At 33.1% G+C, this 72,089-nt stretch overlaps 5 protein-coding genes and 1 long non-coding RNA gene across 11 annotated transcripts; 3 read left to right on the top strand and 3 right to left on the bottom strand.

The window, feature by feature from the left end:
• Window positions 1-20,711: 20,711 nt before the first annotated feature.
• Window positions 20,712-22,425, top strand: LOC149904679 (zinc finger matrin-type protein 2). Its single transcript, XM_090107200.1, has 3 exons — window positions 20,712-20,935; window positions 21,011-21,252; window positions 22,124-22,425. The coding sequence occupies exons 1-3, from the start codon at window positions 20,821-20,823 to the stop codon at window positions 22,361-22,363; spliced, it is 597 nt and encodes a 198-aa protein (XP_089963326.1). The 5' UTR covers window positions 20,712-20,820; the 3' UTR covers window positions 22,364-22,425.
• A 4,109-nt stretch (window positions 22,426-26,534) lies between these two features.
• Window positions 26,535-28,664, top strand: LOC149904678 (uncharacterized). Its single transcript, XM_090107183.1, has 3 exons — window positions 26,535-26,636; window positions 26,957-26,975; window positions 28,363-28,664. The coding sequence occupies exons 1-3, from the start codon at window positions 26,574-26,576 to the stop codon at window positions 28,533-28,535; spliced, it is 255 nt and encodes an 84-aa protein (XP_089963309.1). The 5' UTR covers window positions 26,535-26,573; the 3' UTR covers window positions 28,536-28,664.
• A 69-nt stretch (window positions 28,665-28,733) lies between these two features.
• On the bottom strand, window positions 28,734-29,839 carry LOC149904677 (uncharacterized). The gene has a single exon (XM_090107181.1). The coding sequence runs from the start codon at window positions 29,722-29,724 to the stop codon at window positions 29,041-29,043; it is 684 nt and encodes a 227-aa protein (XP_089963307.1). The 5' UTR covers window positions 29,725-29,839; the 3' UTR covers window positions 28,734-29,040.
• An 8,428-nt stretch (window positions 29,840-38,267) lies between these two features.
• Window positions 38,268-60,457, bottom strand: LOC149904676 (uncharacterized). Of its 4 annotated transcripts, none has more exons than XM_090106822.1 (28): window positions 60,330-60,457; window positions 59,604-59,755; window positions 59,294-59,515; window positions 59,042-59,152; window positions 57,195-57,320; window positions 56,614-56,829; window positions 56,247-56,429; window positions 54,391-54,537; window positions 54,145-54,285; window positions 53,363-54,066; window positions 52,985-53,082; window positions 52,665-52,810; window positions 52,342-52,476; window positions 52,163-52,265; window positions 51,843-51,954; window positions 51,251-51,355; window positions 51,103-51,169; window positions 50,661-50,786; window positions 50,423-50,513; window positions 42,696-43,001; window positions 41,795-42,032; window positions 41,240-41,709; window positions 40,374-40,492; window positions 39,939-40,045; window positions 39,753-39,849; window positions 39,348-39,470; window positions 39,092-39,263; window positions 38,268-38,994 (listed from the first exon to the last, which is right to left on the bottom strand). In XM_090106822.1, exons 2-28 carry the CDS (start codon window positions 59,739-59,741, stop codon window positions 38,471-38,473), a joined length of 5,127 nt encoding a protein of 1,708 aa, XP_089962948.1. In that variant the 5' UTR covers window positions 59,742-59,755; window positions 60,330-60,457; the 3' UTR covers window positions 38,268-38,470. The 4 variants fall into 4 exon arrangements, with proteins under 4 accessions (XP_089962948.1, XP_089962950.1, XP_089962949.1 ...); XM_090106824.1 differs by having other exon boundaries at window positions 52,342-52,464; XM_090106823.1 differs by having other exon boundaries at window positions 60,267-60,438.
• Window positions 60,458-61,478: 1,021 nt separating this feature from the next.
• Window positions 61,479-71,754, top strand: LOC149904674 (coiled-coil domain-containing protein 6-like). 3 transcript variants are annotated; one of them, XM_090106881.1, is made up of 11 exons: window positions 61,479-61,721; window positions 61,792-61,921; window positions 63,689-63,779; window positions 64,200-64,349; window positions 64,576-64,719; window positions 66,632-66,771; window positions 67,522-67,590; window positions 67,915-68,029; window positions 68,175-68,267; window positions 69,838-69,957; window positions 71,146-71,754. In XM_090106881.1, the coding sequence occupies exons 1-11, from the start codon at window positions 61,697-61,699 to the stop codon at window positions 71,323-71,325; spliced, it is 1,257 nt and encodes a 418-aa protein (XP_089963007.1). In that variant the 5' UTR covers window positions 61,479-61,696; the 3' UTR covers window positions 71,326-71,754. The 3 variants fall into 3 exon arrangements, with proteins under 3 accessions (XP_089963007.1, XP_089963006.1, XP_089963005.1); XM_090106880.1 differs by having other exon boundaries at window positions 67,513-67,590; window positions 71,149-71,754; XM_090106879.1 differs by having other exon boundaries at window positions 67,513-67,590.
• Window positions 62,757-63,541, bottom strand: LOC149904675 (uncharacterized). Its single transcript, XR_016457278.1, has 2 exons — window positions 63,221-63,541; window positions 62,757-62,904 (listed from the first exon to the last, which is right to left on the bottom strand). It is a non-coding gene; the product is annotated as an uncharacterized LOC149904675 (long non-coding RNA).
• Window positions 71,755-72,089: the final 335 nt, after the last annotated feature.

Here is a 72,089-nt window from a genome sequence, read left to right as displayed (position 1 = left end):
GCGCTCTTAGAAGTAAAGTACGAAAAATAAATAAGAATAAGAACGGAGATTATTTCTGGAGACGACATAGCGACGACGTTGAGGATTGTTTTTCATACTAAGCTCCACTAGCGAGTGGGACGTCCCTTTGTCCACACAACAAAAAGCACTGCATTCCGACGCCACTACATTACATGTAATATCTTCCTGAGCTCGTCACCATAATAGTGTATAACCGCTTTGTAGCTTCCTCACACGTTAGTTTCGTAAAGAAATTGTTTTGCATTTACCCAGGTATGAGGCAAGCTCGCATTGCAATTTACATTTCACATCCAAGACGAAATTGTACTTTATCTTTCATAAATTATAATGTTAAGAATAAACTATTGAATACTGGAAAGTTCTTTAATACATCAAATATGAGATGGTAATTTTTCAATATAAATTATATGAATCATTCATACCGGCCGAGGATTTAAATGCGGATATTCAATTTCAAAAGTCAGTCGTAAATTAATAAATCGCTCTATAGTGTTTTGATAAAATATTTACGACATAGAGAGACGAGTTTTATTGGTAGGTAGTAGGTACACTTATAATCAACTAGGTTTGATCATGTGGAATAATTTATTTATGAAATACAAGTAGATAATTTTGATTCACGTGGGCTTTAAATCCTCAACCCAGACTAAAAACTTATAATATAGTTTAGAAAGCAAAGGCTCCAAGACGGTTAGTTTAGATTAAAACCTTTGACCAATATCCATTCCTGTAACAAGTATTAAAAACAATTATTTGAATAATAGGTAGGTAATTAATTCATAACTTAAAGTAACACATAAATGCAATTAAATAAAATGTAAAATAAAAGACGCACTAATGTACTACGCTTACATAATGTAGCTATGTTCATAATATTTTATGACTGGCAACACAGAATTTGTAGCGGCGACCGGTCGTATTGTTTAAGCTTTGGGGAGTTCTGTTGTTCTGTTTTTCGTGGATAATTGGAGCGGATAAAATTTATATAGATTAATGTTTCCACCCTTGCCAATTGCTGACGTGTTTCGTTAGTTTTGTCTGAACGTGAAAGTTGATAATAATAAATTGCTTGCCAATAGATATACCCACGGCCGGATGATGGGATCAATAAAAAATCGAATCATGCTTTGCTGCGAGTTAATAAAAGAAACAATAACACAATATCATTCGGTGTAGCTATTTTTATAGATAAAGTGGAAAATGGAATAGGTCATTAATAATTTGTATAAATATTATAGATTTTTAAGCTCAATAGAAGTTTCTCGGTGTGTTTAATAAGTTTATTTAAACCTATATGTATATTCATTATTTTAAAGGGAAAAATAAATAAAATAGAAGTGCTATTTATTTCATAATTGTGTGCGGTAAATATATTTTATTTAAAAAAGTCAATTTTTCCATTTTCTCTAAATGCTAATAAAACTTTCAAGACATAATAAAATATATCTCTATCAACATATTTGAATGTTAAACATATTACGAGGTAGCTTCCCAAGGATAGCTTGTTATTACGGTACCTTGTCATAAATTAAGCAATTTAGTTTATTAGAAGGCCGAATGACCATAAATCCTGAAACCCGCCATAAACAAGCAGTTCTCCAGCGACTGTCAATCGAAACACGAAACATACGAATATTGTTTCAGGTACGAGCGTATTTCTATATTCATTGCAAAACGAAATCGTCCATCATCGCGTCTGACATTTTTAGATCGAACGATTCCAATGGAGATACAAATGAGGGCAAATTGGTAACATCAAACCAAAACTCCAAATCAATCAAACAATTTAAGCGACAATTTTTGTCTCGGAACATTTTGAACTAGCTGTATTTTTCTTATGTATTTTTTTAACCTTAGATTATAATGAAGTTTGGAAAACATTTAAACACAGTAACAAGTAGAGACTTCAAAAAGGTTCTATTTATACAAATATTTGGATAAGCAATTTAGCAAAAGAACATAGAATTCATAGTGTACCAATAACTGAAATTAAAAAGTGCAATGTTTCTCAAGCGTTTGGAATTAAACTTCACTTTTCAGTTTTCACAAAGAAATTCTTAGAACTCAAGCAACATTCTGCTTTTCTTTGCACAATATACATATATATAATTTATATATTCGTGTAATGTTTTAATAATAATCACATAGTTCGACTTGAAAAATCTTAATTGAAATGGCTATTACTTATTTGCTTATTGCCTACTTTTATAACAAAATGTATAAAATGGTTTTAATCCACATTTAATATTATGCCTTCAATGTTTGCATTTAATGCGAGAGGAGAGTACGACATGCTACAATATATATTTTGTTGGCGGAACAAACATACGAGTCCACAGGTTATCATTGCCATCTATAAATACTGGAGGTATTGCAGGTGTGTACATTATTTGCCTGTAGATAGGAATATATGTATATTGACGTGCAAACTCCTTGCTAATGCTTAGAATTGTGCAAGTTGATATTATAAACACATGGAAATCAATATTGTGCCGAGAACCATTGTTGAGACTTATGAGATTCTGAAAACTCAGATGTATAGATGTAGAAGCTTAAAATTCAGCTTCACTCACAACGAAATACTCTTTTTGCTTGACGCTTTTCTGAGAAAGTAGATCTAGCGAACTACTTTAGTGCTATATTGTTTAGTTTTGCTACAGGTGATTTATTAACAACAATTAAAATAATGGCACAAGTTATGGTAATTATAATGTGGTGTCAATTATTGCATAATAATTTATATTCACTATTAAACATTCGGTTAGTCCGTCCCAGGGGTCGACAGTCTGCGCTCTGACCGCTCATTAGTCACTGTTCCCAGCCAACACGTTGGTGTACCAGCGTGGCCGAACTTTAATGCAACTATTTAAAAGTTACGAAATTAAATTATTGTAATTATTGCTTTTGATGCTGTCCCGAACTAGAAATTTGTAAGCCATAAAATACTTGAAAATATATTATTATTACATGTTTTATTAGAATCTATCATCTACCTACCGCTTCTCTTTTTTTAGATTCTTCATTATGTTTAGAACTCGAAATAAATTGTAACAATTGTATTTAACGAATATACGATCATTATCCGGGCCATTGTTAAGTATTTAATTATACAACTGGTAAGAATTGTTTAACTTTTCAATTAAGTAATGGCCGAGTATAGACACATCATACATACAACGTAGATACCTATTACACCCACACCAACAATTGAAAAAAATCCAAAGATTTGCTATAAAAAACTATTTTTAATTCCTCCGCCGTTAGAATCTACACACATTAAATATTATACATACGAAAATGAATGGCGATGCAAATTGCAGGAAATCGAGAATGTTTTTCATAATCATCTCATGCCGACGCGCGGCGAGCGGTTGACTCTCTCAATTTCCGGATAAATCCCGTCGGAAGCGATCACTGAATCGGTCACAGCCCGCGACAGCGTTCTTGTAAACAATTACTGAGAAATCTTTTTAATGTGACGCCACTTAATAAAATTGGGTTAACCGTCCTAAAGGTACTACGGTAAATATCAAATTTTTATCCTCATAAGCAGATATTATTATTATATTTTTTTTTTTCCTCTTATTCGATGGAACGAGTGAGTCTGTGCAAATCTCGTGTAGCAAACAGAAACATTGTGGTAACGTCTGGACTCTGAAACAACCTCTTTTTATAAAGTGAATCCGAATGAATAGAATATCCTGTTAACGTGTGCGAGAAGCTCTAAATTTCAGCTTGGTGACATCCGGTGTCGGTGAGATTCTTTGTGTTCTGACAGTTTATTATGAGAACAAAGGATGTCGCTTTTAAACAGGTCTATTTAGAATCTTTCTAAGTTCATTTGGATTTATATGGCAGATAGAATTAGATTTACCGTGTACATGAAATTACTGTTTGATAGTTTTTTTGTTTGAATCATACAATTAAAAACGGTATCACAAAATTGATTGCAATATACGCCCTAAAATATATTTAGGTAATATGTGTATGTAGCACCGAATGAAGTAAAGTTGTTATGCAATATTTGTTCTGGGAGTCTCATATTTGTCCTTATGAACATCAAATGTGTTGGGTCTGAGTAAGGATCACCCTGAATTTAAACCGCGTTCGTTAATTATTTACTACAATATATTTCGGACAGGCTTCGGCGGCAGTAAAGGAAGCGGAGCCGTCGTAATTACTTGAGCCTACACTTTGTAACCATCAACACTAATAGCTCTCCTCAACATAATACCTTGCTCACCTAACCCATTCAAATATTATTATGCCGTCCGTCCTGATTGCGAACAACCGATAACCCTATCTAGTGAAGGATATTAACATATAAGCTTCTTGATATTAACATAAGGGGACGGACAAATTGTTTATGGTTAATATGATTTGAAGACAACCCACTTGATTAAGGAATATTGACATGTTCGGGAACACGTTCATCAAAGTTTTGTTTATAGGTTTCACATGTGTCAAGTTATTTATTACTTGCCCGAAACGTCAAAATTGAAGCTTTTGCTAATAAAGCTTCGAGCAAAAAAAATTATGAACACGTTTTGCAATATTTGTCATATTTTGTTCTCGCCTACAAACTCTACTTCTTTGCAAACAGCACTTGAAGATGATGACATCGTTAAGATAAAACGTGTTTGTGAACATCCAGTTTTGCACTTCGTATGTTTAGTTTTATTGCAGCCTGAAAATCCGGTTCCAGTGCCAAGTGACTACTACATGAAGTCTGCAAAATGAACTCTATTTTTGTCAATCGTTTCGAACAAAAAGGGGACAAGGCTGGAAATATTGTGTTATGGAGCGTTAATACGTTGTACGTATTGAACGCGTTACAATATAGCATACAGTTGGATAACAAACGAGTGCTGTCATTCTCACACAGCGCGCTGGGCAGTGTTTGCAGAGAATTAATGAGTCGAAGTCGGCTGCCGGACGCACGAGCCCGACTTTCGCTGGCCGCCCGTCGCCCGCCGCTGCTCACTAGCTACGCTCCACTAATAATAGTCAACATCCTATTACATTCAAGGAAATTGAAATATCCACTTTGAAGAGAAACATTTATTGAGCTTTTTATTCGCTACTTCACTTATAAGCTGCCCTCGCTGTTTTTAATTAAAACAAAAGCAATTACCTATTGCTTTAAACTTGCTATAAACTAATCCTTCAAACGTTGTTAATTAATTAATTTAAAATGTTTGTTAGATTAGCGTTGATGACTCTTTTAATCAAAAAAGAGACTGCTATTTACCAGTTTAAGATTATATATTTCTATTTATTTTCGCTATTTGGTGATTATGTTAAAACTTTACAAGTCATCATCATAAAAAATATGAATATAAGTACATATTAAGTTTATAAAATTGAAGCGATTACATTCAGGTATGTGGTTGCTTTAGTATTTTCATTCCAGCATTCACCACTATGAAGAAAGGTGGTAGCTTATAAGTTTACTGATTTTTTTTGTTACCTGTCAATAGCTAGTCATACCATAGGCAGTGGCGGCGCTAGGCGTCGGCGACGTCGGCGACCGCTGACGGCCTCGCACCTGAGGGGGCCTCGCAAAAGTTTTACAAATTATTTAAAATTTATTTTTTTTTTCTTATTTATTTTTATACACTTGCGTGAGTGAAGTGTGTGAGTAGTACTTTAGGGGTATTATCCAGAGTCATCTGGCAACACTCTGAAAGCTAAACAATTTCGCGCGCGAGTCTCGGGACGGGGAATCCCCGTGTCGTATATTTGTATTTCATTTTTCTGTGAGCGTAACGTAAACATTAAACAATCATTCCTTCCAGGACTAAAAGTACTATACGTACATTCCTTCTGTGAATAGAACTATAGAAGTTTCTTTTTAGTTTTTACTTTTTATTGTGTTGTAAAGTCATTATCATCACCCCACGTCAGAATTTTCGATTGAAAATTATTATTAGGTTGCTTTTTTTGGTATTAAGTTGAAATAAGGCGAAAAAATAAATATTTTCAATCTAATAAATTACAGTGTATTTGGGACATAATAAGGTAAGTTTTCACCAAATTTCGTAGAAAAAAAAATTTGAAAAAATCGAAAACTTGAGATTGAGATTATGTGAAAAAAATGCAAATACTAAAGTTGTAGAACTTTTTATTACCTACAACTTTGCCATTGAACTTTTTTCATACATAGGACTTGTAGTTTTGTCGGAAATCAAGAGAAACCATTTTTTAGCCTTAGAAGCTCCCCCCCTCCCTCTTCCCGAACTCGGATTGCCTGTAATTTATTTTTCCTTTAATTTTTATCACATTCCCCTCCTTTTCTATTAATGGGTTTCATCCTACTGTGATTTTTTTTGTTTCAAAAATTATCGACACTGGTCTATTCATGTAATCTAACGTTTTCTTTTTGACAGTGAAATAAAAAAGGCCTCGCGTACCTAACGTCGCCGACGTCCAAGTGTGGTCTAGCGCCGCCACTGACCATAGGTACATTTAAAAATACCATGTTCAACTTTAAATAATATGTAAGCTATTTAATATAAATATGTATATTTGTAGTACAATTAGTTATTTTATATAAAATACGTGTATATAATAGATGAGCAATAGAAAGTCCGCAGAGGCAGATATATCTCAAATTGTTTTCAATATCTTTTACGAGCATTTGACAGTACAGTGAAAAATTACCAAGGAATTCCATTCGATATTTTTATTTCACACTGATGTTATTTATTTGGCTAGCCCAACTGAATTATATTATGTTCAATTTATTTAGCGAAATGGTCGTTTGTATTTTACGTTGGATTGATATTTATTCTGTAATGTTAAATTGTATCTAATGTAAATGTATGATTAGTGTTTATTAAACTATATAGGTTATAATAATGTTTAGGATATTGTATTCATGAAAATTATATAATATGTTTAGATATTCGAGTTTAACTGTGTTATTTTGATTTATAAATCGATTTTAGTTTATTTCTTTACTGCTTAAAAATTATATATAGGTATGTACCTACCTATAAAATCTTTAAAAAAATATTGTTTTTACATACGAGTATTTTTAAGAGTTATCTAACTATCTAATTGATATTATTCGATTAAGGGCTGATTTTTCAATCCTTAGTTAATACTTACCTATTCATCGAATAACGTAAAAATCAGCCCTATCTTCAGTTATGATATAGAAATGAAAATGAAAATAAATAAGTATATATTTTGCTTTCTCAGAAAAAAACATAAGCTAACAACAGGATTGTATATAACCATAATAAACGGTGTAACAAAATAGTTTACCTATACATTATTATTCGTGGAAATTCGTGGGAGCGGGCTCAATATTTGCTGCCCGTATGGGATTCATCGGCTCCTATAGAATTTACCTATGTTCTGCTGATGTAGCAGCGTGAGTGGCTAGGTATTTGCTGACAATTTAGTTTGGTTTTTGGACTTTAAGAGAACAGACAGTCAACAACAAATAATGTACATGTAAAGTCAACAATAATTATAAATTAAATAGTTTTAAAGTAATGTTACGCAATTATCACCTTTCTTGCTGTACTTAATATTATATACTCCGTTATGTTTACTATTATGTATTTTTTTTTATTTTATTCGATTGTAAATATATAGGGTAAGGTTGCTCAAGTCGTACCCCCTAAGGAAATTATGCTATAATATTCACGACAATTGAAATATTACAAAATAATCCACATTTACTGAATCTTTATTTAGTTGTCTATTATTAAAAAATCACAGAAACTTACAATGTTAATATTAAAATATATATTTTAACGTTTTTCAAAAACATACCTTCGGTACGATTAAGGCGCCTAGTTGCCTAATTCGTACCACATACAGCCTAAGTCGTACTTAGAAAATACACTTTAGTGAAGATATAATAAACTATATAGAAAAATTCTTAATAATAAGAGATCAATTTTAAGTAAGTTAAAATTACAAATAATTCAGTCTGAGATTATCTTAAGCATATTATTTGCTAATTATTTTAGTGAATAACAAAATCTTAGACCTAAATAGAAGTACGAGTAAAGAATTTTTAACAGGTACGACTTAAGCATACTTATCTTTGAGGTTGAAAAATAAAATTACTAACACAACCTAAAAATTTTCTCCTGTTTGAGTATGCCCAAACTATTGACAGATAAGCATTAAAAATCGTTGTTAACAAAGACAAAATATAAAGATAACATTCCTGCCGTAAAAAGCTTATGAATGAGTCGTTAATTTTACATGAAAAGTGATAAAAAACTTATTTTTTGAATTATTTTCGCTGCACGAAGCCGACCGCCTGACCACTTGTTTACGCTTGCTCGCGCGACTAAATAGTTCACGTTAACAACACTAGATGGCCCAATTCAATGGTATCAGACGAGATATTGGTGGGGTACGACTAACGCCGTGGTACGACTTGAGCAACCTTACCCTATGTATTGAATGTATGTATTATATTGTATTTATTTATTATGTATATTTTATATTATTGTGTCTGTGTTATACCTATATTATGTTAATACTTATATTATATATTTTTGCTAATTGCTCTGCCCTACTCCTTTCCTTTAATTTAATTTCTCTCCGTACGTCTGGTTGTCTGGAAGAAATCGCTGCATAGCGATAAGACCGCCAATTGTTTGTATGTATTCCTAGGTTAAGTTTTATTGTAACTTTCAATAGCAAGCAATAAAGAATTAATAAATAAATAAATAAATAAATAATACTGAAAGGAACTGGATTAATGAAAATAAAACGTCTAAGGGCCGATTTTTCAATCGCGAGATAAACAGTCTAATAAATACCCATCGAATAGATTTATTCAATTATTTATCCAACTCATTACGGCTCGCCTATTTTTCAATCGTGATTTATTTGATGAATAACTATCTGACCAAATATTTCCATATTGGCAGCACTGCTCTCGGAGTGGCGAAACAAACATATTAAATTAGTCAAGTTAGAGCGGGATAGAGTCAAATCTTGCAATTTGTCAACAACCGTCATTATGACTCACGTCAGGAGTGCACTTGTCTTCTATGATTGTTGATTGTTGTTTTGATTCGAGTAAAGAGTTTGGTTAAATTTGTGTTTCAATTTATATATTTTACGATGGAAACGACATACTTAAAGGCAGCGTTCGGCAAATTTTCAATGGCATGGTCATCAATACTATCAAAAACACCAATTTCAATATGATTTTAATTGATAATAATTATATAGAAAGAGGTTTAATTGTTAATAATTCTACGCTCTATGTTATGACATACGAAAATATCTCAAATTTGACGCGTCAGTTGTCAACTCAAACGCCTAACAGTCGAATAGCGCGCTATCTGGCCGTTGGAGCGGCAAATAGATTTATTCCTCAAATAACGTAGTTATTGGATAGATAAGTCCTATTCGTCTATTGAAAAATTGAATATTTTGTTAACTGAAGAATAAAGTCTATCTAGCTGTTTATCTGGGCATTGAAAAATCGGCCCTAAGAGCAATGACTACCAATTTTTTTTTATAAAAGCTATTTGATCCTTCAAAGAAAAGGGAGGGCAGTAAGTCATCCTTTTAATAAAAAGTTTTTATTGTCCCTTTGTTATTTCAATAGATTGTACCTAATAAATATAATTTCTCGGAAATGGGCCGGTAATTAGATATGTAAGAATACAAATGAACCGCTTTTAACAATAAATTAAAAGTCATTTTCATTAAACATGACATATAAATCACACAATAAGTATATGAATAGCAATATGGAACAACTCACACTGGAATATATAGGTATGTGAATATGTTCAATGTTGAAGACATACAAATGATACAAATAATATAGTGATAAAAACATTTTACAATGCGAGGGTTCATTGTAAAATGTTTATAACAGAGAGGTGTGAATAGTTTCATAGAGTACATCCTCGCAATTATCATATTTCTATAATAATTCTATAATAAACGTTATTATGAGAAATACTTAATACCATCTAAGCAGCATTCACATCCTTACTTAATCCTTTTTCTTTCTAATATAAACTTAAGCGTGTTCGTTTGTAGTTTTTTTGCAGTTGTGGAAAATTCCAAACAATTCAAAGTGTATTTTCGTTAAAATAAGAGCAAACCAAATCAAAGATTGTGTAGCTTTCATATTATATATATCTTACTTGCTAAAAAGGTACAGTGGGTAGTTTTCATATACGGCAGTAATGGCCCATAACAGAAAGCTCACGATAAATGAGCCCGTCTGGTTCGTCTAGCGTAGTTGCACTGACTCCGCGCCAAACCGCACACAAACCCAAACAAATTGTAAGAACTGTTCCCTATTTATGATTTTTTATTCGTACCACGGGACTGGTACTAGCGTATAAGATAAATAAAATCTTTCTATCGATAAGCAATAAACATAATCATACCGTAACTTAAAAAAGTGTTAATATCTTATGAATAAGTCCATAATGCTTGGCCCTAATCTTCTTGGACTAGCAGTTAGCAAATACAAAGGCAAATGATCAAACTATTTTAAAAGGCTTGATAGGCTATGTTTTAAACTTATTAACAAAGCAAAAAATAAATAAAATTGATCGTTCCTGAATAGTGAATACCACTCATAGATTTAATGCTTATTTTAGAATATGGTTTTATCCACAAATAGATTTCAAATAGTTAGAGGAAGGTATAGTTGATATTCTGCGTGGATGTGGCAAAGTTGGGAGCATGACCTAATTCATGAGAAATCGTGCTCTGCTTCGTTCCAAATTGTCATCAGCTCACTAGCTACTCAGCAAACTCCGGTATATACCTAGTTTCTAAAATGTACAAAGAATTGCGTAGTTTCAAGTAGAGCCCAACTAAACATAGATACATTATTATATACTGATCGATATTCACAAAACTTTGCATCGTTTTACCACTTTACTTTCTAACATAAATTGCTGCATGTTTCATAGATAGCCAAAGTTTTAAACAAACAATAATTATTTATTGAAATTTGTTCAATGGATAAATTCCATTATTATGGTATATAAACATTAAAGATACTTAACAATTTGTTAAAAATTGGACGATATTCATTGAAAAATTAATATTTATTATTAGTCTGTGATAGCTATAATAAATAATTAATCGTTCATATTTAAATATCAAGATGATTATTTCAAATTGTGTGAATACGATACAAAATGATTTTAATTAACTTTTATATAAAAGGAATGATTTAACACAAATTGATGTTCAGCCTGCTACAGAGATACCTATTCAGTCGGCTAACCTTAATCAACTGGGTAGTTGGTCGGGATAGTGGTTTTGATTGGGTATTGCTTTAGTAATAGAATAAATGATAGTACTGCGATAATAGGTTTCTCACAGTATATTAATACTAAGCAACTAAGCCTGCCAAGTGGCGGGGCTTTCAGTCCGGTTGTAGATATAGGTAGCCTCATACTTTATTGACGACCATTTATTAAGTCTTTTTATTTTATAAGTAATCAATTTGTAATCAAACATCACTATCTAGATTTTTTTTCGTGGTTGCCTTTTTGTACATAGGTCTCTTCTTATTCGTAAATAGATCTATCTTCTCAAGATTCAGATGAGTTTTCAGTAGGTACTTTAAAATTTAAATAACAACATTTTCTTTAAGGACTCATAACAACCCTTATAGACAAGAAAATAATAATGAAACTGTGATATTTATACGGAAACCTTTAAAGAAGTTGGCATCACAGCTTAAACTCAGTTTAGTTATGAAGTTTCAAATATCAACAGATTATCGTCGCTCAAAGAAACGCGAAGTTTTAACAAAGCGTAATCCCTTTTAACAGTTTGTACAGGTACCTAACAATTACTGAAGTACAATAAGAAACATACTTAGAACCTGGACTATGAACAATAATACTTTTCATAGGAATGGTCTTTGTATGCATTTTGTTACATTGTAAATTTCAATTCGAAGTTTTTATGTTTTATATTTTAATTTTTAAACTATAATTTCCCTAATCTATACTATATAATATTATGTATTATGAAGTTGAAGAGTTTGTTCATTTGTTGGAAACGCGCTAATCTCAAGAACTACTGATCCGATTTGAAAAATTCTGTTGGTGTTTGATAGCCCATGTATAGAGGAAGGCTATAATAGCTATATATTATCACGCTAGACCAACAGAAGAGGAGCCACGCGGGTGAAACCGCGGAGCACAGCTTGTATAAGAAATAAAATCAACTTTTAGTTACCGAACAAGTTACAAAAAAATTATCAAATTTATACTTTACTAGCGGTCCGCCCCGGCTTCGCCCGTGGTACATGTTTACGTTTTCTCTACATAAGAACCATCCTCGTACTTCAAGGAATATAATAAAAAATTATCGAAATCGGTTCAGCCGTTCTCGAGTTATGCGCTTACCAACACATTTTGCGATTCATTTTTAACTATATATAAGAAGATTAATAAAGAAAAATAATAATTCAATAATTTTTCTGTCAATTTTTTTGAGGTTGAACAGAACCATAATGCGAAAACAACGAGGAGACCACTCCTTATCTGGTCTGCCTGCCCTATACCTTTGTTGAGAAATAAATGACATAAACATTCCTTCACTATATAGGTATATCTACCTTTCCTTTGTTAGATAATTGGTTCATGCGACGCTTCAAAAGAGTTTCTTTTGATTTTAACATGTTTAAATGAACTATCCCTTTTTATCTCTTAAGTTATTTCAGAATGTTTCCTCACGATTGAATATATTGTATGATGAATTGTCCCGCTGGAATATAATTGATCTCAGCTTTAAATAAGTGCCTATTGTATTAGTTTAAATTATAGGTACGTGACATTTACCTGAAAATTTATTTAACGAAAATTAATTATATGTAGTTACTATTCGTCCAAATTCCGAAACTATTAGGTAAGGGCATTCATAAATAATTTGGAAAATCCAAAAGTGCACGCCTCATAATTTTTTTTTAATAAATATTTATTAATTATTATTTTTGTTTATTTAATAACAATTAAACCACATCGAATCAGACCCTGAAAAATGAAAGGGTTCTATTCCTGAGCATACTCAAGCGTAAGAGAGAAAAAAAGACTCGATTAGTAAAGTATTTCGGTCGCTATCGTGTTAACAAGAAAAAGGATCCGCACATACAGACACACGGACGTCCAAGACAGAACTTTTTTAAACTGTTTTTTAACTAGTTTAAATAACAAAAATGACATCAAAAATATCATGAACGTTAAAAATAGTGTTTTTTCTTAATATGTGTGTGTATGTATTATCTTACAAGTGCAATGTATGATACATAAAGACATTTTAAGTTTGAAAAATCAGATGTTTTGCGCGAAGTGACAGTAGTACCCACCTCAACGCTTCGCTTATGAGGCGTGCAATAATATGTGTTATCCTTATCATTACAATATAAATATTTAAAGCCAGTATTATTAAAATATTTCTGGACGCATAATTTAAAACGTCTGATAGCAGAAAATTTAGAGTTTCATAAAATTAATAAAACATATTTATCTTAATAATTCATGTAAATATAGCAGTGACATCGCAGTTGAGTGCTATGATTTAAAAACTTGTTCACAATAGACGGTATAGCAATAGTACTTGGCAATCCAACAGATGAATAATGAAAGTTGCCCTAGAAATAAAAATAGCCTTTTTTATCTGTGCAAATTGAATTTATTCATAACAATAACTTATTGTATAATTCCATACAAAAACCAACAATCTTATTTGCTTGTTTTATTGTGTCAACTAAGAGTGGGGAGCGTAAGGTTTTTTCGTACGGAATTTCTGGATTCGGTCCCCGCGCTCAAGGCCCGCGATAGAAGCTATGCAATACCTTAAAAATTTAAAATCTTCTGTAAATTTATAGTCTATTCGAAAATTTCGAAGGTTTGCATGCGTTTTTATATTTGAATGTCTTGAAATGAATTGATTTTATTATATGTAACATATTATATAGATACCTATTACATAAGCATACCTAAAGCAAGAGGGTAACATACCCCCTGTACATAAACACATTTATTAATTAACTTTAAATTTATGCGCTACTTCGTCAAAACGTTATGTTTAACAATATTATATTATTATAACAAATTCATACTATTTTCTCCGGTACTCTCTTCACTCACACTAATTCCACCGCTTCCCCGATACTAATATTATAAATACGAAAGTAACTCTGTCTGTCTGTCTGTTAATCAATCACGCCTAAACTACTGAACCAATTTGCATGAAATTTGGTATGGAGATATTTTGATACCCGAGTAAGGACATAGGCTACCTTTTATTGCGAAATATGTACCACGGGCGAAGCCGGGGCGGACCTCTAGTATATTATAAATAGTATTAGATAACGATTAACGAGAATATTGTGTATATCACATATTACGTCATGGGAAAGGTCCTAGACTCACGCACGGGCAATTTTGATTAGGTTTATAAACTCTGTATCATATTCTCGTACGCGGAAAAGTAACCCAAGTAAACAAATGCAGGCTTATTTTATTTTGCTTAGTAACGAGCACATATTTCAGCACAATCTGTAATAATATAGAGTACGGGCTATGGTTATTATGACAATATAATATATACATATATATCTCTTAAGACAAGCACGGGTAAATGCGACGAGATATGACAAAAGGACCATGACGAAGTAGTGTCGTCTGTGCGCGGTTCACATAAAGCATAGCGGGTCATAATATTGTTATAGCGACAAGAATTTTGCATCATATTTTTCTTTCTTGGGAAAACTTGTAATGTAAGGTTATTCAAAAGTTAGTACACATTTTCAGCTTAGATTAAAAATATTCTTTGATACCTATGTTGATGTACCTAGACGTTACATGATAGTACCTATGTATAGGTAAGTTTAATCTAAAAAGATATATACAACCAACATGGCTTTTAAGCGGCATATGGAAGTCCTTACATTTGAGTTCAAAAATAAAAATATGAATTATAAAATATTATAAATGCGAAAGTTTGTGAGCATGTGTGTGTGTTTGTTACTCTTTCACGCAAATTCTACTAAACCGATTACAATGAAATTTTGCACACATATAGAGAGTAACTTAGATTAACACATAGGATAGGTTTTATCCCGGAAATCCCACGGGAACGGGAACTATGCGGGTTTTCCTTTGAAAATGCGGGCGAAGTTGCGGGCGGAAATCTAGTGAATTATAAAACGGTGAACATTGACCAATGACATCATTCTGTACTACAGTGCGGCGTTTGAAAAATCTACGCCAATTAAAGTAATAAATTACTTACGTTTTAAAACCCATTCCAGGAAGTACCAACCTACTCGTTTAAAGTATTCTGTGTCCACTCGAACTCGATAAATTACTCTTTTGCGTATATTTATCAGATTCTATAAAACAATTTATGCCAACCTATCTGTACAAATAAACATAAATCATCGAAGCAAAGCAAAGCTCCGAACGACTGCAATATAATGGTTACTTATTATTTTAGATCTGTTAATGTAAAATGTTCCGAACTGAAAATTTCAACCCAGGCAAAGCAAAGGCTAGTTAATAATATTTAATTATAATGCAATGTATTTTACAATACATACGAGAAACAAATAACAATTCTATTACATAGTTACAATCTACTTCAATTTTCATGATGAGATTAATAACATTTCAGACACTTTTCTTAATAGCATTGCGTCGACGTAGGTTTTATTTTTTTTTCAGCCGCGTTCAATGTAAATTGCATTGGTCTCTTGAGACGAACAAAGCTTGACAGAAGTCTTAGAAGCTCTGTCTCTGATGGAGATTTTTGCAATAAAGCGTTTCTTTGTCGCATGCCTCCGTTTTGATTTTCCCTTATCACCTGTAAATATGTGGTAAATACGTATATTTACCACATATTTACTATACGGTATATATTGAAGATAAATTTCAGAATGTTTATAAAAATTTACACGCTACAGTAAGTTTTATTGGTTTAAATCAATTATAACGCTGCGAGTGACTACTGGGCTACATGTGGATATTCTGTAAAAATATTTCCCTACAAAATAGGTAATAATAAAGAGAATATTGTGTATATCACACAATAAACGTTGTTATACCTACCTTTTTTATAAATATTTGCGATAACAAACATAATTTCTCTAACTCCTAATATTATTACAGTGTTAATATTTCAAATCATTAATCTCAATCACCCGTCTAAAAGCTTTGCTTGTTTTGTAATTCTTTCAAAGCTTCTGATCCAATTTTGGGATTACAGTACGACGTAAAATAATAAAAAATACCTTAAGCGTTTACTGGAAGTGTAAAACAATACGGAGCGATGCTATAGTCAAGTTATGTTAAAACAAGTTAAACGGTGCTTTAACTTGAGGCAATATTATTGACCTCATTTTCTCGGAACAAACAGTTCATGTCGAGCATGCATAATTGAAACTTTGTTTTTAAAAAACAAACGCTTCCGTAACTTTTCATGTTGAAAAACTATTTTGAAATTTTTTTAATAAATTGAAAGTAAATAAATTATACCAACCATAACGTCTAATATACTTACTAATTATAATACCAGAATTTGCATTACCTACCTACTTTTAGTACCCATAATCAATTATACTAATTACTAACTACTAAGTCTACAATCTAACTAACTAGTTAGATAATAGGTATATAATACAAATTATTCCCAATTTTTTTTTTCAATCAAGCAATTTCATCGGTGTACCTAAAAGATACCCAGTACCTAGATACTTTAAATTTCGTAATTAATAAAAAATCTGGTAAAATCTAGGTAATATTTACCTACTCATTTACAAAATAGAGCCACTTTTATTATAATCATAATAAAATTACAAGTGAATTACAATTTAAAAATTGCCTTTAATATGTACAGGCTTTCGGTAGGTACGTACCTAATTAATAGATAGGTAGTATGTCTTAGTAGAAATAATATCACTTGCGATGAACTTGTCGATTTTTCTGTGTTGAAAAATCGTTATATATGTAATAATAATAATATGGCCTAAATATTATATCTGTGCATGATAAGCAAAAAAATAAAAGAAACCTAACCTATTCAGCTGTTTTGTATTTTGTCCCAAATGTTTCAGATAGAATAGCGGTTCTCATAGGAAAAACACTAAAACAGAAATGAAAATGTCCACAAACCGACAAAATTCACGCAACACGATGCCGAGGGGATGGGTTTTTAAATTACGTTACGTACCAATTTGGCATTTACGGGCTGTAAAAATTAATGCGCCTATTTGAGTATTGGACGATAAATCAAGAAAAGCCGCTCATCAAAATGTTAAACATTCCATTTATATTATTTTTTGTGGTATACCGTATAAGCAACTATGTAGCTTTTTAAGTTCCTTCTTCAAAATAAAAGTAATTGATAGATATTTATTAAAAAGGGAAGGTGTTGCATATTATGTATCTAATAATAATTAAGACGTAACTTTATACCGTATTCAAAGATACTTATTATAAAAGATCTTATTCAACTCAAAATATAATCTTGACGTTGATAAATGAAAAAACCCCATTTATTAAAGTAGGTACGAAGCATGATTAATGCCGTGTTTCTATAAATCGTCATACATCTCAGCATGACACTCTATTCAATTTCTCGCTTATTTGTTTTTCAATAATGTAGCCCTTGGATTATACTGATAATAATTGTTTGATTAGAACTATATATAATAGAAATCGATTAAATAAATGGACTAGAGTAGATAATTTTTGAAACAAAAAAAAATCGCAGTCGGATGAAACCCATTAGAAAAGGAGGGGAATATGATAAAAATGTAAGGAAAAATAAATTACGGTCAATCCGAGTTCGGGAAGCGGGAGGGGGGAGCTTTTAAGAGAAAAAAATGGTTTCTCTCGATTTCCGACAAAACTACAAGTCCTATAGAAAAAAGTTCAATGGCAAAGTTGTAGGTAATTAAAAGTTCTACAACTTTTGTATTCACAATTTTTTCACATAACCTAAAAATTTAGGTGAAATATTCAAAAAACCAAGTTTTTGGTCTTTTATTTCTATCTACTTCAAAATTTATTTTTTTTCTACGAAATTTGGTGGAAACTTACTTTATTATGTCCCAAATACACTGTAATTTATTTGATTGAAAATATTTATTTTTTCGCCTTATTTTGAATGAATACCAAAAAAACAACCTAATTTTCAATCGAAAAGTCACCCGTCAAAATATCAGCTTTTTTCAAAAACTTGGGGTGCCTTTTATTCATTGAAATCTCTACTTTCATATGGTGTAAAAAAATAAACACCACCATAGTAAATGTTCTCAGGAAATGCATACAAACAGTCTGAAAATTAGCTTTTACTAAATCAGGCACACTTCTCGAACTACCTGAAACGTTTTTATCGACATCATTTTGCTTTTGAATATGCTGTAAAATATTAAACTTAGAACAGATAATTATTTTTCTTTTGAAATATTACCGAAAAGCCGATACAAGAGAAGATATAGAGTTCAAGAAGTGTGCCTGATTTAGTAAAAGCTCATTATCACACTGTTGAAAATTTTTGAAAAAAGCTTATATTTTGACGGGTGACTTTTCGATTGAAAATTAGGTTGTTTTTTTGGTATTCATTCAAAATAAGGCGAAAAAATAAATATTTTCAATCAAATAAATTACAGTGTATTTGGGACATAATAAAGTAAGTTTCCACCAAATTTCGTAGAAAAAAAAAAAATTTTGAAGTAGATAGAAATAAAAGACCAAAAACTTGGTTTTTTGAATATTTCACCTAAATTTTTAGGTTATGTGAAAAAATTGTGAATACAAAAGTTGTAGAACTTTTAATTACCTACAACTTTGCCATTGAACTTTTTTCTATAGGACTTGTAGTTTTGTCGGAAATCGAGAGAAACCATTTTTTTCTCTTAAAAGCTCCCCCCTCCCGCTTCCCGAACTCTTCCTTTCATTTTTATCATATTCCCCTCCTTTTCTAATGGGTTTCATCCGACTGCGATTTTTTTTATCTTTTCATTATTTTCAAAGGCTTCTACCCCAGTCTAAAAGGCGCTATCAAGCCCGTGCCTAGTGGGCTAATTTCGTAGTGGGGTCTCTATATTATATTCTGGAATAAGGGTGCTTTTCCACTAAAGATATGTTATGCTACGTTGCTGAGAGCCAGTGTTAGCTTAGGTTAGCGTAGAATTGTTGAAAACGGTGAAAACGGATACAGATAAGCTACGCTTTTTATAGGCAAGGATGCTGTAGTCTATAGATTGCGTTCTGTCACGAGTGGTTTAGCTTATGCGGGGCTATTTGAAACATTACATAGGTCGAGCTGCGCAATTTCGTCGCACAGCTTCTTTGGGGCGGCGCATCTTCATAGCAGATCTTACTCGCACCGCTACATAGCTTAGCATTGGTGGAAACGGTTACACTACAGATATTACATTTTCACAGCATAGCTGCATAGCACATCTCTGGTGGAAAAGCACCCTAACTCATACACAACTTAGTTATGTATTTTTTACCTAAGAATTAATTTTATAAAAAAAAAATATTTTGTTTGGGCTTATCAGCAAAAATGTACAATGTCACGAATAAACATATTTTTTAATTCATTTCGTGCGATTTCGAGCAGTAATAGGCATGACGACAGTATCCATAAATGATCGTATTAGAGCGTATACGCACTATGCGGGTAGCCGCATTGCGGGTAGCCGTCCGGCTGACCGCAAGCACAATTATGTACGTAATATTCATTTCTATGCGCACTGTGCGGTCTGAGGTATCCGCATCGCAGTGCGCATAGAAATGAATATTACGTACATAATTGCTGCTTGCGGTCAGCCGGACGGCTACCCGCAATGCGGCTACCCGCATAGTGCGTATACGCTCTTAGTGTTTTTAAGGGAAAATGTACAATAAATTAATTCAATATAGTGACTTAGAATTCTTAAAACCATTAAGATTAATGAGATTATCAATAAAATAAAACATTGAAATTCTGCAGTTAGCCATTTTGACTAAAACACGCGTGACGTCACGCTTAAGTAAACAACTCGCGTCAGATGTGTTTTGTTGTTATGAATATGTTGAGAATACGCATTTTTATTTATTTTCTATTGTTTCACGTATGCTTTATCGACTCAGAACAGAAATACAATTGTGAATTCACGAATACGTGGTTCGGGGTTCTCCGCACCAACTTTATACAATCATTTCTTATTATTTCTCGCTTGAAATAATTACTAACACATTTTTGAGCATTATTTTTATGTGGATTCATACTGCAATACTTCACACCACTCATAAACTTTGAAATTCGTTTCTATAACACATATTAAATAAAGACTTTTTTAATTTTCTTCGCAATGCGTACAAATAATTACGTATTTACCAAAGTTTGACGTCACGCCTACGCCATGACACCTGTGAGCTGTTTTGGTACAGTTAATACATATTTTTTGAAAAATGGCTTTTATCTTCGTTAAATTTAAGTATATTACCGAAATATAGGGTTTTTCTTGTATAGTAAACGTATACACACATTATGGAAGAGGATTTCAAAATCTTTCGTCATGCCTATTCTTTTCGGTTCTCGGGGAATCAACATGTCAGTCTGTGAATGGGTAACTTAATTTTAATAGTCTGTACGACAGAACGAGAATGACGTTTCGGCCATTGACATTGACATTTTTTTGTGTCAAAATATAGGTGTCGAATGTCGATTGTCGAATGTGGAATTTGTGTTGACAAAATTTTGTTCATTTTTTAATCATAACAAGGTTAATAATTAGAAGTTTAAAGTATAATTACAGCTGCGAAAATGAGTATGAGACCGGATGATCATCGTAGAAAATGGGATAAAGATGAGTTTGAGAAAATTGCTGTCGAGAGACTACAAGCGGAATTGGAGGAAGAAGAACGCTCAAAGAAAAAGGGTAATATTATAATTTTGGTATGGCACAATAATGTATTATTAATGATCAAACATTAAAACAACTTTTTTGTTCCAGCTCCACCAGTTAAGCGAGAACTTCTTAAACAACGTGAATATAAAGTAGACTTAGATTCAAAACTAGGAAAAAGTGTAGTAATAACAAAAAACACACCTACCTCACAAACTGGTGGCTATTACTGCAATGTATGCGACTGTGTTGTCAAGGACTCTATTAACTTTCTTGATCACATTAATGGCAAAAAACATCAAAGGAATCTTGGTATGTCCATGAAAATTGAACGAAGCTCATTGGATCAGGTTTGTATGTTTAAAATGAGAATTTTATTAAATTGATACAATAAGCTCAACAATAAATAAATGCTATTGTTATAACTACATAGTTTAAATAAATAAATAAAAATAAATAAACGTTTATTGTCAACATAACACAAATACACCAGAGCATGAGATTTTACACAATATAGGCATTTAGCAACACACATATAATACAAACATTAAATTATTTATCATCAATAAGTAATTATTATCATCAAAAAAAAAAAAAAATGTATTCATACTATAATGTGGGAAGGTACTGGGCATTTTCACGTTGACAAAAGGGACCAACTCAGTATTCGGCACGAATGATAGTAAAACCATTCGTGCCACTGATTTTCAGTGGCCCCTAATGACACTTGGAGTTGACAATTACGAAATACAAAAAAAAAATAAGAATAAAAATAAACGAGATTGAAACAACAGCAAAATTAAACTAATAAAACACGTCACTAACAATACTTACAATTAAACGAGTATCAGAAATGAGAGAGAAAAAAAAATACAATTAAAACAACCAAAGAAAAGTAAAGAAGGTCTAAAAACAAACAAAAACTTTTTAAAGCGCACAAAAAAAAAAGAAAAATAACAATAAAAAAACAGTAACATATTAGAATAAACTAACGGAAACTAATATTTTATGAAAATCAAACACAGGAATCTATATGAAAAAGGAACTAAGGAATTACTTTCAGTTTAGTATCTTCTGTATTTATTACTATAATTACAAAAAAAAATAGACCTGATTTGAGACATATTTTATGTCTTTACGGTGTTATATTTCCATAATATGTTTCAAATACATTCACAATTATTTACTTATATTAAAAATACAATAAAAACAACATTTCAGGTTAAAGCAAGGTTCGCACTAAACAAACGTAAACTAGAAGAGAAGAAAAAGGAATATGAACTGGATACTCGGCTAAAAGAAGCTGCAGAAGAGGAGGCAAGACTGAAAGAACTCAGACGCGAACGTCGCCGAGACAAAAAACGTAAACTACAGGAAGACGATGACACTGAAGACACTCCCGCACAGTCGGAATTAGCTCAGATCATGGGATTTTCTGGTTTTGGGGCGACAAAAAAATGATCCCTTAACTTTATTAGAATAAGATATATTCAGTATGATGAATAAACAAATTTTCTTTTGGCTTTTACTGTATCATTGTGTGATATCCTGATAGCTGATAGGGGCCTGGTTGAACCTAAATTTTCTACCATTAAAAAAATATTAAGTCAATATTAATATTAAATTATGTGATGAATAAGCATGGAAACTGGAAATGTTGTTGGAGCTCTCTGACCTATATTTCTCATAAATCATAATGATTCAGAATTTGTATCAAGCTTCACTTTTTTATTATTTAAAACTACTTTACTCATACCATTAATGTTATTTTTTACTAGAGCTTTTTTACAATTATTAATTCAAGCAGGGGACATTATTTAACCTTTTGAACGCCAATGACATCTATAGATGTCATGCGCAATCGTGCCCTGTGCGCCAACGACACCTATACATGCCAAGAAACAGATCATAGATAAATACAAAATAAACATATTAAACCTTTACTTTTACGTGTTTTATTTATACAGTTTATGAACTGAATCCCCAGTTATTACATAATTGTACACAGTAAACAAAATTGCCAAGTAGTTATTCAAATATTTGATGACAAAAAATAACTTAATTAATGGCTAAAAATGCATGTTCTCTCGTGCCAATGACATGTATACGTGCCTACTAGTGAAATAGTGTAATATTCAAGTAACTTCATTAAAATTTCAGCGAAATTACTCTAATTCGCTTAATTTTTGTAATAACTACAAAAAAAATATATAAGCTTAGTAACTGAGAAAAAAGGTAAATACTACATTCTTTGGTATAATACCATATTGTCTATATTGTGGATATTGTTGATTTGAATATTTTCCTTTTCGCCAATCATGCGCATCCCTAGCACAGTATCGATATGCAATCCCTTCTGCGCCATTGACATGAATAGATGTCGGACTGGTGACGTCGTAAGCGCATGCCGTGTTGTTAAGTGCGGAAAGTTGTAAAAATATTTTATCGAGTAGGTATCTACCAATATTATAATCGCAAAAATGGCAAGTGAAGTTTTATAGTACAGAAGAACTATTGCGCATTTTAGAAATGTATAAATATCTCTAAAAATCTGTAGGTACTTACCTATTTAGCAGTTTTCAAAATTTATTACCTAATAAGTCTAATCAGTGCCTTTATTAGAATATTCTTATGATACAAATTGTCGCTATGTCATATCAAAATATGTTAATTGACCTAAATAGGTACCTACATATAATTAGTATATTTTGTAATAACTCAAGTATTAAACTAAATGATTGGAAAATAAATATGTAGTTTTAATGCAATTCCCTTTATTTAAAGGTAATAGTTGTTTTGATATTTACAAATAAACACTCCACAATAATACCTATAGTTCATATAAACTTAATAAATAAACTCGATAAGTTATAATAATATACAGCTACACATCCCTAATCAGAAGCGAGAGATTATAAAAAAAGGATGGTTGCCCGCGCCATTGGCATGTATACATGCCAATGGGGCGTAACTGATAGAGAATAGTGCTGTAACTTGCTGCAATTTTATATGTATTTATGTATCTCAAAAGGTTGATTTTTTTTGTTGATAGTTGCTATAAATGTGGTCTTAAGTTTTTACAGTAGGAGATGAGGTTAAATAAATATTATTTTTGTGTTATAAGCTGTTTATTCAAATATTCAGACGTGAATTATTATGTTTATCGATAACATGTAGGGTCTCCCTACTATTTTCAAGGTTATCTCATTGAATTTGTGGCTTGGCGTGGAGGGCACGGCGATGCGTTTTTGCTCTGGCGGTCAAAAGGTTAATTGTTATGTACTCAATAATATTAACAAGAACATCTGCACATTAACCAAGATAGGGTTTGTTTTCTTAATTAGCGTTTCATACCCGGTAAAACAAGACCCTGTTAAAAGACTTTGCAGTTTTGTCTGTCACCAGGCTATATCTCATGAGCTGTGATAGTTGCAGATTTGAAAATTTCTGTTGCTGCAATAACAACATTTAAACGACCTTAAGCATCGGTTTGCGCGGTCTTAAATTGGATGGGTGAGAATTCGACCCTGAATGAACACTGCAAGATATACACAAGCTAAAATTAATAAAATATTAGTAACGACACTTTTTTAGTTGCATCTAAGTTTGTAATCAGAAGTTGGATCAATGTAATTGCTTGCTAATTTGAATGGTATATTGTGAAATGTCGATCTTTTGTGGAGTTTCCCATGGTTAACATGACATCCGTTTAATCCATCAGTCCTCGGAATCACAGACACAATAGAAAATCTATTGTGTCGCGCCCCGATCGGGCCTTACGGTGGTCAATGGGTTAAAATAAATTATATTGAAATAGTTACTATATATCTGCATATATTATAATATTAGGCCCTTCGCTCATGGAGCTACTCAAAAATGACTGAACTAATCAGTAATTACGATTACAAACCAGTTACAAATTGTATCTCGCATACAACGCTACTCAAGTTATAAGGTTTCAGTCACTTGTCAATGTTTGCTCGTTCATTTTTATCATAAAAAGCAAGGAAAATCGGGAAACCAGTAGCGTGGAGACCGGCACGACGCGTCGCGCGTGATTGGTTGCTAACGCGTTACTCACCAGTTAGTAACTAGTCGCGTCGTGTGCGAATCTCCATAGAACATGTATGGGCTGTGACGCTCAGGCAACTCGTTAGTAATTTGAGTTTGTGACTAGTTCTTTTTGAGTAGCTCCATGAGCGAAGGGCCTTATACGCTCTATTATAGTTAACTAGGTACCTCTTCGTGTTTTGAAACGTCGCGTTTACTCAGTTAGGCCCTTCGCTCATGGAGCTACTCAAAAAGAACTAGTCACAACTATAACTACTAACTGGTGAGTAACGCGTTAGCAACCAATCACGCGCGACGCGTCGTGTCGGTCTCCACGCTACTGGTTTCCCGAGTTTATTTGTTTTTTATGATAAAAGTGAACGAGCAAACATTGACAAGTGACTGAAACCTTATAACTTGAGTAGCGTTGTATGCGAGATACAATTTGTAACTGGTTTGTAATCGTAATTACTGATTAGTTCAGTCATTTTTGAGTAGCTCCATGAACGAAGGGCCCTTTCAAACAAACATCTAAAAAAATCTATTTTCTCATAACGGTCTGATTTTCTGTGTGACCAGATTAATCTTAAAAACTGCTTAACAGATTTTAATGAGACATACAAAAGAGGGCGTTATAGTACTTTTTTTGGCACGGAATCGAGACAATCATCGCAGTCCACACCTATCAATAATCCACAATAAATAGATATAGGCATACAAACGGATGACGTCTATGTTTGCAGCCTTATGCAATGTTTCTGACTAATCTCTGTAAATTAACTCTAGTGCTTTTCACAGCTTGTTTTGATAGTCATCAGCATAACTAGCCACCTATTGTGCAGAAGCTATCATGTGTAACATATATCTATTCACTATTCAAATATCCGTTATGCATTCATGTGAGTGGTACCTAGTACTTGTATGACTACCTATTCTGACCACATCAATTTTTATATACATATATTTATCGTTATAGTTAATATTCTTATCACCAGGAATTCTTATATGATAAATAGTATACGTAATTTTAGTTTTATTCTTCTACGTAGTAACGGTAACTAGGTACCTGCTAGTTACCGTTATTTTTAAAAAATAATACTTACCAAGTTTAAAATCAAATGTAACATACTTACATAAAACGCGATATACCTATTTTGCTTTCAGTGTTGGATTTTCAGGGCAAAAAATTAGGAAATTAGGTAACTACCTAGTCGTTTTCCAAGGCTTTGTCTATTAAATCACAAATATCATCAAAATCGGTACAGTAGTTCAGGCACAGGTTCAGGTTTAAAATAGTCACCGACTTACTTTTTAATAGAACAAAACTGTAGTTATGTAGGTATATTATTATTGTAAAGGCGTTAAGGTAGCTAGGAGCTTGGTTCCGAACTTTTTTTTTTAAGTTTTACTGCAACTGCTACGAAAATTTAATAGGTAACACAACAAAAATTTGAGACACAGTAATACATACAATGGTAATATATCAGCTACACTTGTAACCAGTGATTACAAGTCATGATTTCCGCTACGATCGCGTAACCACGCCTTCCTATAAAACGCAAGTTCAAAGTCAGGAGGACTGTTGTGGTAAATGTGAGTGTCACCATTAAGGTCGACCATAATGAAGTACATACTTGTGATTTTAGGATTACTATCTTTCTTTTGCGTCAGTTTTGCGATACAAGTAAGTAAGTAAGATTTAAATTCAGGTAACTATGTACATATCTCCAATGTCATCTTAATAAACAGACTTCTTTAATCTGAGTTCTAAATCTTTAAATAGTTAGTTAGTTGTATTATAAATGAAATTAATCACTGCGAGATACACAGTAGTAGTTATTTAAACGCTTAGTAGTTACTTTAAACGCTTACATAACTAGGTAAGTAGGTATGTCGTTTGGAAGCTGCCATAGATCGGAGATGGGGCGAACAACTTGGTTTAAAATTATTAATAAGTTTTAATTTAAATCTCATTTTTAATGAATTCCTATTTTTTTTTTTCAGATATCATACGATTCTTCAAGTAAGTATTACTTAAAAAGGCAAAAATAACGATTTTCTGAATACTTAGTTTGTATTATGAACGCAGAACGATCGCCACTTACGCATTTACCTACAAAACGATGGTTGCGAATATTTGCCATCTTTATAGAATTACTAGCGGTCCGCCCGGCTTCGCCCGTGGTACATATTTCGCAATAAAAGGTAGCCAATGTTCTTTCTCAGGGTCTAAAGATTATCTGTGCCAAATTTCATCAAAATCGGTCCAGTAGTTTATGAGCCTATTCATTACAATCAAACAAACAAAGTTTTCCTCTTTATAATATTAGTATCGATTACAAACGAATTTGGAGTTAGAGAAAGAATTGAAAGGAAAATAGTGTGCCCGCTAATTGTAAATTGTAATAATATGAAAGATAAATACTTACCTATAACATGTATTGACGACTGGCGTTGAGTGAAATTGCGGGGAAGATCCGCGACGGAATTTCCGTGTAGTTGTAGATTATGGTACTGTATGATAATATTTCATGTCGATCTTGGGATCTCTGGGAATAGCGTTTATTGCGTTGACGCAGCAAGTTAGAGATGATTGAAAATCATGAAATCGAACCAAATTTAAAATAAATTGGTTGGGAATTGTTGTAGTTTCCTAAAACTATACCTATACTTAGTTAGGTATGTAGATTAATGGTTTGTTACTCTTTCCCCGAAAACGGCAGAGCATAATACATATTATCTTATTAAATTTGATGCTGAAGATAGTTACGAAGTAACACACAGAATTTTTACCCGGGAACAACGCGACGCGAATGCGAGTATTGCCCCGGGCTAAAACTAGTTTAAATTATTTCAATACCAATACAATAACTGTTATATTCTGAAACACATGAATCATGTTTCTGTTACATTTATTCATCTATTCAGAACGGCTGAACCGATGTCGTTAATTATTTTTTTATAATATTCCTTGAAGTACCTACGAGGATGGTTCTTAGGGAGAGCAAACATATGTACATGTTACATATACCACGGGCGAAGCCTGGGCGGACCGCTAACAACATTATAAATGCGCAAGTGCGTTTGTTTATCTTTCTATCACGTCGCATATTTTATGATATGATTCTTGAGTCTGGTATTAGTTGCGAGGCCAGACAGTGACATAGGCCACAATTCCATGGGAATTTCATTTGACCACGCAGGCGAAGCCGCTTTCGGAAAGCGAGTATTGTTTGATTTCAGTTCGAACACGTGTAACTTCAAAGTAGCTGCATGTCTATCGGCTGAACCTACCTAAACCAAACGATCAATCTTATTGTCATAATATTACCTATTACGCTGTTCCATAACCTTATGAAAATTGAAATATGTAAGTAACTACTTATTTAAATACACATTATTATTTTCAGATAATCTTGGAAATTCCTTAGTTCGGGAAAAAAGACAATTAGAAGATTTAGATGCTGATGAATTTTCATCTGGACTAACAGAAGATGCCCAAGAAGAACCAAGTTTTTGGGATAGAGTTGTCAAAGTAGCTTTGAGATTATTTAACAAATTTATAGAATGGCTTAATACATAAAACTATGTTGAAACTTATAAACTGTATCTAGCAAAAACCAGTATTGTTAAATCAAAACTGATATATCTCTGACTGAAATTGAAAGATAAAATATAAATGTTGGTTATTTATTATAATTTTATTGAATAAAAAAATGTTTTCATACCCACAGATAATATAATACTATACCTATTAGTACCTACTCAATACTTATTTTTAAGTCAGTATTATTACTTAAATATTATTCTGTATTGTAGTGTGGTAGAAAATAATTATTAATTACCCTATTATGTGGAAAAAGCTTCAGGTGTTAAAAAAAACAACCTGTAGGTATACATACTATTAATTTCCTTAAATTACTATCACAAATTGCTTATAGCTTATACCTACTATTTTATAATATGCATGTTTTGCAATATCACATCTAATTATTAATTTTAATACAAAAAGAAATAATTATCCCTTTTGTTTTACAATAAATACATCACAACATTCATATTTTTGTAAGATAATTTACCAAAAATAATCACGAAGAACTGCGTAATGATTTTAAATACTGCTCCTCAATATTTAGTGGATTATACTGTCCTTGATTAGCCAAGTATTTAATAGTTGTAAACTCAGTACTATTGGAAGCCTGTGAATTAATTTTTATCCCTTGATCACATAAATTCATATCTTTAATTAGTTTTTTGAGTGTCTGAGGTTTTAGAAAAGATTTACTTGCAACGGCGATATCATAGAGGCATTTTTCAAAGATAGCTTTGACAAACTTATTGTCTGGTAATGGCTTTCCTTCTAAAGCATTTGCCAAGTAACTGTAAGCTGCTTTAAAATCAACTTTATTAGTACAAACCACAGGCGGTTTATCTTCAAATTCAGCAATTAAACGCAATGCAAGAGCTATTTCAGTATTCAATTCATCAAACGATTTTGTATCCGTAAGTAATTTCGCCCAACTTGCGATAGGTGCTATAGATGCATTTGCTGTACGTTTCTTTTTCTTCTTTAGTACCGCAGGGTTCTGTAATGCTTTCCGATTATAAAATTTTATTGCGTCTTTTATTTCTTTTGTAGTTTTAGAGCATATAAAACTTTGAATCTGATCTATGTCCGAACACCCATATTCTTTTAAAGCTTGCAATAATTGGAATTTTTCTTCCTTTGTCCAACCCTCCAATGTCCTAGCCTCAGTATCAGAATTATCCATCTTCAATTATTAATTGTTTTGACTATTTAATTATATGAAAAATTACAAAGAAACCACAATCTATGTAAATTTTAGATAGAAAACGTTTATTTTTCTCAAAACTGTCATTTGACAATTTCACAATTAAAGCACAGATTAAACAACGCTAATTTGACAGAACTTGATATAGATTATTAATTAAACCTGATTTTGACTAAAGCTACCCATCAACGAAGGTACAAAAATCACAGTTTAGTCGTGGTTAAGACCCAATTTCACCAATATTTTCTAAATCAGACATTTATTAATCGAGCTTCAAATTAAACATGTATTTTAACATCGCACAGTATTTTTTTGACCCTTCTTTTGCGACAGCCTAATTTTATTGAATGAATGTATGGATATATACATGACAAACGCAAGAGTAAAACTCCCATGAAGCTCACTATCATACTTTTCGAAAAAATTCAATCTGAATAAAAAGTACCGGTATTTTATATAATTCAATTTTAATTTTTTATTAATTTTTCTACCATTATAACACATTTTTTTGCATTGCGAGCGTCAAGGCTAGCCATAGGGCCAATTTTCGATCCATTCGGGGAAGAGCTGTGACTTCGCAATTTCGAGATAATCGCATAAATAACAAAATTTCATTTCTTTTTTTGTGACTGAACTTTTAAGAATAGGCAAATTATTTTTACTTCAAAACATAGTTATATGTATGGACTACTTCCACAAAAAAAACCGATCGCGAAAAGAGCGGGATTCGCGAGATATTAATTTCTGAAAAAGTACCGGTTCTTTAACGAATTTTTTGTATAAAATCCACAATATAAATTGAACTTATATAGAGTTGCGTTTCTCAGATGACGGAATACTACAGAAAATTTGATGAGACATATTGTTAGTAAATTGAAGTGTCTATAACAAAATATAAAAAATAAAAAAGTTATAAAAAAAATTGAGTTAAAATTAAACAAAATTTCTTTATGCAGTAAAATTACATCATTTACAAATTAATCTTAATTATTTTTTTATTGATGTTATTTAGCGTTTATCGCGACATAAGGTGTTATAATAAAAATGTTTTTGCTTTAAAAGACTTTCAATAAATTCTCTATTTGTTTGGTCGGATGACATTTAATTAGATAAATAAAAATAAATAGTTCAAATTTTTTTTATTCAACTCATCCATCAATTGAAATTGCTTTCTCTAGGCACTAGATATCAAGATTACGACTATTTATTTCAACTTATTAGTTGACATTATCGGGGTGTGTGGAGTTTTCGCAATCCAGACTAGAGGGCGCTTTTGCGCGCTGAATCGCGCTATTGAAATGTTTTGTTAGTTACATATAAGATGTAAGCTGATTTCCATGAGTTGGGTTAATTGGTTTGGAGAAATAAGTAAAAAAAAGTAAAGTTGGTAGTTTGAAAAGTAAGGTTGGTTGAATTAGCGTTTTATCCGCTTTAAACGAAAAATCGGTTGGTTTTATCGGTCCAACCGTTTCAGTTGGTTGGTTGTGGGTCAAAACCCTAATTAAATCTTCTATTTCGTTTTGTAAAGCCATTTATTGGTTGTTGATTTTTGACTTTTCTTTTTTACTTTGTTTTTTAATTTCTTTAATCCAATTATTTTATTTGATTAAATACTTTCACTGCCATTCATACAGTTTTGTATACGTAAAGGCTATGGATAACGCTGTAGCTGGAACCTCTTATCCTTCGGAGGTGGCCTCATACAGGCTAGATGTAGAAACAGGCTGCCATACACTAACTCGATATGATATATACATATATCTGGATCAAGAGAGTAAAAAACTCCATGGTCGCTATGGAAAACCGTTTGACTTATCCAAATCGGAAAGGAATATTTTTGTAAAATCGATTTTTGCAACTATATTAAATACACCCCTTTCAGAACCACAGGAGAAAAATTTTAACATTGCTATAAACCGTTTTATCAACAAAGTTGAGAAAAGATATAACGATAGCAACAGAATTTTGTCACAATTTCGAAAAAAAAATAACGCTTGGTTGAATAAGCCTTTTATAAATGATCTTCCTCAAGATGTCATTTCGAAACCTTCTGAGGTTGTGAATGTACCACCTGCCGTCTTGGATGTATCGCCTATGGTTTTGGACGTGCCATCTGAGGTAGCCGATGAACACCCAATAGTTCCCGATCCTCATCGCTTGGTCTTGCGTGAAATTGCCTGTTGTAATAAAGATGAAGAATATGCAAAACTTCATAAACGAACGCAACTTAGAAAACAAAAATCACTAGAATTATTGATTCAGAATGAACCATCAGCAAAACTGATTTCATCATTTACTAAAGTCATTAAATCTCATGACAACAAAAAACTAAGCAAAAAAAGTGCCCATGACTTAGAAGCTGTGATAAAGATATGTTTGGAGTCTGCAAATAAATCAACTGAAGTGTTGGCAAAAATAAATCAGTACAGTAATCCATACTCTCCAGAAGAAGCGCTTGGTATACTTATTGACCGAAAATATAGTGTCGAAACATATAAATTTTTACAACAAGATTTAAATAAAAGAGGTTTTAAAGCTTTTCCACCGTACAGACTTGTAGCAAAAGCAAAACTGGAGTGTTACCCAGAGGATGGAGTCTTGGCAAATGAAGTTGAAGCTTCTGTTTCGCTACAAGGTCTGCTTGCACACACATTTAAAAGAATTGTAAGTCTCTGTGATGATGTCATTAATGCGTATTGCGAACGAATGGATTTGGACGAATTGTCTTGTAAATTTGAAGGCTCTTGGGGCTTTGACGGCAGCACAGGCCAATCATTATATAAGCAGAAGGCACCCCAAGATCCTTTGTATGATGAAAATACTATATTTGCCACAACCTTCGTACCATTAAAGGTCATGGAAACGTGCAGCAGTCAAATTCTCTGGGTAAATCCAACACCTCAATCATATCGCTCTTGCAGGCCTCTACATATTCAATATAGAAAAGAGTCAAAGTCTCTTATTCTCAGAGAAAAACAGTACGTTGAACAACAATTAAAAAATTTGTCCCCTATCGCAGCAGCCACATCAAAAGGCTTCATAGTAAAAACTATTTGTAATCTTACATTAAGTATAATAGATGGCAAGGTGTACAATATCATCAACAATACCTTTTCTCAACTAAGGTGTCCAATTTGCGGGTTGACAGCAACTAAATTCAATGACCTGGATTTGGCGTTCTCTACACAAATTAATAAAGAAGCTATAAAAAATGGTCTGAGCCCTCTTCATGCATTTATAAGATTTCTAGAGTTCTTACTCCACTTGGGATACAAAAATGACCCCCGAGTAAGACAGTGGCGAGTCTCAAAGTTGTCACCTGCGGGCATAATTACTGAAGACCGAAAAAAAACAATTCAGGCGCAAATACGGGATCGTCTGGGTATACTAGTAGATGTTGTACGTCCGAACTCTGGAACAACTAATGACGGAAATACTGCTCGAAGAGTTTTCGCTAATGAGGAAAGTCGCGGCATATTTGCAGACATATTAGGAATAAGTAGATGGCTTGTAGATGACATACACGTAATTTTAGTGGCAATTAACTGCGGTCTACCGGTAGACTCAACGAAGTTCGGAATTTTTTGCAGAAATTTAGCCAAAAAATATGTAGCTAATTACAACTGGCACCCCATGACGACGACAATGCACAAAATCCTTATTCACGGCCAAGAAATTATAGAAAACTCGGTACTGCCCGTAGGTGTTTTATCCGAACAAGCTGGAGAGTCCAGAAATAAATATTGGCGATATGACCGCGAACATCACAGCCGAAAAGACGACAGAAAACACACAATGGAAGACTTATTTCATAGGGCATTGGAATCGTCCGATCCAGTTATATCGAATACACGTTTGAGTATGCGCCAAAACAGTATGAAAAAATTGCCTTTGCCCTCTGCTGTTATCGAAATGTTGAAACCATTTCAATTTAATGAAGAAGAAGATGAACACAACGAAGAAGAATCATATTGTACTGAAATTGAAGACAGTTCACTCATTCTAACAAATGAAAATGACGTATTTTTAGTTTAGACATTTTCACATTTCATTTCACTCCCTTAGCTACATATTTTTTCCTGCCAAATCCAAGGTCAAGTTTATTTTAATAATTTTACAAACAAGGAAACTTACAAATTTATGTAATCCTCTTCATAGTATAATGTGGTATAAGTATATAAATAAAGAAAAGAAATAGTAATTGGGGTACCTACTTACCTTTATATGAAAGTATGAAATAAAAATATTGATAAAGTGTGATTTAGGATTTTATACAAAAAAATCGTTAAAGAACCGGTACTTTTTCAGAAATTAATATCTCGCGAATCCCGCTCTTTTCGCGATCGGTTTTTTTTGTGGAAGTAGTCCATACATATAACTATGTTTTGAAGTAAAAATAATTTGCCTATTCTTAAAAGTTCAGTCACAAAAAAAGAAATGAAATTTTGTTATTTATGCGATTATCTCGAAATTGCGAAGTCACAGCTCTTCCCCGAATGGATCGAAAATTGGCCCTATGGCTAGCCTTGACGCTCGCAATGCAAAAAAATGTGTTATAATGGTAGAAAAATTAATAAAAAATTAAAATTGAATTATATAAAATACCGGTACTTTTTATTCAGATTGAATTTTTTCGAAAAGTATGATAGTGAGCTTCATGGGAGTTTTACTCTTGCGTTTGTCATGTATATATCCATACATTCATTCAATAAAATTAGGCTGTCGCAAAAGAAGGGTCAAAAAAATACTGTGCATCGTTGTCAACTCTACAGGTCCCAAGAAGGAAATCTAACAGCCGATTATCAAATCGACCATTAACTGAGCGACTCACGAATCATTCATTCGTATTTTAAACCGCCCGAAACAAAATGTCATAGTTGACAATGCCATAGTTTCGCACGTTGGGGCTATTTGTTCTAGTTGTATAATAACTGTCATGTTTGGTAATTCGACTAAATTGAAATGTTCTAACACAGTATACAATTTAATAATCATGTAGAAACTTTTACGTTTGCTGGTTTATATGTCAAACGATTTGGTCGTTACCATGGTTACAAATGTTTGATGTTATTTGGAGATTGTTTTGTTGTGATTTTTCTTGTGTTATTTTAATTTTATTTTGAGTTGAATAAATACAATAATGTTGAAGAAAAATCGCGGTTCAATTTCACTTGGTCGAAGGTAAACTGGATCTGGTTGAAATTACGAAAAAAAATTCGGAGTCCGAAGGAAAGTGCGAGAGATCTCATACTAGAAGAGCAATTAAAACAAGAAAAATAAAGACGAAGCAGCAAGATACATTTAAAGTAAATTAATAGTAAATTCTTGTTTGTAATAACCTAGTATCTAGTTGTTATAACCTATTTATTGAATGATGTTGATAGGTACAATCTAAGGGTACAATAAAAATGTTTTATAAAAACACAAGTTTTATTTATTTAGGTAACATGAAAAATTACATATTTCTATAACAATGTCACATTTAAATTAAATTAGGATCATCATCATCGTCAGCCCATATACTTTCTCACTGCTGGGACATGGGATTGGTAGTGCTAACTTAAACTTAAACACGGTAAGGGATCAGGTCATTATCCACCACGCTATCTTATGATATGTCGGTTTCCTCACAATGTTTTTCACCACTGAGCCATCACTGCACTGCACTACAATAAGCAGTTGGTCTGTAGGTGAAACTGATAGATTCCTAAAACAGAATTTAAAATTAAGATAAGTACATTTCATAATCATGAGGAGGCCTGAGCCTTACCTGAGTAGTGGTGAAGTTTACATTTTAAGTACCTATATTGGTATTCAATACTAGATTTGACATGACTCACAGGATTATTATGGTTTAATTGAAAATAATACAGTATGTAGGAAGGAACCTTTATGCACATAAATATAAATATTACCTCACGAGATAGTTTTACTTACAGATCCGACGGTTATTCGAGTTTATCTTCAATTAATTGCAATACTTCCAAAACCGATTGTTTTGATAAACGAAATCTTGTACTAAAATCAACATCATCATATTCTTCGAAACAATGACGACGTCTTTATAAATTCTGGCCCGTCGCGGTCGCACTATATAATCCAAATTATAAAAATCATCCAATACATCTTCATTTTCAAAAATAAAATAGTATGCAGAGTCCATCTTGACAGCAAGAAAACTTCAAATCATTTTTTCTAATCGCTTGTTAAAAATTTAAAGAGCCTCTATGCCACGGGTTAAATATAATGCCGTGTTAAGGAAACTAATCCTCGATTAGGTCATGGTGGGACACTCCCTTACATTGATGTCCCGTTAAAAGAGTTAACAGCGTGTTAAACTAACTAACAGAGCTTGATGAAACTGGGCCTTAGGCCTTAGGCCCAGTTTCATCAAGCTCTGTTAGTTAGTTTAACACGCTGTTAACTCTTTTAACGGGACATCAATGTAAGGGAGTGTCCCACCATGACCTAATCGAGGATTAGTTTCCTTAACACGGCATTATATTTAACCCGTGGCATAGAGGCTCTTTAAATTTTTAACAAGCGATTAGAAAAAATGATTTGAAGTTTTCTTGCTGTCAAGATGGACTCTGCATACCTACTATTTTATTTTTGTAAATGAAGATGTGTTGGATGATTTGTATAATTTGGATTATATAGTGCGACCGCGACGGCCCAGAATTTATAAAGACGTCGTCATTGTTTCGAAGAATATGATGATGTTGATTTTAGTACAAGATTTCGTTTATCAAAACAATCGGTTTTGGAAGTATTGCAATTAATTGAAGATAAACTCGAATAACCGTAAGATCTGTAAGTAAAACTATCTCGTGAGGTAATATTTATATTTATGTGCATAAAAGGTTCCTTCCTACATACTGTATTATTTTCAATTAAACCATAATAATCCTGTGAGTCATGTCAAATCTAGTATTGAATACCAATATAGGTACTTAAAATGTAAACTTCACCACTACTCAGGTAAGGCTCAGGCCTCCTCATGATTATGAAATGTACTTATCTTAATTTTAAATTCTGTTTTAGGAATCTATCAGTTTCACCTACAGACCAACTGCTTATTGTAGTGCAGTGCAGTGATGGCTCAGTGGTGAAAAACATTGTGAGGAAACCGACATATCATAAGATAGCGTAGTGGATAATGACCTGATCCCTTACCGTGTTTAAGTTTAAGTTAGCACTACCAATCCCATGTCCCAGCAGTGAGAAAGTATATGGGCAGACGATGATGATGATCCTAATTTAATTTAAATGTGACATTGTTATAGAAATATGTAATTTTTCATGTTACCTAAATAAATAAAACTTGTGTTTTTATAAAACATTTTTATTGTACCCTTAGATTGTACCTATCAACATCATTCAATAAATAGGTTATAACAACTAGATACTAGGTTATTACAAACAAGAATTTACTATTAATTTACTTTAAATGTATCTTTATTTTTCTTGTTTTAATTGCTCTTCTAGTATGAGATCTCTCGCACTTTCCTTCGGACTCCGAATTTTTTTTCGTAATTTCAACCAGATCCAGTTTACCTTCGACCAAGTGAAATTGAACCGCGATTTTTCTTCAACATTATTGTATTTATTCAACTCAAAATAAAATTAAAATAACACAAGAAAAATCACAACAAAACAATCTCCAAATAACATCAAACATTTGTAACCATGGTAACGACCAAATCGTTTGACATATAAACCAGCAAACGTAAAAGTTTCTACATGATTATTAAATTGTATACTGTGTTAGAACATTTCAATTTAGTCGAATTACCAAACATGACAGTTATTATACAACTAGAACAAATAGCCCCAACGTGCGAAACTATGGCATTGTCAACTATGACATTTTGTTTCGGGCGGTTTAAAATACGAATGAATGATTCGTGAGTCGCTCAGTTAATGGTCGATTTGATAATCGGCTGTTAGATTTCCTTCTTGGGACCTGTAGAGTTGACAACGATGTTAAAATACATGTTTAATTTGAAGCTCGATTAATAAATGTCTGATTTAGAAAATATTGGTGAAATTGGGTCTAGTCTTATTGCAAGTTGTTAAATTAAACACAGTTCATTCGGTAAATGGGTTTTGTGGTAACTGGTTAGTGGTAATGACACGACGTGAAGTTTTGTGAACGTGAATGTGTGTAGTTTTCGCGTTGTTCGTGTTCCCTGACCAGTCGGTATTTATTCCCGCGACAGCACTGAGTACATTGAATATACGGGCGCGACAGGTTTGCGTTTACGCATACAAAGCCACATCCGCGGTCGTGCCATAGCAATAGTAACTATCGTGATTGCAACTACCCAAGTCCATTTTGCGGCGGGTTTCACGGACGATTACGAGCATCATAAGAATAGTATAGGATAGGAAATATTTTTCTCTAATCGGTCAAATGGATATTTTTAAATGATTTCAATTTTCAGGCAGTATTTTCTAATAAGCCCTTAGGTAGATTTCGTTGAGCGTCGATATAAATTTGAAAAAAAAAAAAAACAAAATATATTTCTTCTACCAGTTTAATACAGAAGCTAGTATTATACAATTTTAAACTTTAATCTTTACATTATTATTTATAAAACAGATACATACATTGTCTAATAAGTAAATAGCATTAACTAATATTTACAAAAGTCATAAAACAACTATACATTTTATTAAATTAAAAATAATTTAATAGTGGGTAAAGTGGACAGACAACTGTTCAAAATTCATTCTTTTTAAACTTTTTACTCGTTTCAGTCACTAAATCTTCAAGTTTATTAATTCTTCTTGCTTTAAGAAATGAGTTCTCACTTTCACTAACACTCTGACGAACACAATTTACATTGGATACATTCTGATTATGTACACCATGTTTTTTATCACCCATAGTTTTATTCTTATTAACTATTAAAGTATTTTGAATGTCTTTAACCAAATCACTAGAGTGCAATTTTATTGTTATTTGATTTTCATTATCACCCTTTTTTATAAATTCTGGTTTAAATTGAACCACAGATCTATTTTCGGAGTCACTCGAAAGCCTTATTGTCTTTCTTAAATGAATTGTATCTGATGAATCAGCAAAGTTCCTCTTCAACAAAATATCTCCAGTAGGCATTTGTTTTAAAAAAGTTAATGTAGGGCCTTCTGAGTTTCTTGTTTCAATTTTTTGTTCTTTACTTGACCCTCCCTTTTCACTTTCAGGACCATCTTCTTGTTGCTCTTCATTTTCAATCAATTTACCTGAATGAATAACAACAGATGTAAAATTGAACCAAATATATATATGTGTACTACAAACATTAATGTTATGCAATAATAATAATTATCTATATCTTACCATTTAAAGTAGGGAATGTGATATCAGGTAATGTTAAATGCGAATCTGGATTGTATGTGTGCATTAAAGATTTTAGCAGATTTGAGATTTCTTCTCGTTTCCTCGTTACAACAATTTCATCAAACCAATTTGCCAATTGTTTTATGGGTAAAGCATAATCCAATATTGGATCCTGCAAAAGAATAAAAGCAATTTAAGTCCATATTCCTCCAAACAAAAGTATTTCAGAATTATAAAGAAAAAAATCTCCATATACCTTAAAAAAATGTTCAACATATTGTAAAAGATATAAGCCACAATCCGTGAAGTTATTTTGTTGGGGAATTTTAGGACAGCTACCTTTAATATTGTCTTTATTAAAAACTTTATTTTTTGACACCTGAAAAAGACGAAAAGGCATTAAAATTTATCTTATATAATCTATACTAATATTATAAAGCTGAAGAGTTTGTTTGTTTGAATGCGCTAATCTCAGGAACTACTGGTCCGATTTGAAAAATTCTTTCGGTGTTAGATAGCCCATTTATCGAGGAAAGCTATAGGCTATATATCATCACGCTAAGACCAACAGGAGCGGAGCAATGCGGGTGAAACCGCGGGGCACAACTAGTATTAAGTATAATAATATATGTACATAATATAATGCAAGATAATATAATACCTTTGTTTGGTATTCACAAGTCAGGTAATCGCGCAAAGTAGCCACAACCCTTGATCTTGAAGCTCCAGCTAGTGAATCAAAAATTAAAATACAGGGTCTGAAAACAAACATTACATTTATATTATGATTATGTCTAACAAAATAAAATTATAATAACAACTAAAATATATATAGTAATAAACATACTGTTTTATTGGTTCGTTCTTTCGAACAATAGGTAGATCTGGTTTCTTTTCCACCGTTTTTTCTGCTTCCTCTTCATCAGAATCACACTGCATGTCTAAGTCACTTTCCTGATAATTGAAATAATTTAATATATTATTAGGATTATTATAAATTATTCATTTTAAATATTTACTATTTCTTTTCTTATCTACTGTGTCAGTATTGGAAACATTTCACAAATTTCAAGTTACCAAAACTTTCTAACTTTATTGATAATAATCTATTTTCTTATAGATTCAACTTGGTACTCTATGATGAATTAACAATTAAAAAATCAGATACATAAATAAGTGCACTGTAGTACTACAATTAATTATTTTTGATAGTTTTGATAGCTGTTCTACTAAAATTATTGATCTCGAGTTTTCAAAGATAGAGTAACTTTCTAGCACTTACATCTCCCTCAGCCTCATCTCGCTCACTTAAATTATCTGAGTCACAATTTAAAGTCAGTTGTTCCTGTTTTACTAGAGGTGTTATTGTAGTGCTTCCTATCTGCATAGATGATTTACGTTCTGCAAAATGATAATAAAACAATTAAGTTTCATATTTACATAACACTCTTAGCTAAATATATCATTATACATGACAAAGGGCATTGAAACTTTCTGGCATATCAACCCGGCCGCCATTTTGATTTTTTTTCAAAATCGCGGCGCACGATTAAAGTTGTATGCATGGATAGAGGATACATAGACAAACAAAAAATGTCTAATATCATAGTACCCTAAAGCGTCACGTTACCGAGATATTTGGAGGTAAATATTCACTTATGAGTACAACGACAAACACTAAAAATTGACTTATTACGTGTCTATATGCATAATATTATCTCCAAATAATCACTCCCAGGTAGATTATTATTAATTAACAGTTTATTGGAAGAAAGTAGGTACATTCATTACATAAAAACATACATACATTACATAAAAATGTAAGTAATGTAATGAATACCTAATTTCTTCCTGTAATAATAATAATCTACCTGGGAGTGATTATTTGGAGATAATATTATGCATATAGACACGTAATAAGTCTATTTTTAGTGTTTGTCGTTGTACTCATAAGTGAATATTTACCTCCAAATATCTCGGTAATGTGACGCTTTAGGGTACTATGTTATGAGACATTTTTTGTTCGTCTATGTGTCCTCTATCCATACATACCACTTTAATCGTGCGCCGCGATTTTGAAAAAAAATCAAAATGGCGGCAGGTCGATATGCCAGCGTCCATACAAAAAGTTTCAAACCCCTTTCTCACCTTTTCGCCTTATCGCTTGTGGAGCTACAATCCTATTATCAATCATACTACGACAACCATCCATACTTGGAAAGCATATGATGGCCACAAACCAATGGCAGTTTTCATTTATAGGAACTACAATGAAGTCTTTCTCAAAAATATTCACATTCTTTGTCCACGTTTTGACTCTGGCATGTCGTTTTTGTGCTGCTGACAAACTGCTGTCCCATTCATGTGGATTTGAACTTCTATTTACTTTGCTTGGTTTTGTTGTTAATCTTTTATAAAAGAAAGTACTAAAAATATGAGTCTTTTCTCTCTGACTGGTGGTTAATACATCATGAACTAAGTGTTTTAAGTAGAAATCAATTATAACATCATTTAAGAATTGATCTTGGGCTAAACACATATAGTCTTCTGTATTTATAGGAATACCACCTTTACCTGGAGGATATATTAAAATTTGTCTTATCTCGGCTGGATTTGAACTGAAAATGTCATGAATATTAGTAACCTTGTAAGCAATTTATATGAAAACAATAAAAATACAGCAAATCTTTAAATTATATACACCTTTTCCCGCCAGACACATTGGAAGCACTTGCGGATCTTGTTGTCATTTTTGAAATATTATTACTTTCTTGTGGACAAGTTCGCACTAGAATCTCATTAGCTTCTTTGGCGTTCAACTCATCCATAACCTTGCCAAATAAATTTTTTAAGGCAGCCTTAGTGTCATCGGTAATAACATTGGGTAATAAGGTTATCCTTTTGTAGGGGTCTATTTTTGACATTGGATTGTAATATGGACCTAGAATATAAAAATACATATAAATACATTTAGCCACTCATTCCTTTATTATTTCAGTAAACTATTGTCATTGCATACATTTTGGTTATGTAATAAATACAGTGCAACCTCGATATAACAAATCTGAAGGGAACAAATAAATATTTGTTATATCAAGTAATTCGTTGAACTGAGGTTCGTTATGTTGAGGCTAGGTTGGTCTAAAATTCGTTATAAAGAGGTCTTTTAACGTTTCTGATCCATTTCAACTTGAATCTTTAACAATAGTGACGAGCAGCAGTGTTCACATTACTTTCCAATTTAAATTAAACAAAAATGATCGTTTTACGAACAAAAGCATGTCGAAATCTGTCGTGACATGAATCACATACTATGAGATTAATAATCATTACATTGGTTAGAACTTTATATAAAGGTTTTGGGTTAACGAAATTCGTTAATTAGAGGTATTTATACTTTTCTTGATAGTTAAAAATTCGTTATAAAGAGGTTGTTCGCAAAAAATGTTCGCAATGTGAAGGGATATTTTGTATTGAATCTTGGACAATTCAAGGGGATTACGAAAAATTTGTTAAATCGAGGAAATCGTTATATTGAGGTACGTTATATTAAGGTTGCACTGTATTGGGCAAATTATGACACAGGATAATTTGGATTACTTACCTAGGTCCTCCACCATATCCAACATTTTTCTTATATAAGCCCCACATTTGCTTTTAGTATATAGAAAAATAACTGGTAGTCCTTTTCCAAAATGAATCAATATCCGGACTACTTCTTTCAATTGTATTTGGAGCGCTACTTCTTTCGATTCATGTTTCAATGAAGGAGCTACAATCTTTATACCCCTAGATGATATGTAAACCTTTTCTTTAGGTGTATATCTATATGAGCCTATTCTAATAGTCCTACAGTTTAGAGAAGCCACAATGCCTGATACATTTTGACTGATTTCTTCCCTGCTTTCATCTGTAACAAAAATAAAAAAATGGATTATCTGTTGTTGATTTTACATATTGATATAATATACATACAGGATACCCGCAGAATTCTGAATAGTTTTGCAGGGCAGTGTCAGGGTATCAAATTTGTCGGATTATAGAGTGCTGCCTAGAGATCCCCCTATAGTGGGGATGTTTATAAGCAAAAGCATCTTGTAATTTGACATATTACAGACTTAGGCCCTTCGCTCATGGAGCTACTCAAAAAGAACTAGTCACAAACTCAAATTACTAACGAGTTGCCTGAGCGTCACAGCCCATACCTGTTCTATGGAGATTCGCACACGACGCGACTAGTTACTAACTGGTGAGTAACGCGTTAGCAACCAATCACGCGCGACGCGTCGTGCCGGTCTCCACGCTACTGGTTTCCCGAGTTTCTTTGTTTTTTATGATAAAAATGAACGAGCAAACATTGACAAGTGACTGAAACCTTATAACTTGAGTAGCGTTGTATGCGAGATACAATCTGTAACTGGTTTGTAATCGTAAATTACTGATTAGTTCAGTCATTTTTGAGTAGCTCCATGAGCGAAGGGCCTTAGGCCCTTCGCTCATGGAGCTACTCAAAAAGAACTAGTCACAAACTCAAATTACTAACGAGTTGCCTGAGCGTCACAGCCCATACATGTTCTATGGAGATTCGCACACGACGCGACTAGTTACTAACTGGTGAGTAACGCGTTAGCAACCAATCACGCGCGACGCGTCGTGCCGGTCTCCACGCTACTGGTTTCCCGAGTTTCTTTGTTTTTTATGATAAAAATGAACGAGCAAATAACAGAAGTGACTGAAACCTTATAACTTGAGTAGCGTTGTATGCGAGATACAATTTGTAACTGGTTTGTAATCGTAATTACTGATTAGTTCAGTCATTTTTGAGTAGCTCCATGAGCGAAGGGCCTTAATGATAAGATAAGATGTTATAAGTTAGTCTTTTTCAGAAGTGGGTACAAATCATTGTATATGTGTATGTGTATTAAAACAATATCTTCAAGTAGAGCACAGTAGTGACGGCTCATTATTTTTGTACATGTTGTACATTGTTCAATAATGCATTATCGGTGGAAAATTTGCCAAAAAACAGGTATTCAATCATAATAGACATGTCAGATTACAGGAGGCAACAGATAGGCCAGGGGCCAGAGTAATGCGGGTCTACTGTATATTGTTTTAAAATATACTACAATATACATATTTGACTGAATCCCTAAGATATAAATATGTCACGGCTAAATACAAAACACATATATTAATATCAGAAAAGTCAACATTTATGAAATATGTATACATTTTTATTGAAAGTAAAAAAAATATTCCACATCTGTAATAAATGTCATATATAAATTATAAGATAAGCATCAAATGGGATTATTTTTTTTACCCTCATATTCAAAATTTTAAGAAAATTTGGAGTATTGTGATCTGATAACAATTTAACCATATAACTTGCACTAGCTTTCCCGCCCGTGGCTTCGCCCGCGCAGTCAAAGAAAAACCCGCATAGTTCCCGTTCCCGTGGGATTTCTGTGATAAAACCTATCCAATGTCCCAGGGTAAAAAGTAGCCTATGTCCTTTCTCGGGTATCAAAATATCTCCATACCAAATTTCATGCAAATTGGTTCAGTAGTTAAGGCGTGATTGAGTAACAGACAGACAGTCAGAGTTACTTTCGCATTTATAATATTAGTATGGATAAGATTAAATAAGAATAAATCCAGATTTGTACCAAACCCCAAATCCCACATATGTGCAATTGAACAGTGTAGATACAATTATAATTTAAAGAATTCCTAGTTATTAATTAAACTATTACATCTTATATAGAATTATCCAGATTTTCTCATGGAACGTATACGAGCTCATACTTTATAGGTTAAATGGCGGTTGGCAACAATTTCTCTACCAATTGTAGTCATGTTCTAATGGTAGAGTTTTAAAACAAAAAATACGGATAAATACTTCATGATAAAATGCTATAATGTTATTTTACTGAAAAATGCGTTGTTTATTGATTTTTGCATTTGCTTTTTATTTCAAAAACATATTTATTCGTTTATCACAATATTGCATACCTTTATTACTACGACGATTTTTATTATACATCTTCATTAGATTCTATTGAGACTTGATTGATACTTATTTTATCATCACAAAGTCGTTTTACACTATTTTACAACATGTACGCACTTTTCAACATATCAAGTAAAATTTGACAGCTGCACACTGCCCGGCATGACAGTTTAATGTTTATTCATTTATTTAATCTAGTGACTAGTGTTGAGCACGTAGAGTGAGAATGAACTATAGAGACGACATCGGCGTATACCCGAACGAGATGGCGAATCCTTACGTCAATGTTGCCAACTATTACAAAAACTTTTTATCCGAAAAACTGGCAAAATATCTATAAATGTTTGGGTATTTTTTTGTAAGATAGGTTTATGAAGAAAAAGACAGATTTGAAAAGATTTTGTTATTTATTAACTTAACTAGCGACCCGCCCCGGCTTCGCACGGGTGCAATGCTGATACTAAATAGTAAATACACTACAGAAAAACTGTGAACGTTGTATAAAAACATAGCGGCCCGCTCCGGCTTCGCACGGGTATAAAAATATATAGCCGGGCGGCCGGCCGGTACAAGCGCGGATCCAGGGGGGGGTCATGGGGGTCATGAACCCCCCCTGGGCCATGTGCACGACCTAAGTGGACCACTAATTTAATATTAACTTTTGAAATTAACAAAGTAATATTGTTCAACATGATTTTTTAATTAACTTTTGAAACATAAAAGTAATATTATAGAACAATGAAATCAATTTCAAACGGAAGAGAATATAGGTAACAAAAATTAGAGGAAAAGTTATTTACGATCGATCTGAGATCGGGATTAAAAAAAACTATAACTGCGGAATAAAGTTTAATGGTAAAGTTGTAGGTATTTAAAATATTTATTACAACTTTTGCTTTTACACTTCTCGCAATTAACCACAAATATCGATATATCCCAGTTCATATATTTTTTATAAAAAAACAAGGCTAATGTTTAGATATCATTTCAATCAATGGTAAATAATAATAGAAAATACAGTAAAATTAGGACAAAAAAGGTCAAGTGCGAGTCGGACTCGCGCACCGAGGGCTTCGAACAAACCTAATTGTTTTATTATGTTGTATCTTTAAATGTTGCTTGTAGCAATTTTTTCTTTGTCTGTGCTATAGGACGTGGGGAGTACTAATATGCTGCACAGTTCTGCATTCTTTTTCTTTAACCGCCACGCCCTTGTCCTCAATACTGCAATTTTCTTTTTTCTTTGCTCGGCTACACGTTCTTTATAATATGTATTTTATAAATTTTTTTCTTAATTTGATTTTTCTCGGTGTTTCCACCTGGAAAAAAAATATTAAGTTATTTTTTGCAAACTTGAAACAGAAATGTAGAATAGAAAAAAATCTTTAATTAAAAAGTATTAAAATAATACAGTTTATATATTTGGGGAAATTAAAGCATGTATTAGTTCAAAACTATGTTACAGGCTTTAGATTCCCCTCACAATTTTAGTAGATTTGATACCTTTTCCAACTTAAATAATTTTACAATTAAAAAAAATATAAGACCACACAGATGTACCTAAATAAGACAAAATATACTTCTTATACAAATAACTCTAAACAGTTACAGTGCTCCCACGGTAACTTTTCTAAATATATTTTTTGGTCACGCTATAAAACCACGCTGTGCACAATGTGGAATTGCATTGGGCATCAAATAGGTATTTTTTTTCGTTTTTCGAAAATAACGCGACTCAAAATGTATAGAACATATTCTGTGACTTTTTCCTGGTAACCAGTTCTTCCTTCCGGTAGCTCGAATCCATCTGTTTAATGTACTTGTTTGTTTTGGAAACCTAAAAAACATATTTAATATTAATTTAATATTATAAAAAAACATTTCACGATTTTGGGGAAAATTTTACCCTGTACTGGTATCCCTAATGTTAATCACATGATTATACCATAAATTTGAAACTACGTAAAAACAAATGGCGTCCTGAACAACAAGAACACTTCGTGATTTAGTCGGATAACACAAAAAAATGTTTACGTCTATTTCGATGAAAATATTATATATTTGTAGATAATTTCACATTAGAGTTAATGAAAATGTATCAACTATATTCAGTTCTATAAAACAATATACTTCAAATAAGTTTACTTACGTGTGAAAGGTAATATTTGGTAATCTTCGTTCCGGCCGATTTTTACAACCAATCACACTACAACGCACCATATTTTCACTTAAAGTCGGATTAAAACAGATCACTGTCAACGTTTATTAAACTTTGAAGTCACATAACAGCGAGAATAAACAGAAAACTAGCAAAACAATGGACTGTAGCCGCTTGTTTGGGACAAACTGCCTTTGTCCCCAACAAAAGAAATCGCATAACATGAGAGAAACAAAAAACAATGTTTCTGTCTCGCTTGCTCTTAGCTTTATAGTCATAAGTGTATTTCTCTCACGCATTACTTGTCATTTTAGTGCCTCCTCTAGTTCATTCTCCCTCTACGGTTGAGCAGCTTTTTCACAGATTAAAAATTTTATCGCTACAAAGTGACTGGCGTCTAGGAAGTCTATGGTTTAAATAAAGAATAGTTCACACTATGTATCGTAAAACAATTACCAAGAAACATGCTACAACATTTAAATAAAATAAAAAAATTATAAGGAATGAAATTTGATCGCCCCTCAAAGCTCTTTTTTTTCATGTTTCTTGAGGTGATTATTAGAATTTTTAGTTAGGGAGAACGGAACAAAAAAGTCAAAAAACACTGTTATTTACATAGAAATATTTCAGTATACATTTTGTCCTTGATTTTGTCACTTCAATTTAGAGATTTATCTCATACTCCATGGTGACCGGTTATGACATCATAGTAGGTAACTTTATCAATTATGCCGCGTCCATTGGAATTTCCTAGCCATTTTTGTTATTTAAAAAAAATGTATTTTTTTTTGTTCAAAAAAATTATTCGAATTTCATACATATATTATCCCCTTGAGAAAAAAAAATAAAAAAATATAGTTATCGGTTCCTAATAACGCTGTCTTTGTCGCGCAGGGCTCTTCGTAGCAATCTTTCTCTTTTACACACAGAGCAAATATTTGTCAGTTTTATTTGAGGGGATTCCCGTGTAGTTGTGTTAAATTAGATTTTGTCTATGCTGTCCAAACTAGTCCGAGTATTTTGCGTTTATTTGGTACTGGTGTTTCGATTATTTTGGTCGGTTTATGGGGTTGTTTCAATATGAAGCGCAAATATGAACAGAAATATAGATCGGAGTGGGAACAAAACTGGAATTCTCTTCTTGGTTAACCAAGAGACAAATACAGTGAAAATGGTATGTGTAAAGCATGTGGAGTGACGTTTTTAAGTAGAATCGCTACTATAAAGTCTCATGCCGTGACTGAGAAACATCGTAAAAAGATAATACATTACAATTTACAGTGGTCCAGTGGACATGTGTTTTATTTTTAATTTTTATGTGTTTTATTTGTAATATTTCCATATGAAGCTTAGTAATGAAGCAAACATTTTGGTATAATTGAGTGTTCTATTTAGTATTTTTTAGTAGATTTTAAAGATTTCGTTGGTGGGTTTATAAAATTAGAAACGGTCACACTGGCCATTAGCCATTACTAGGCTTCACTCAATGTTTACGCGATATTCCGTCCGTCTTTTTTTAGGTCCATGATTATTACAATAAAAAAGGTTCATGACGGCAGATTCTTCACAGCATAGTATAAAACAGAGTTGCATTCTGCTATTTGTTTGTTCCTATGTATTTTAAGATCTTTAAAAGTATGCATCGGATTTCGATGCGGTTTTTTAAATAGAGTGAGTCTCTAGTCGCAGGCGGAAAGCTAGTTATTGATTATATACACAAGCTGTTTTATAAGTATACGCTTTCTTTAAAATATACCCACTTGCTTAATAAAGCAGGGTGCTACATGCTAAATTAACACATTTCGGCAGTTCAGTATCAATATTCAATATATATTTTTTATTCAGTATGTATCCAGTAATGAAAACAGGATACTAGGGAACTATTTTACTGGACATTGTTAGGTAAAGAGCTAGCGCGCACGAGCAACTTGTTTCCGCAACTACATATTTTGTCTCTGTTTGTTGTGTCGCTACGTGTGCGCACTTTCATACTAGCCCATGGGTGGAGAGACAAAATAGTTGCGGAGACAAAGTTGCTCGTGCGCGCTAGCTCTAACATAAATACCTATGTTGAATGCGTTGGTTGAATAGTTTCCTTTAGAAGTTCATTCATTTGACAAACAAGTTAATGAAATAGTTTTTATTACATCTATGACGTTATTTTCTACGGCAACCCTATTAGTGTTCAGCCATAAATATGTTACTGTTTATATCCATTCTAATATTTATAATGCGAAAGTAACTCTGTCTGTCTGTCTGTTACTCAATCACGCCTAAACTACTGAACCAATTTTCATGAAATTTGGTATGGAGATATTTTGATACCCGAGAAAGGACATAGGCTACTTATTATCCAGGGAAAATGACGCAATCCCGGAAATCCCACGGGAACGGGAACTTTGCGGGTTTTTCTTTGACTGCGCGGGCGAAGCCGCGGGCGGAAACCTAGTCCGTTATAAGTGAATAATAAGATGCACCAGTGTATGTCGATAATCACCAATTACCCAAACACCGTAACTGCTCTGAATTTACTTATTTAATTTTACTTGAATGAGAAATACAGCGGTGAATGTTAATTGATACAGTTAATCTTAGATTTAGCTTTTTACAATTTGTTTGATAACAGTCACCAGTGAATGACCGAAGTCGTCACGAAAAGAATAAATAGCGACCATTCACCAATTACTTTAGAAAGATCTCAGTCATCAGTGCATCTTTACATAAACTGCATTTCGGATAGTCACGGTAACATTATTATTTATTATAAAAAAATGTTTTACTTTTTTCTGTTTCTTGGTTAAAGTTTCAATAAAATTTAAATTAATAATAATCGACAATTTAATTCATAAAGTAAAAGGAAAGGTTAAGTATTTTATTTAGAGGAATGCTATAAAATGCATACAAATGTATGGTTTGAAAATCTCTATTTGCCTTTGAAAATAAGATATCAATAAAAAAATGTTGTGTGGTTTTATGAAACCACGGTAAAAGTGAAACTGTTCGAACGGTTCCGAACACTGCTTTGTGTAGCGCATGTCGCGTGACGGTCGGCTGCCGAGTAGGTATACTCGGCAGCCGCGATACACGCGACATGCGCTACACAGACCAAAAAGTTTGAGACGATGTAATAAAAGTTTCACTTTAAAAATACACTTACCATCCATATTATCAAATCGAATGCCGCTATCTGGTGTTTCACCTTCTATTTCACTTAGTGATGGTTCCTTCATGGTTGCCGATTGTTCCATCTGGTTAATAATACACACTATTGTATTAACATTTCAGTATTATTGTGTCATAAAATTATAATGAAAAGTTAAATTATCCTTCAATGTTTGATATCATTTTTTTATAGTGATATGAAGGAAATTCATATTAAAAGTAGTATTTATTACCTGATTACTTAACATTGAACTATTCGAGTCTTCTTCATCAGAACTTAATGTTAATATAACCGGTTCAGGATCAGGCTGTTTTCCTCTTGGCTTTCTTACTCTTCCGGGCTTTTTCTCTTGTACAATCTATTTGAAATATTCGTAATAATCAGTAAAAAGAAAATTAATTCAACTAATAATATTGTATATGATCCTGGAAGGTCAGATATTAAAAAAGAATAGTATAACATCTACTGTACAATTTGAGTGCATAGAATCTAATATGTATAATGTCAGCCAAATACATATTACAAAAATACAATTTATATTCATATATGCTATAAAATGGTCTATTCATGAGGAGCCTGAGTTAACTTACCATTAAAAAATGTATTGAAACCAAGTTTCCACACACCCTATTTATTTTTTAAATTTATATTGCATGTTAATTTTGAATACTTACAGTTTTATTATTAAATGTTTTGATAGAAGTTTTTAGCAGGTTCAGTTTAATGCTTTCACTGCATGTTCTGAAAGAAAATATTAATTAGAAATAATGTGGATGTGCATATTTACAACACAAATACTTTTTTGTGTAGTACATATATTACATTTGTTTTTCTAGGTGAGGTTTTTCAGCTTCTTTCTTCTTTTGTTCTACGTTTTTACTTGCTAATGGAACACTTTTTGGTTCTTCTGTGAAAACTCTTTTACACCTGTAACAAAAATATACATTTATTTAAGGAATCATCTTGGACAAAAAGAGTAAAAATCAATAAAATTATTTAGATAAAAAATTACACTAATCATCAGATCATATTGACAATTGGGTTTGTTTTAAAAGTATGGCACGCCTCACTACGCCAAGCGTGTGTATTTACAATTATTTCATTAGATTACGTGTGATACGACAAAAGTGTCGTGAGTAATATTTTACGTAAAAGTCCTTAAATGAATATACCAAGAAGCTTATATCTAATACACTGAAGATTTCAGTATGAACATTAACTTGTAACAAGAAAATATGACCTTGAATGACGCCTATATGTTTTTTTATCCCTTTCACACCCACTTGCCAAGTTAGGTGTGAAAGGGATAATAAAACATACAGGCGTCATTCAAGGTCATATTTTCTTGTTACAGGTTAATAGTCATAGTGCAATCTCCAGTGTATTAGATATAAGCTTCTTGGAATATACAAACCGTTGACAGCGACTAAAATCGAAGCCAGTGTAACCACAAGACTTGCATACTGCTAGTTTCCCATCTACAAAACGCGGCGGAGGTGATTTAGGCGACTCGGGACTATTGTTAGCTGCAAAAAAGGTATATTATGTACATTGTATATTTAATATTTATCCAATTTAAATTATCATATTTAAGAAAATTACAATGTTTGGCCAAAAATATTGAGTCATAGACAAATTACATTATATCTAAGAAAAACTAATGATAAATAAATGCTTTTAAGATGAATTTAGAAACTAAACTATTCTATAATAAGTTATTCTATAATCGCATACAAGTATCAGGACCGGGTCCTTTCTCTGGTGTGGACATTTCACTATTTTGAGATTGTGTTGTCACATTAGGCGAACTTCTACTGCTAATATCACCCACTAACATCTGCAATATATAAGATTATTATTATTAGTAACTTTATCGAGAAAAAACGATTCTACTCAGTAAAGTTTCTACATACCGGATGGTTCTCTACCATTTCTTCTATTCTTGTTGTAGAACCTACTGATACAAAATAATCAATTTCACTACTGGTATTTTGCATACACTGTATATGAGTATCTTCCGTAAAGGGTACATTAACCTGGAACAAAATCTGTTATAAACAATTTTGATTGAATCATTGAAGATTTTAATAAAATATCAACTACATAATGTTATAGTGTTAAATGTGTTAGTTTGAAATTTTATAAAAAAAAGATTTTTCTTTTTGTTAATAGGTAATACAAATTGTTAAAATATGTACCCTAGAATTGAATACAATGAATATAAAAAGATAAGTACCTGTTCCAAAACTTCTTGAAGTGTACAGCTTTCCTTTGGCAGTGTAAAAGTAATTAGTCTTTGCTCTCCATTTTGGAGAAATATTAACATTTTTGCAGATTGGGGCTCTGCGGATTGTTCAGATGGACCACCAGTTTCGTTGTTTTCTGTATGAATAAAAAAAATAATTTCCGTTACAGTTATAAGATCTTTTCTCAGTATTAAATAACGAAATGATACAATAGATTTGGTACAGAAAGGAGAAAATCTTATATATCATCATTTCTTTAATTGGATTTGAAACAAAATATCACAAAAAAAAACTAATTGTATCCACTTACCGGAGTGAGGAGCTTGTGGTTGTGTCTGCATTGGTGGTACTCTTTGCACTGGTCTTTGTTGTTCCTTACTTTTAACTAATGTCTGTCGGCCAGTATCCCTGAAATAGTATAATTTAATAATGTTGTATAGCTGGACAAAAGGCTCTAATGCTTATAAAAAAGTATTCTTAACTATACTTTATTGAAAGGTATCCGAAAATGGACACAAGTAATAGAATCATATTTAGAAACCGTCATCGTTTTGATGACGGTTAAAACGTCTGTGAAAAACTGAAAGATATTGTAGCATTGCTATTCAGTGTCAAACAATCTAATATGCTGCCCTTAAATCCAAATTAAGTTTGAATCAATAAGTGTTATGATAAGGAAAACATTTACCTGGGTTGCTGCTGCTGTTGTTGAAGTTGTTGCTGATGCAAATGTTGCGACATAACTCGCGACGTCTGTTGCGACATAGCACGCGAAGTCTGTATCCGCCTGAACTCAGCCAAAGTAATCCTTTGTCCGTTCGATAACGTGAAAAACTGCCGTTCTTCATCAGGATTATCTTGTTCCATCAACAATTGGGCTATAGTTTGGGGTTGATGTTGTGGTGTTTGTTGCACGTGAGAGTTTTCATACACTATCTGATTCTGTGGAAAGTTATGTTGGGGCACATAATTGATCTGATGCTGTGTGACTCCAGAGTTCATAGACGCAGGCGGCACTGTACTCGGTCCCTGTCGCAGAGCCGGAGGCGTGTGGAACTGTTGCGACGTATTCATATTCTCACTGACGATAGACTTCTGAACTATCGCCGCTGTAATACTTTCTTCGAGATCATCCATATCATTGGCGTTATTGGGTTGAACGACAACTTTCTTCACTTGTTGTTGTATCTGTTGCAACTGCTGGTTAGGTGGGTGTTGCTGTGCAACATTTAAGGTATTTTGTTGAGGTAGTGGTCCATTATTTTGGCTCGATTGTGCTGTGTGAATTGAGATAGGCGACTGATTGATACATTGCGTGACAATAGTACCCTGTGGAGTGATGATGCGTGCTTGTTGACCATGTTGATTTTGATTAAGTAAAATTTGTTGTTGCTGCAAATAATAATGAATGTTAAGTACTTTTTTTATATGTGAACACATTTTTTTGAATGGTGGAAGATATAAACTTACTTGTTGTGTAAGTTTGAGTTGATTTAACTGTTGTTGTTGTTGCTGTTGCACTTGTTGACCAAGAATGTGTTGTGCTAACTGGTGATGCTGTTGTTGTTGCTGTTGCTGCTGTTGTTGCTGCTGCTGTTGCTGTTGTTGTTGCTGTAAGAATATCTTCGTGATTATCAGAACAATATCTGCAAAAGCTGCGGTAAAAGTGACAAACTTTGAAGTGAAATATTAATCACTTTACGACAAAACACTCACTTGAACCTGCAGCAGCGGCGTCCTCGGCCGCGGCGGGCGCTGCTGTCCGTGCGCCGCGTGCGGGTTGAGCACGCGCGGGGAGCCGGGCCGGGCCGCGCGCGCCCGCACCGCGCCCGCGCCCGCCGGCCCGGGGGACGGCGACTGCGACTACACACACATTATAATATATCAAATCCTATAAATTTATAGAGAACTAGCTTTCCGCCCGCGGCTTCGCCCGCACAGTCAAAGAAAAAGTCTAATCCTAAGTGTGCGTCCACACTGAATGCGCGGTGGCGGCGGCCTAGGCGGGCGCGACGAGCGGGCGCTCGCGGTGGCCACACCGACGCGCGAGCTCAAGTAGCGGTTCGACGTTTTTCGGGTGTTGCAAACTTTGGACGATTTGCTATTTTTACTGGACAGTCCGATTTTGATATGAGATCATTATAGAAGTTGTACACGAAATAAATAAAACAGAGGAATAACGGGTGAATCTTATATGAAGAATTGAGATTATACCCTACAAAATTACTGTGGTGTATATAAGTGTTTTAGATAGAATCGCACTTATAAATAAAGAAGTTCCACTTCAACAATTAAGTAATTACCGCTATTTTACGAAAAACATTAAAGGATATAATATAAGAAGTCGAGCGACAAGACCGAACTGGTTTGATACCCCCGCCGTCCGCGCATTGGGTCGCTTGCTGACTAGGCCCGTAGTGTGGCCAGAACGCGCGGATAGGAGAGTTTGAAAACTACGCGCGCTGGCTCGCTCATTACCGTCGCACTAGGCTTCCGCCATAGTCATTTCAATGTGAACGCAAAGGCGCGTTTCATACGTTTGATATTTCGCGCCCGCCGTCGCAACCGCGCTAGGCTCGCAGTGTGGACTTGCACTATGTCCCGGTGTAAAAAGTAGCCTATATCCTTTCTCGGGTATCAAAATATCTCTATACCAAATTTCATGCAAATTGGTTCAGTAGTTAAGGCGTGCTTGAGTAACAGACAGACAGACAGAGTTACTTTCGCATTTATAATATTAGTATGGATAGTAAAAATTCGATCATGATGCGGGATGGGGCGGACACTTGACCAACTCAGCCACCCGTAACCCGCCAGAGCGATCGAATTTATTCTATTCTTTCAGTTTTAATTGTTATTATGTATTTATGTGTCTAAGTGAATATTATAAACGCGAAAATTTGAAATAATTAATGCAAAAAAAACTGGTAGGAGCTGTATGAAATTTGGTACAGACATCCTTAATAATATTAATAAATACGAAAACGTGTTTACTTATTTGTCTTTTTTTAATTCAAATAAATGTCATCATTAAAAGATTGCGCTAATCATCCAAACAATTAGCAGATTCAACCAGATGACTGCGACACATACACTACAGTTAAAAAACTGTATGCCTTGAATATTGTTAAGTTCTATAAAATATCCGCGGTTTCAAAACCAGAAGCTGCTTGTATTCATTTGCTTAAATCTGTTTGTTGATTTTTCTATTTCAAGATATTTATATTCATTTCCAACTGCATATTGTGGATATAGTTTTTATTCTTGAAGTATGCTATAATATAAATTATGTAAAATATATAACAATTATTTACTGAATACTTTTAAATTTCAGTAAAGTAGAGAAAATAGAAATTAAATAGACCAGACACAAGAGTATGAAATAATATTTTATAAATTAAACAGGTAATCCCTATTTCTTTATTAAAAAAACCTAAGGAAAACTGTCTAAAATACATTTATATATTTTAGATTCATTATAAATTTGCAACTATTAGAAATCAAACTGTAGGAAATTTGGCACAACCGAAACAATAAATTATGACACCCATAGTTATTCCTTCTGATCTTACCTGTTGTAATATTTGAGGATTGAGAAGTCTAGCGGGCACTTGCAACGGTGGCGGTGTCATTGTTGCCCGTAAGGGTGGCCGTCTTGGTCGAACGGTCCTTACCGGAGTGCGCACTAGAGTCACCCCACTTTGGTTGTTTAGTGCTTGATTCAACAGCCGCGGTGGAGCTTGTCGCGGGTTTCCCTGAAATCAAATGTATATAGAGGTTTTATTTTTTGATACTCCAGTAAAACTAATAAATTATCTGAAACATTTGAAGCATTATATCTTATATAACATGCAGTTTAAAATGAAAAAAAAAAATGTTTGCATTGAGCTTGAAGCCCTTAACTGATAAAACTATAAAATAAAATTGTTCCATACTTACAGCTTGATTAATGTATGCTGTTTGCATTACAACTTGTTGATGCTGAATCTGTTGAGTCTGCATGTGTTGTTGATGTTGCTGCTGTTGCTGTTGTTGAAGTTGGTGTTGCAACTGTTGCTGTTGCAACTGTTGGAATTGGATCTGTTGCTGGTGTTGTTGAAGCTGTTGCAAGAGCTGTGGTGATGCCCTTGCCAACTGTGGCTGCTGTTGATTTTGCTAAAACATAGCATAACAAACATACATGTCTCATTAAGATAATGTTTGGTGTAATGTTTGGTTTGGTTAATAGATTATATTTAATTGTCAGTTTTCGTTGATATTACTTAGATAGATATTTCCAAGAATTATGGTTTATTATTTAATAGCTTTAGACTACCTTTACTTATGAACAAGAACAAAACGATGTGCATCCTATTCATACAAATAATAATATGCAGTCCATGGGTCTGCTTGATTAGAGTGGTTTTTATGCGAAGACACTGTCTTCTGAGATACAGGCAATAATTAATAACTTAGTTTGGAGGGGAGAGCAATATTATTACCTAAATAGTTGAATATATGCTAATATTAGTATAACATACATTTTGTGGTGGTCCATGTTGAGGGGTCGGTGGCGGAGGCGGTGGTGGGGGCGGCGGTTGAGGCGGTGGCTGCTGACCCGGATGTAACACCGACGGCGACGAAAGTACATGCACGGGGCTCACCATCTACAGGGTACACATATTTTTGACGACGCGGTTGGCGCAGTGGTAAAGTAACTGCCTACTGAGCCGACGGTCCCGGGTTCGATCCCCGGTCAGGGCAAATATTTGTGTGATGAACACAATTATTTGTTCTTGGGTCTGGTTGTTATTATCTATATATGTATTTATTAAATATTATATTTATCGTCGCCTAGTACCCACAACACAAGCCTTAATTGAGCTTACTGTGGGACTAGGTCGATTTGTGTAATAATGTCCTATAATATTTATTTATTTATTATTTATTTATTATAGTAAATAAACAAGTAATTAGCGTCATTTTATACTCTAATGTTGTACTCAGTAGTTAGGAGTATTTTTTGTAGTGGGAATAGACTGAGCTATATGTGGAATGTATCTCCCAAAATTGTAGGGAAATATAAGTGCAAACTAGGGATAAATGATTTAACTGGCTGTGACTTTAGTCCTTAAACACTAGTTGATCAAGATCCAGTTATTTAGACCTAAAAGACAACAAATGGACAATTTTATAAGCATCAAGTGTGGTTTTATTAAAAATGTAATGAAGGGTTAGTGATACCAAGTAAAACGAGACAAGTAAGCTATAAGATATTCTACACCTATAAAAACAAATAAAAATATTGTAAACCTCCTCCCACTTATATTCATAAATGGTTTTTGTTAAAATGTAAAAAGGATAATTTTAACCACATTAGAGTGCATTAATGAAGACTTTGATCTCCTAATCTATTCACAAAAGACTTATTGCCACATGTAGCAATAATGTTCTACCAGCAACATTTATTTTTTAGTAATCCTGTTGTTCTTTCCTTGTTTGAAGTTTTGTGTCAGTGTTTTTAGACATACAAATCCAGGGTTACCAATAGCATGAGGAGACACTTTTTTCATTTAGTTCTCATGTTTTTTTCAGTAATTGTAGATAAGGGAGACATATTGTAATACCCATTTCAAAATTTATTATTGGATACCAATAACAACTATAATATATTAAATTAAAATGATCTTACAGTGTTTGGACAAAGATCAAGACACATGGCGACATGTCAAGCCAAATTTGATAAACATACAGCAACACTCCTTAAATATAACCATTAACCATACCCATTTTATTAGTAGTGGTACATTCTGATTATTTTTTTATGATAATCTACTAATTAGAAATAAGCTCCAACATGCACATAACATAAGGAGTTAATTTCAAGTTATTAGTAATTATTATATTACAGTAATATATAACAGAAAACCTGTAATATCAATAATTTACTTTTTGTTTATTATTTTTAGTAATTACATTGCATGTTGCAATGCAAGTTGTGTACTAGTTGTGAATAAATTTATAAAACAATAATAATTAATTAAGTAGGAGATTTTACAAATAAAAATAAAATTGATTCACTTTCACAAAAACCTACTTCACTCTCACATAATACAAGGAATTTCATGCTTCGAAACTCAATTTATTAAAAATTGACATTTTGGTTACATTTAAAACCAAATTTCAAAATGAGAAAGTAAATAAAATAAAATGCCAATTTAAGAACCAATATATATAAATAAAATATAGCTTAACCAATTTTGTAAATGAAAGCAATTAGATCAAAGTATAGTGGTATAAAATTTATGTACACATGCCAAATAAGATTTTGAGCAAATCTTACAGTCATACAGTTATTAGCTATAACTATTTCGTTTTATAAACATACATGTTGTAGACGCTGGGAAGATGACTGTTGCATCAATGATGCATCAATAATCTGTGGGGCTTGATGCAACACAACCTGAGCGTCTACAGGTAAATCAGAAGTGTAGTACACCTAAAATAAATGTTTCTTAGAGACAACTCTAAACCATATAGTACACAATGTATGTTGGCCTGTTTTAAGAATTACTTTATGCAATGCAGTTTGCATAAATATGTCATAATAATTATTACAATTTAAAAAAGAATCACTTACCTGATGTCTAAGCAATGTCTGTTGTTGATGTGTCTGTTGGGACTGTTGCTGTGATTGTTGTTGTTGAAAATCAGGTCGGTTGGGCTGCGGGGGAGGTTGGTCATGTCTAATGATATATTGCTGCTGATATTGTAAGCCATCTCCAACAACTAATTGAGGCTGAACTTGAACACCTTCACTAACTATTATATCATTTGGTTGATCTGCTTGTTGAACTACCACCTTTCAATAAACACAAGTTTTGTCAATTAACTTTCTCATGGCTCATTTGATTGGAAATAATTTCACTGTATAATTAATGTGTACATACTTGTTGTGGTGCATACTGCTGATCATCTTGATTAACTACTATTCTGCCATCTAAACATATATTAGGGCAGTATCTTTGTAAATCTTCTAGAGTCAATGAATGTCCTTGGCCAACAGCTATTTGATAATATTGAGCCATGGCAAACAATTAACCTGAAATATACCCTCTGTTTAAAAAGTGTCTAAAGATTTTAAAGCGATAAATAAACTCAATTCACGCAATCTGCACTAACAGTACTGTAAAATAGTATGAACGTTGAATATACGTGAGACCCGATCAAACTTATTGACGTAATTATTTCACAAATTATTATCATTGTTTACGAAATCAATAAATATAGAAAGATTTCTATATATTTCTAAGAAGAGCATTTAAACACTAAATTACAATATGATGATTGAAGTTCTGACGAGCAACTGTTTCTTTGACAGATCTCATATACACCCTGAATCTACGTACAAGTAACAACAGCAGGATTGACTCCGTGGAGCAAGCGAATATTTTAACTATGGCGACAAATATAATTTCACTTTTCGATACAGTATATATTTGTGAAAAACACTATCAACATTTAACAGGAACAAGCTCTTCATTTATTTTGAAAAACACCTTTAAAAGCGCACTAATCATGGAAATGAATGGCTTCGATTCTTATACTCCAACCTAAATAAGCTCCAACTGAACTGTTTACCACCTCACTTAGTTTACGTTTTACTTCTGTCTTACCAATTTTTACTGAGGACATTTTAAATGCCATACATTTACGATAAAAGTTAACTTTTAACATCAAAATGTAAAAAAATTAACTCAAACGCCAAACCTAGAAGCAATTTACATTATGGCGTGTGTGTCACTTTGAACAAATGTATTATTTTTTTTTTTATTTAAATGTTGCCTGAATTTCGGAATTTAGCAATAGACAATAGCACTGATTTCAAGCTGTTTTCAAGTAACAAAAGTAAAAAATAAAATTAGTTCAAAGTATGTACGTACATCATTTAAATGAAAAATTAATTCGTACATTATTCCTCAAATATTAATGTTAATTCGTTTATTGCAAATTATTAGAAATGAAATAAAAGTTAAAACATTATTTTCGGATATAATACGGAAGTAAATTTATTAAATCGTAGTTACTTTTTAAATATGTACTGAAAATAAGATGTCCAACCCTTACGATAAATTACTGGATTTTAACAACACATATATTATCTTATTATATTATTTTTCATAAAATTTCATTACGATGGCCATGATCGTCACCATAACTTTATAATTAAAAATAATATTCTAGCAGGCTGGAGTCCCCCGTAGTTATTGTTAATAACGAAACGTATAATAATAATTAATATTAAACAATTATTATAATATGGTCATTCTATAATATAGTAGACTTTAAGCTAAAATATGTTTGCTTCTATGCATTTTTCCATTGCTATTGCTTCTATTCGCTAAATTTCGTATAAATATTTAGCAAAGGCGCGAGCGTACAAAAAATTTCATTTTTAGTGCGAGGTTGTAAAATGTAATACATTAAAAAATCCAAAAAACATTCCTTTTTTGGTTTACATAATATTTTATCAGTCACGTATCAGTGAATAATGTCATTGCAGCTAAATAAGCTATGAAATTAATTGTAATTTGAATATTAATTGTAAATGACACTTTCAAAACGTTTTCATAATTAAGATTTAATCTCTTTCTCTTAAAGTCTTCGTTTTCATTATCTAGGAACAAGGTATATTTCCATAGTATATTTTCATGTTGTGGTTCATGCACAGCAAGATCAAAAGACTCGTGTCTATACGGTCTACAAATTATGAAAAAATAAACTAATCAGAAATCAGAATTTCTGACTGACTACGACTACCTATTGAATAGAGAATTGATGAGGTCTTGCAGTTCCAATTAAATTTATTTGGTTAATTTCTAAATACTTGTTAATTCATTCTAGTAAACGATAAATCCACATTAAAAAAATTACGGATACGCCTTTTGTGCTATTTTATAATCATTAATTGAGCGATATTTTCTTAATTTTTTTGTTCTTATTTGATGACATTTTGTTGCTGTCTTTAAACAGTGCTGTGCAAATGGATGATACAGTGATTTCTCCAGGTAAATTATATATTTTTACAGTATTGTTTGTATTATCGTGGGCTGTGATAAAATGTAAGCTTGATTTTAGGACACAAAATGGGCGATTCCGCTTCAGAAAGTGATTCGAGTTCTCTAGACGGCGGAGCAATGTTACCTCCTAGCACAGTTTCTAGAGACCAGCTGCAAAAAAGGATTGAATCGTTACAGCAACAAAATAGGTAAAATTCTGAATATTCAATGTACTTACAAATGCACCTAATTTGCAATAAATATTTTTTCAAACTATTTGGCAAGGTCGTCAATTCACGTTATTCAAATCCATAAATTTTAATTCGAAGTAAAATTTAGTCTCGCTTAAATACTAAAAATGTATTACCACTAGCATTTATGAAAATTTAATATCGATGCATAATAATATACTTATAAGTTTCGAACATTCAACACACAATTTTTTCGTTTTCATTATAGAGGTTTTAATATGTATTAATTGTTCATGCTTATCCAATTTATTGAAAAAGATTGGTATTAAATGATTACTTATACCAAATTAATTATATAACAATAGAATAAAATATGTACCTTTGTGCGCTGTTACTTCTCACATAATAATGTTTTACCCTATATTACATTAATTTGTCTATTGAATGTATGATAAGTACAGTGCGACACAAAAGAGATGAAAATAAATGAGGGCGCCACCGTCGCTCATATAGCAACACTGATACTGCGACGCAAGCGATCTTGATACTATAGAATAAAAATCCAAAAATCTATATAATATAATCTAAAATAAATACCGCGATTTAAACCGTTATAATTGTTTCATTGTAGCAATAGTGTAAATTTAAGACAAAAATACATTAGTATTTTAATTGACCTACCTAGGTCAAATTTTACTTAAATGTATTTGGAATTAGTTATTTTATAAAAATCGGTCAAGTGTTTAGACTGCAGAGGCGCACATAGAATCAAACATACAAACAAACAAGCATACATGCAGCTCAAACACATTACCCTCTTTCTGGGTCCGTCGGGTAGAAAAAAACAAGGCGATTTGAAAACCACATATTTTTATTTTTTTTGTAGATAAATTTTGTACATTAATATAATTCATCAAAATCTAAATATTCTACTCCTTCAAAGGACTGATCATCACTCTGTTTCGAAGTACTGGCAAGAGGGTACGGGGCATCTTCAGTATCTGTAAATATGATACAGTAAATATGATTTTTTTTCTTATGGTTTGATTGATTAATACCTGTATGAAAACAGTTATCACTATACTATGTAGTAAAATCTAAACTAGGTACTTTATTTGAGGCTGGTTGGATTGGATATAACTTCTTGACTCAAATTGTGCTGGTCGCACTATAAAAACTAGTTTTTGTTTACATACAAATAACCTCAAATTAAATTGCGAAAACGTAATAATCGCCATACATACATACATTAAACACTCGTCACTAATGGAATATTCTATTTTACGTAGTACTGAGCAAAAATAAATGGAATCTCACCTGTATATTCTGCTGTACGTTTGTAAACGTTTTCCAAATCAGTCAATAAATTTCCAGCTTGAAATTCGGACAAACACCGAATAAAAACTTTATACACCACATCACGGACACCGCTACGTTTAACCTTTTTCATGATGTCTCCTTTTTTATTTAAATTTCTTGTTCTAAATAACAATTTTATCTCAATAATTCTCCACTTCACGAAAAAAACAACAAATTTTTATTCAACTTGACAGCTACATTGCCAATTCAGGGTTGCCAGGTAATGAAAAACGAATTAGTTCCAAAATAATTAATTTCATCTCTTTTATGTCGTACTATACATACAGCACAAGAAATTTTTTTGCTAAGGTGGGAATGTGTGTGTCCAAGGTTACTTAAGCTTAAGGCCATGGTAAGGAAAATAATGTGGGTTCGTGTCAAGCCTCACTATATTTTTTTCTGAAAGTTTACTTTACATTATTTCAGGGTCCTTAAGGTCGAACTTGACACATACAAATTGAGAGTGAAAGCATTACAGGAAGAAAATCGTGCATTAAGGCAGGCGTCAGTGTCTATAGTAAGTATCCTTTTCTAATCACAAACCATGCTTAGTAATAGTCTTTTTTATGTCAGAGCAAGCAAAGGGGCTGATGGGCCACCTGATGTTAAGTGGTCACCACCGCCCATAAACACTTGTAACACTAGAAGTGTTAAAGGTGCTTTGCCGGCCTTTTATGGACAAATAAGCTCTTTTCTTGAAGGCCCCAATGTCGTAGTTGTTCGGGAACTGATTCTTGTGATAGTAACCAGTTTTCATCTACTTTTAATAGATATTACATCTTTAAAAGAATTATTGGCATTTAAATGTTAATTTAAATTATCCTCCCTAAGTCAAAATCCTCACTGATGAGGGTCGTGAACATTTACGAGTGTTTATAGAGTGATTTCTTAGTTATAATTAAATCATCATATTAATGAAATAAATTGTTTTATCTAGCAAGCAAAGGCAGAACAAGAGGAAGAATATATATCCAATACCCTATTAAAGAAAATTCAAGCTTTGAAGAAAGAAAAGGAGACTCTCGCTCATCATTATGAAAGGGAAGAGGAGTGTTTAACAAATGATTTGTCTAGGAAGTTGAATCAGGTGATATATCTTTTATATATTTTCAATATAATTGTCAATGTTAGTTACTTCTTTAGATTCATATCAGTCATTATGTGACTGAATGCCGTTAAAATTTCTTAAGTAGAAGTCTTTTAAGTAGTTCCCAGACTATAAAGTGTGCATAATATGCATTTATTTGAATTGTGATGCTGCATGAGTGACTTCTTTCAAATTTATAACACCAAATTTTTATTATTTATTACAGTTGCGTCAAGAGAAATGTCGACTGGAACAAACATTGGAGCAAGAACAAGAATGCTTAGTTAATAAATTAATGAGGAAAATCGAAAAACTTGAAGCAGAAACTCTTGCAAAGCAAACAAATTTAGAAAGACTCAGAAGAGAAAAGGTGAATTGTAAATGTGTTTATTCTTGTATTTTTTTGAAGTGAAAACTTCTTTAGCAGCGTTGAGCACTTTTTCTGTAATGGGTATAAAATCTTAAACTCGCGTCAGGACACGTGACCTGATCGAAAAAGCGTAAGACGGATACCATTCCAAAATATCAAACATGCTGAACATTAATAATCAAGTTTTCACTTCTGCCGGCACTCCCGGAGTGCAACCCGTCTTTTTTTATATAATTAAACATAGTTCAATGAAATTTGTATAATAATTGATTAATTAGAAATAGGCTAAAAATCTAAAATATATACAGGGTGGAAGGTTAAGATGGGGCATGAAGGGCAGGTACCTTAACCGTTGTAGCTACATGAAAACGTTCTTAGGAGACTATCCTTAAATTCTTGAGAAATTTTAATCTGCATTCACAGATTTTTGAAAAAATGTACGGTCAGCAAGGAAATCGGCAGTTTTCAAAAAAAAAATTTTTGATGCCAATCGATCCAGTTTCTCATGGGGATGAAAACACTCTAAAAGACCAACTGAGGTATGAGTACTAGAAAAGTCAGAAATCGCGAAAAACTATTTCCACACATTCACTAAGAAAATAAGTGATTCAACAAAAGATGCACTAATAGAAAACTCCAAAGAGATTTTCAGGCTTCAATATTTTTTGTTTCTGATTATTAAAACACATACTGATAATAAGAAGAAACATTAATTTAATTAAACGCTTGTCAAAGAAAGTAAAAAATAACAAAATAATAACAAAAAACAACATTTAAAGTGGTGATAATTCCAGAATTTCTGAAATAATTTACATAAAACTTATGATATGAGATGCTCAAAGTGGTCACCGTTTTGACGTAAACATAGGTTTGTTCGTTTTACTACTGAGCTTTTATCATTATCTCTACTTTTGCCCCGTAAACAACTGCAAAATGCAACTCTGCGTGCATAGTCCCCAGATTGCAATGCTTGGACTAATCGCCCATGGCGGTAGCATTTGTAGCCGTATTTCTTCCATGTTTTTAAAACTATCCAGTGCGAACAACCAACTTCGACGGCAACTTGCCTTGAAGAAATTTCGGGATATGCTTCCACAAGTGCTAAAATTGCTATCACCGTAATCTCATTCAATACGCGTGAACGACGCGGACGTGTCAAGCTTTTCTTAAATGAGCCACTTTCTGCTAGATTTTTTACAAGATTTGCAATTACCTTTCGCGTCGGTACATGTCGCATTGGGTATTTATTCCTGTACCATTCCAATGCAACTGTTGGGTTTTTATTATTTAAAAAGTAAGCCTCTAACAGATCTAAACGTTCCAAATTATTTAAGGACATTTTTAGTGAAGACAGAGTAACTTTTGGTAACTTTTGTTTTCTATGTGTTATTGTTTACATAAGCCATAAAAATGTGACGTGTTCGTTCGATATTCAAATTTAAATATGTAATTTTTCATCTCGTGCACGAGCTGCCAGCCACCGCCCGCTCACGCCCCGCGTCGCTGGCATGTTATGCTGCTGTGCCTTTGTCTTTTTACTTGTTCATGAATGAAAATAGTTTTTCGCGATTTCTGACTTTTCTAGTACTCATACCTCAGTTGGTCTTTTAGAGTGTTATGATCCCCATGAGAAACTGGATCGATTGGCATCAAAAAATTTTTTTTTTAAAACTGCCGATTTCCTTGCTGACCGTACATTTTTTCAAAAATCTGTGAATGCAGATTAAAAGTTCTCAAGAATTTAAGGATAGTCTCCTAAGAACGTTTTCATGTAGCTACAACGGTTAAGGTACCTGCCCTTCCTGCCCCATCTTAACCTTCCACCCTGTATAAAGAAAAAAAAAATTATTGCTAATATTTTTAGAATATTTTGAGTTATATGTGAAAATCTTATTTCTATTTTGTGAAATAGGTTGAGTTGGAGAACACTTTAGAGCAAGAACAGGAAGCATTGGTGAACAGGCTATGGAAGAGAATGGATAAGCTTGAAGCTGAGAAACGTTCCTTACAAATTAGGCTTGACCAGCCTGTGTCTGATCCCGCTAGTCCAAGGTAATATACTATCTTTTCTGTAACTTTTATTTGCTTGTATGCATCTTGTGTTTTTTTTGAAGTGAAAACTTCTTTAGCGGCGTTGGGTATAAAATCTTAAACTCGCGTCAGGACACGTGGCCTGATCGAAAAAGCGTAAGACGGGTTTTTTGCCCTTATATTCCATGCGTAAGACGGATACCATTCCAAAATATCAAACATGCTGAACGTTAATAATCAAGTTTTCACTTCTGCCGGCACTCCCGGAGTGCAACCCGTCTTTCTTTTATTGCAGGGGTGGTTTCAGATAAGTGTTCTTTTCTGCGCGTATACTGTTGTTTTAGTATACGCGTTTACAAGCGCGCTTCAAAAAGAAGGAGGTGCGTAAACGGGCCTATTTCAGTGTTCTGTTCGCAGTTTCGTGTCAGTATTCACATGGATGCTGACTTAAAAATATTGCTATTTGCGATGATCGTTCGCCGTCAACTGATAGGAAGATTCTATACGAGCTTAGAAGTTTGTCTGCTAAAAGGCGCGCCTATACACGTTTGCAATAACGACTCTATACAAACGTATAAATCGCTAGTCTGAAACCACTTTAAAATAACAGCTAATATTAACTAGCTGAAAAGAATTAACAAAACAACATGATGAAACTCTATTATGTATTCAATCTGGTTTCATTTTTAAATAATATTTTGATTTTCTGTTTGGTGTATTATGAACAATATTAATTTGAATAATATTTCCATTTCCTGTTAGGGACATCAGCAATGGTGACACTGCATCAAATCTTAGTAATCACATTCAAACTCTACGCTCAGAGGTTGTTAAATTAAGGTAATGTATATCAGTATATTATTCAATTATTTTAATTTAATTTGCATGCAATATTCATATTGTTATATTATTTCTATAATAGAAAGGAAAGGCAGATATACTAAGTCTTCTTTAGGTAAATAGGAATAGCCAGGATTGAATATGTATAATGTTTGATTACTTGATGTTTTATTAAATGCAAAGCAAATTTGAAAATGAGGTCGCACAAACAATGAGTATTCATATAATTAGTGAATTTGATTGTAAGAAAATTAAAGAGAATATCACATGTTTTTAAATTAAAGTTTCGACAGTGTAATTAATAATGTTACTTCTTTGGAATAGAAATCAATTGGCGGTATCTCAGAATGAAAACAAAGAAAAAATGCAACGTTTTGCCTTAGAAGAGAAACATATCCGGGAAGAAAACATTCGCTTGCACCGAAAACTGCAACAAGAGGTTTGTAGTTTAGTCATATATATTTTTTTACAATTCATAATATAATATAATATTATTCTCATAAATTGCATGTTAATTGAAAAATAGAAAAAAGAATGTGACTGTATTTAAAGATAATTTTTAACCGACTTCATTACTTTCTAAGGTTGAAAGACGCGAAGCGCTGTGTAGACATCTCTCTGAAAGTGAATCATCTTTAGAAATGGAAGAGGAAAGGCAATTCAATGAAGCTCTAAGTGTAAGTTTTTAAAATATATATAGCGAAGCATTGATGACTATAAATGTTTGTCTATGAAATTTTATGTAATAAATAATGTATTTCCGCAAAATAAGATTTTTTTTTAATTTTTGAACATTATTTTCACATTCTTTAAAACATACATTTTACGTTGAAATGATTGAAAATTGTGTTTCTTAATTTTTTTCATCTTTACTAAATAATGCAAACGAAAAAGTTGCATTATTACACTTTTTCTCTAATATATTTATTAAATATTTACTACAATATTTCTCAATAACAATAAAGAAAGTAAAATGTAACTGCAGAGCTTTGCGAGTCAATATTTCGTACTCGAACTGCTACATAAAGTTCCAGAACATTCTAGAACATTCTCGAACATTCTCGAACATTCTCGAACGTTATGGAATGTCACGTATGTTGTGTCACACCCCGGACACTCCATACAAAATTATCGTTTTGACCACAGATCACAGAAAATTTTGTTTACTGCAGTTGTGTGCGTAAATTTTTTATGAGACATGGTTTCGTACTCAGCGCAAGCGATTGGCATCTCTCTAGATCTCTATGGTTTTGACAGTCACACTGTAGAGACTGCAAATGTGTGTGTTAACGCTTTATGGTTGGCACATTTGTGACTAGGTAAGCTTCGTATCATGCTTCGTATCGTACATTGACATGTATGTATATTAGAGATGTATGCTTATTTGTAAGAAAGCATCCCGAGTATTACACGAAAAAAGGAGAAATCAATACTCAATTTATGACCACATTTCAAAACAAACTTTATTTTCCGACGTGTAGAATAAATACTGCGAAAAATAGTATAATTTTTATAAGCATTACAATATTCAATAAAATACCAGACGATTTCAAAGAATTACCTGTACATATATTTCGGACGAGGTTAGTAAACTGGCTAATCACAAAGCAATTCTATGATATAAGTGACTTGACAAATCAAAAATAGTAATTTAAAATGAATGGATATCATATCTGGACATAAATTAATATTTTAATCTTTTTCTGCTACTGTATTGGGATCTATAAGTGTTGTGGGATATAATATTGTATTTAATGTAGTTTATAATATATTTGCACGCTCAACTACGAGCAGAATGTTTAAGGATCTATATTATCTGTATAATCTACAAACATCTTTGTAATTCTACATTCTGCAAATAAAGCAATTTGAATTTGAATTTGAATTTAGCGTAAAAAAAAAAATCGGGTTTTTCTGATGAAATACATCCGTAAACAGCACAATATCTAAACATTTTCTACGAAAAACGATAATCACAAATCCAAAATAATAAAATTACTTTAAGTCAATTTGATTAATGTTGTCAATCTTCGTTGCGTATCGTCCCTGTAGAAAAATGTGGACCATTTTTAGACTGATCGTGCGGGGTGAGGTAAGTGTTTAATTTTGGCGGGAGGCGGGAGTGTCCGTTCTGTAGCGTTTAGCTACTATTATGTATTCTGTGCTGCTACGTTAAAGTTCCAGAACATTGTAGAACATTGTAGAACATTCCCGAACGTTCTGGAATGTCACGTATGTTGTGTGCAGGCGCGGTCGCGCAGCGTGTCGTCGCCGGGCGGGTCGCGGCCGCTGTCGCCGTACGCGTCGCCGCTGCTGCCGGCCGCCGGCTTGCCGCTGTCTAGACCCGCGCTGCATTTTAACTCGCAGGTTTGTTGTTCATAGATGTAGGGTAGACATATATAATTACTAGTGGTTCGCCCCGGCTTCGCCCGTTGTACATATTTCGCAATAAAAGGTAGCCTATGTCCTTTCTCGGGTATCAAAATATCTCCATACCAAATTTCATGCAAATTGGTTCAGTAGTAAAGGCGTGATTGAGTAACAGACAGACAGACAGAGTCACTTTCGCATTTATAATATTAGTATGGATTTTTTTTGGTTCAGAAGAGTTTTAGTGAGAAATGAATATTTAAGAAATATTTTATACAAAATAATGGAACCTATAGATAAATATCAAGTATCTTGATCAATTCTCTTAACTGATTAAAATTCTCTCGAAAAATTTTTGTTTTATAGAATGTGACGTGGTTTGAACTATGTATATCCAGTTAAAAAAAAGTTTTTTGGATAGTAACTACAAGTGATAACTGCGTTAAAAACAACCGACTTCAAACTTGCATTTGCAACATTTACAAATATACATACAAAAATGCTCATAAAATAAAAACTACTGGGCCTATCCGAATAAAATTTTTATGGGACCAATTCGACACCATCCCGTATCAAACAAAAAAAGAATCACGTAAATCGGTTCAGAAACCTCGGAGTAATCGGTGTACATACATAAAAAAAAAAAAAAAACATACCGGCCGAATTGATAACCTCCTCCTTTTTTTTGAAGTCCGTTAAAAAGCATTTAGTATGAATTAGTCAACTAATAAAGAAAGAACAAATTAACGATTCCAGTATTTTGACACTGCATCCATATTATTCCCTTAGAGTACTAAGTCGTCTCTGCCGTATACAACTTGCCGTTCGTGTTTTAGAACCATAGAAATCTAAATAACAAGACACTAGAACTGCTATAATGTCATAATTAGTAGGAAAATGCATACCGATGAAAGGTTATTCCTTTATTAGTATAATTACAACTTATGTAAGAAATTCCGCAATGGGAAATGCTGAAACACACGGATACCATGTTTACACACATACGTCTCGAGAGAAACTGAACAGCGACGAACGCACTGGTTGCTTGGAAGTCACCTGAGTGGCGACAAGGTCATGCGCGCTTACGACTTCTAGTGTCTTGTTATTTAGATTTCTATGGTTAGAACTCTTACATGTTACATATGCAGGAATGAACTGCAAAATAATCATTACATCTCCATTCAGCAGGCGCGTCGCGCCAGCGAGCGGTTCGTGAAGCCAGCTGTGCCGGGCGGAGGTGCAGGCGCGCTGCGGCCGCTCGAGCCGCCGCCCTTCAGCCCCGCCTCCCCCGCGCCCACCTCGCCCGCGCCCTCGCCCGCCATCACCCAGCCAGCCAGCCCCATGGACACGTCCTCGAAAGATTAAACAGCGATGACCGCGTTCCAAATTCAAATTCTGCTTTTTTCGCCACCCAGCCATCCAGCCCCATGGACACGTCCTCGAAAGATTAAACAACGATGAGCGAGTTCCAAATTCAAAATCTGCTTTTTTCGCCACCCAGCCAGCCAGTCCCATGGTCACGTCCTCGAAGGATTAAATAACGATGAACGCGTTCTAAATTCAAAATCTGCTTTTTTCGTCATCTAGCCAGCCAGTCCACGTCCTCGAAGGATTAAATAACGATGAACGTCTTCTAAATTCAAAATCTGCTTTTTTCGTCATCCAGCCAGCCAGTCCCATGGACACGTCCTCGAAAGATTAAACAACGATGAGCGCGTTCCAAATTCAAAATCTTGCTTTTATCGCCACCCAGCCAGCCAGTCCCATGGACACGTCCTGGAAGGATTAAATAACGATGAGCGCGTTCCAAATTCAAAATCTGATTTTTTCGCCAGCCAGTATCCGCCAGGATCTTGGACACGTTTTCAAAAGCATTGAGCGCGTTCTAAATTCAAAATTAAGTTTTTTCGACACCTAGTACCCGCCAGGATTTTGAACACGTCTTATAGCGCGAAAAATATTCTTTTTCAACAGTCAGGTACATGGATACATTTTCTAAAGACTAAACAGCGTTGAGCGCGTACCAAATTAAAAAATTAGCTTTTCACCAGTCAGGATACGCGCCAGGAATTTGGACTCGACTTCTACAGATTAAACATAAGCATACAGAGCATTAGAAAATAAAAATT

This window comes from Colias eurytheme, chromosome 11 (assembly GCF_061535395.1).
Source record: "Colias eurytheme isolate Ceu_HAF_F1 chromosome 11, ilColEury1 Martin Lab GWU primary, whole genome shotgun sequence".
Taxonomy (NCBI): domain Eukaryota; kingdom Metazoa; phylum Arthropoda; class Insecta; order Lepidoptera; family Pieridae; genus Colias; species Colias eurytheme.
The sequence above is the reverse complement of the archived record's forward strand: the minus strand, read 5'-3'. Positions and strand labels throughout refer to the sequence as shown.

Bases quoted from the DNA above. Each gene is read 5' to 3' on its own strand.
- LOC149904679 (XM_090107200.1), top strand. From the start codon at position 20,821: ATGAGTATGAGACCGGATGATCATCGTAGAAAATGGGATAAAGATGAG. The intron at 20,936-21,010 runs GTAATATTATAA...TTTTTGTTCCAG, and splicing joins AGAACGCTCAAAGAAAAAGG to CTCCACCAGTTAAGCGAGAA. The intron at 21,253-22,123 runs GTTTGTATGTTT...ACAACATTTCAG, and splicing joins AACGAAGCTCATTGGATCAG to GTTAAAGCAAGGTTCGCACT.
- LOC149904676 (XM_090106822.1), bottom strand. From the start codon at position 59,741: ATGGCTCAATATTATCAAATAGCTGTTGGCCAAGGACATTCATTGACT. The intron at 52,811-52,984 runs GTAAGTGGATAC...TTATTCATACAG, and splicing joins ACCACAAGCTCCTCACTCCG to AAAACAACGAAACTGGTGGT. The intron at 39,264-39,347 runs GTATATGGAGAT...ATTCTTTTGCAG, and splicing joins ATGTTGAACATTTTTTTAAG to GATCCAATATTGGATTATGC.
- LOC149904674 (XM_090106879.1), top strand. From the start codon at position 61,697: ATGGATGATACAGTGATTTCTCCAG. The intron at 61,722-61,791 runs GTAAATTATATA...GCTTGATTTTAG, and splicing joins TGATACAGTGATTTCTCCAG to GACACAAAATGGGCGATTCC. The intron at 67,591-67,914 runs GTAATGTATATC...TCTTTGGAATAG, and splicing joins TCAGAGGTTGTTAAATTAAG to AAATCAATTGGCGGTATCTC.
- LOC149904678 (XM_090107183.1), top strand. From the start codon at position 26,574: ATGAAGTACATACTTGTGATTTTAGGATTACTATCTTTCTTTTGCGTC.
- LOC149904677 (XM_090107181.1), bottom strand. From the start codon at position 29,724: ATGGATAATTCTGATACTGAGGCTAGGACATTGGAGGGTTGGACAAAG.